At 40.9% G+C, this 72,089-nt stretch overlaps 1 non-coding gene and 1 pseudogene across 1 annotated transcript; one reads left to right on the top strand and one right to left on the bottom strand.

Annotated features, from left to right (window-relative positions):
* Positions 1-23,524: 23,524 nt before the first annotated feature.
* LOC117716629 (60S ribosome subunit biogenesis protein NIP7 homolog pseudogene) lies at positions 23,525-24,066 on the bottom strand (annotated as a pseudogene).
* A 7,009-nt stretch (positions 24,067-31,075) lies between these two features.
* On the top strand, positions 31,076-31,241 carry LOC117716656 (U1 spliceosomal RNA). Its single transcript, XR_004607771.1, has one exon. It is a non-coding gene; the product is annotated as a U1 spliceosomal RNA (small nuclear RNA).
* Positions 31,242-72,089: the final 40,848 nt, after the last annotated feature.

The raw sequence follows: 72,089 nt of genomic DNA, 5'->3' as shown, positions 1-72,089 counted from the left end.
CCAGGTCACCTCTTAAATGAGAACTGTCAGGCTTTAAAAAAATAATCACTATGTACTAGTGAATATTTTACATTTCACATTCCAGAATTCTGGGCTCTTATTGAAGAGATTTGAATGGACTGCCTATTCATTGTCTGCTGCATCTCTCATAACAAAGTGCTTCAATACCTTGAGGTGAAAAGTAGATCAAGAAGCCTGAATCCAAAGACAGCAATGGTTATAATTGATTCCCATGTTCTTCAGGAATGCATTGGAATGCCATTGTGAATCCATGATGTACAGGATGTGTTAACATCAGAAGTTGTTGGTAGAGACTGAGCAAAGAAGACAGCATGTTTGAATAATGGCAAGAGTATAGACAGGACTCTAGCAACTCCATCTGTGTTCTGTAATTGTTTTATAAGACATATGCTGGTGATTTTGAAAGGACTAAAAATTACTACATAAAGACCAATGGGGTAGAGCAAAGAGAAAGAGCCCAGAAAGAAACCAACACAGCTCCAGCTATAAGTTTTGACAATGTCAAAAAATGAAAATAAGAAATATATCCCATTCAGAAAATGATGCTGGGAAAACTAGACATTCATCTACAGAAGAATGAAATGAGGTCCATATCTCATCTTGCACCCCTCAAAGTCTCTCAAAGACCTCAATATGAGGCTAAAATTCTGAAACAGCTGCAGAAAAATGGAGCTGATTCAGCAGGATATGTACACAAGCAAGGACTTTTTAAAAAAAGGACACCAAGAGTAACAGGAAAAATTCACAACTGAAATTTCATGAAATTAAAAGGCCTCTGCATAAGAAAACAACCAGAGGGGTAAAGAGAGCCTGGAGAAAGGGGATTTTTTTTTCACTATCTACACATCAGATGGGAAACCAGTATCTGGAATATATAAAGAGTTGGAAAAAACTAAATATCAGAAACCAAACCATCCAATGAGTAAGTGAGCTGATCAGCTGAACAGATAGTTCTCAAAAGAGGCCCAAATGAGTGAATAAAGAGATGTGGAAGGTAAACACGATGCAGTTGTCCTCAACATAATGGACAGTGATGTGGTGACAGTCAATAGAATGAGTGCAAGGACATCACCCCATTGGTTAAATAACTGACCCAGTGAGACAGACCACCACGTTTTCATTTATATGCAGGCACTAGATTTGAGAGTAAGCATGTGTGTGGGGTGGTGGTGGTGGAGAGAGATGTGGGTAGGGAAAGAAAGAAAGAAAGGAAGAAAGGAAAGAAGGAAGGAAGGAAGGAAGGAAGAAAGGAAGGAAGGAAGGAAGGAAGGAAGAAAGAAAGAGAGGAGACAGATGAAAGTAAAGATCACATGTATGTTCGACTATGTGTGTATGTGTGTGTGTGTGTGTGTGTGTGTGTGTGTGAGAGAGAGAGAGAGAGAGAGAGAGAGAGAGAGAGAGAGAGAAAGGAAGGGAGGGAGAGAGGGAAGGAGAGAGAAACAGAGAGAAAGAGAAGAGAAGAAAGGGAGGGAGGGACAGAGGGAAGGAGAGGGAGGGAGGGAGAGAGGGAAGGAGAGAGAAACAGAGAAAGAGAAGAGAAGAAAGGGAGGGAGGGACAGAGGGAAGGAGAGGGAGGGAGAGAGAGAGAGAGAGAGAGAGAGAGGAGATTGTGAGAAGAGAGGAAAAGATCCTAAGGTAGAGATAAGGAAAGGGAATAGAGTAATGGAATAGATGTGACATGCAAACAGAAGGACTTTCAGGGAAGAAGGCAACCCGCCAAAGGGTGGTGGAGGGAGCTGAGTGAGAACACAGTGTAATGACACATATGCATGCAAATGCCATGTTCAAATTCATTTGTATGCTAACTAAAAACATAAAATTAAAAAGAAAATAATGGTTAAAATTACTATGTGGCATGATACTTACAGGTGATTTGTAAATGGTAGAAACAAAGACTACAGAAAGCCAAGAATTTTGGTGCAACTTTGAATTGAATTATGCTAAGGAAACCTAAGATGTTAATAGGCATTTTATTAAAAAGTGAGGAGTTAAAATAAGCCTGGGGAACCCTGGGATAATCCAGTCTGAAGTCCTCTTTATTTGAAGACTTATTATTTCTTTAAAGTACTGTGTTGCCTTGTGAGTTTTTATACCTATATAGAAAGTGACTGCAGGTTAATATTTATTATTGTATGTGTATATAGGTTGTACACATGTGTATATGTCCATGTAAATTTTAGAAAATTGTAAACATATCATTTACTGTAGAAGAGTAGCAAAACATTTTTCTAAGCTTGAAGTCTGAAGGAAAATGCATGTAAAAATATAAGAGCCTTTAAATGTTACCCTTAAAAGTTCTCTCTCTCTCTCTCTCTCTCTCTCTCTCTCTCTCTCTCTCTCTCTCTCTCTCTCTCTCTCTCTCTCTGTGTGTGTGTGTGTGTGTGTGTGTGTGTATTTGATGTTTGTGTCAAGGCTTTTAGCTACTTGGTAGTATAACCAGGCAGGACTCATATTTTTCTAGTTCATATTGATTTTTAAGCTGTATTCAAAATCTATTTGGTGGAATCAGTATTTACTAAGTGCCTAATAGGAGTCTGATATGGGAAGTATGTGCTGTGACCATTACAGCAAAGTTTCTTAGTCTTTGGAAGAGACATAACAAGGAGGCTTTGAGAGGTCAAGAAACTTGCTCTTTTTTTTTCCCCTTTTCCCATCTTTTACTTTCTTTTTTTTTTTAGATATGTTATTTACACTTCAGATGCCATCCCCTTTCCCCATTCCCCCCCCCTTAGAAAACCCCTATCCCATGCCCCCTTTTCCTTTTTGCATTTATACATTTTTTAAATAATGTTAATCATAGGCTTTATAAGTTTGGAATTGTTCAATCAGAGGTGTAACTCACTGACCAACCTAGATATAACAACTATCTTTGACTGGTGGAGATGCATGAATATCTGCCTCCCTGAAACTTGCTCTTGTATCTTTAAAATCAACCAAAATAATATATAAAGGCTACAATTCATATCCAGCAACACTGATTCCAAAGTCCACTCTTATTTTACCATCCCACACTAATGCCAAGGCTTCAGTCCTAACATGTTGTGTTTAGAAATTTCACTCACTTCTCACTGGGGATTCAATTCATGTTTGACTGAAGTGATGACTCTCTGGGCTTTAGTAGCTGATAGACTAGTCCATTCTCAAGACCTTGGTCACCAAGAAGTCAGAGGAGCAAAGAGACACTGGAAGGAGAAAGGAGACTAAAAGTTGACTTTAGAAGAACTCTCCAGTTTTGTTTCTTCCAGGAACTAATGAGCTTCCACTACAGTCTTTCTCCCAGAATGCTTTTGGGTACCCAGCACCATTAGCTTTTTGTAAATGGAGGAATTATATAGCACATAGCATCTGTCTTCATCTCCTGCTACATCTAGGTCCTTCTTGGAATAAGCAGTCCAATAGTGAGTGGGGCAGAGCAGGTAGAAGAGCTAATGAGCAGGAAGAATAAGTATCAACGAATAGAGAGAGGTCATTCACAACATCAGTTTGACTTTTCACCTTATTTGCAGTTTTCTCTAGAAACACATAGCACACAGATTTATGGCAAAGAGTAATTTTCAGAGTAATGAAAGGGGGTGCTGCAAAGAGGTTAAGTACCTTACCAAAATGTTGTCTGGTATATTGTAGAATGCTTGGGTTTATATAGGCAACACACACACACACACACACACACACACACACACACACGAATATGCAAACACCACCAGCAACAACAACAACTAAGCCATGAAAACAACACTGGCCTTGAGCGTGAAAAAAATCAGGGATTAAACGTAAGAGAAATTGAACTTTTATTTGCTGACCATTCAATGTGTGTTTGGTTTCTATGGTATTCTACAAGCGCCAGGTATTAAAAAATGAAAGTTCTCCCTGTGGGAAAGAACATCCAGCTGAACTGTCTGAAAAAGTTTACATTCAGAAATATGTTCAGTAAAGTTACTGAAATGGAGTCACACATTTCTACATATTCTAGGTATTCTAGACAGCATGGTCAATATACAGAAAAATCATCTAAGAACCTGGTTAACATGCACATTCAGGCTCCTGAGGTCTGGATCAGCCTGGGACTCTGTCTGCATTTATAATACGTTCCTGAGTTAGCTGAAGCAGTTGCTAGTTTGTATATCACATTTCCTTCCTTTAGGCAAACATGTGTCATGAGATCTAAAGAGAGGGAGAAAGAAAGCCATAGCTGCCAAAGCCTTTCCTCATCTCCTAAAAAGATAGTTGAATAAGAATCTATCAAGTGGATCAGGCATACTGACTATTTAGGCGTTTGTTTTCTCTTCGGTTGTGAAAGCCATTTTAAGGAAGCGAATCCTGTGGGGACTCCTCCACTCCTCCCTGCCTTCCTCTGTTGATGTTGATGAATCTAACAACAGCTTGTGCTCCACTGCCCAATAATGACAAGGCTGTGAGCTTGTCATGCCCAAAGTGACAACTGACCCATCCCTCCATTCAACTCTGCTATGAACAACCAGATTAAATTTATATACTCCTTCCCCCTGTGGAGGGGTGTGCTGACATCCAGGGAAAATTGAGGGTAAGGAGGTCACTGCTGCTTTATTTGAGGAGTGAAGCCCATTCTCCATGCTGTTTGACATTATCCCAGATACATTTTGAAATCCGTAACAGGAGGGAAGAGCTATAATTGGTTTAAGGTACCCAGAGATTTCTGGGCAGGCTGGAGTTCAGCCTGTGCCCCTGTAAATGACCAATGGCTGAAGTATAGAGCATAAAAAGTTAACTTCCTGCACTGGCCAAAGAACCCAACTTCTACGATTAAAGGGACTCCCTGGAACAGAATCTTAGTTTCTGTGCAGACCAATACATAAGGATCCTGTAAGTAGTTGATTCTTTTCCTCTTCTGTCTACTGTGCACAGGGAAAACCACACTGTTAGATGCTGAGGGTGTTATGAGCTTGCCATCATGAAAAGTGGAGACATGCTAGCTTGAACTCAGGAAGTTATGAGCCACATAACCAATAAACTTCATGAACTAAATTACTTCTGGAACTCACCTTCCACTGAGACAGACAGTCGTCATTCCTTGACTTAGTCAGTGTTACTGGTCTTTCATATAAGACTTCTAAGTAGGCCAAGGGAATTAGTTCTAAAATTAGAAGGATAAGCCAGTAACTTCTAGCCCACTTTCTTTCCCCAGGTACTAGCCATTTTTTAGTCCATTCATGGCTCCAGACAGATTGACTCCTAAAAGTAACTGTAGCCATTTATTGGACACACATGGCAGATTACTTCTGGCTGCTCCCAGGCTATACCTTGGTTGGTTTAGCATCTCAGGCTCACTCACCTCAGCCACCCCTGTGGTTCCTCTCAGAACAGAGACCCAATTTGAATTTCGACCTACAGCTTGACTTCATCTTGATGCCATCTTGCATTTTCCCTCCATATTCTAGCCTTCACAACCGTCAAAGCTGCCTTTAAGTCTGTGGGCTCCAGACTACAGGGACTTTTTCCAGAAGTTCCCCACCACAGTGCTCATCCTGACATTAAAGGAAGATAGGTATTCGGTATTTGCTGGACTGTTGCTAAAAGTAGTTTTAAAAGATTTATTTATTTTATGTATTTGAGTACTCTCTCTGCGAGTACACCTGCATGCCAGAAGAGGGCATCAGATCCCATTACAGATGGTTGTGAACTACCATTTGGGTGCTGGGAAATGAACTCAGAACCTCTGAAAGAGTAGCCAGTGCTCTTCACCATCAAGCCATCTTTCCAACCTGCTAAAAGTATTCTTATCTTTACTAATTCAGACAAATATTATATTCGGTATTGTTTTATTGTATTGCTTTCTTCCTTATAGGGATATATTCCCAGTATCCTGGAATCTTGTTACATTGAATTCTATAATCTTAACATTTTACTGCCTCTTACCAAAGCTGGTCTTCCAAGAGCAATCATGAGAAAGGCCCAAGGGAGATTTCTTTAAGAATAGTGTGGGTACAAGACAGAGAAAGAGGGAGAAGGGGGGAGGAAATAAAGTACTGCAGGGTGCAGAGAAGGAAAGGGGAGTGGGGAAGCAAAGAGGGGAGGGCAAAGGATGGGAGGGACCATCACCTTTTAGCTGATGGGTTCCTTGTCATCGTTCCATTTAATTTTGAATTTCCATAAAGATGCCACAGTAACTTGGGCTTACCTTGAACCCATCAATCAATAAAAGACATTAAACAAATTACCTCAGCCTCATCCCCCACCACTGCCAGCATAGTCTTGTTTCCTTCTGTTTGCTGCAATACCAATTCTGGTATTGAAGGAAGGAAACAGGAAGAGAAGAAAAGTATTTAATGGAAAAAGAAAACACAGCACAGCCCTCAGTTCAAGAGTGCATTGGGTGAGCAGTACCATTCTGAGGGTAGTGTCTTCTCTCTAGCAAAGGGACTGAGTGGCCAGGTTATTAGATCAGGAGTCATCAGCGTCCCAAGATTGAGAGGAGAACTAGCAGTTCTCCAAGCCATTGACTTAGTCAGGGTGACTATTGCTATGATGAAACACCATGATCAAAAACAGCTTGGAAAAGAAAGGAAACACTTCCATATCACTGTTCATCATTGAAAAAACTCAGGACAAGAACTTAAACAGGGCAGGAACCTGGAGGCAAGTGCTGGTAAGGAGGTCATGAAGGATATCGCTTACTGACTTGCTTTCTAGGCTCACTCAGCCTGCTTCTTATAGAATCCAGGGCCACCTGGCCATGTGTGAGCTAACCCACAATAAACTGGACCCTCCCCCATCAGTTACTAATTAAGAAAATGCCCTACAGGTTTGCCTACAGCCTTATCTTATGAAGACATCTTCTCAATTAAGGTTCCCATCAGATGACTACAGCTTGTATTTAGTTGGCATAAAAAGAGCCAGCACAACATCACTCAGAAACAGTGGCATCTCCAGGGAGTTTTGACAAAGGAGCCAAGAGGTCAGTGCTTCATGGGAATAGGGAGTGGTGATGGGCAAGGAAGGCTACAAACTCCAGGAAGTAAACAAAACAAAACAAGCAACCAAAAAAAAAAAAAAAATCCCACGATTTGGCCAGTTGAGGAGACAGCAAATATTAATTAGCCTAAAACAATGTTGAGCATAATTTTAATACTGAAGACTCCTTCGTCCAACACTAGATTGATTAAACTAATTCAGACACCTAATTTCATCTAATTTCAAGGTTAGTCATGTCATTTATTGGTCACACTTTGCCAAGAAGAAAGCAGGGGTAGCGTTGGTTTGGCTGACCTGGCAATAAAAACATATTCTAGCACTATGGCTGTCTCCAGAGTCTGTACTCAGGTCTATGGTCACACGACCCTGAACAGACCCATCTCAGCACAGTCTATGGTCCCATAGAGTCTATGTTCGGGTCTATGGCCATACCTCCCTGAATTTACCCATTTCAGCAGAGTCTGTACTCTCAAATATGCACAATTCTGTAACTAACCAGGAAGAGCATCTTCCTTTGTTTCTTGTCTTAAACCTCAGTCTCTCTCAGATGATACAAGCTGGTCTACTATTTCCACAGTTCTTACAAACTATAGAAAGTCACTTATTGGGCATCTCAAAACAAACTGGAACTGGAAGTCAGGAGGAGGAATACTTGATAGTCCCACCAGGACTGGTTTTACAGATCGGGAGGAAAGTTAAAAGCTTAAGACAAATCTTACAAAAGGAGTTAGGAGAGTTCTAAGCAGAGGGACCTCTCCACTCCCTTTGACACCGATGGAAAGATGCCAGTTAGTCTGAGACTGACATGTTCTAAGCAGAAGGCTGTGAAAATGCCATTAGTGCAAGCAGGCAGGGGGCAGGGAACAGGGAGGAAGCTGGTTGTTGGAATTCCATAATTAATTGTATGCCATTTGAAGGGGCATGACACAGGGTTTCCACTCAGCTCTAGCTCTCTGGGGAGATGTCATTGGTTAGAATTTATAGGATGAAAGAACTGAAGACAGCAAAGACCATCTAGTTCAGACACCCCAATTAATAGGTGAGGAAACGGAGACCCTTACAGGGACCAATACAAGCCAAAGGGCACAGAGCTAGTTCGTGCCAGAGGAGGGCAGGACCCCCACTGCCTGACTTTCACTCTGGTGCTCTTCACACCTCATCTCTATCGATGATCAGGCGAGAACTGCCCAGTGCCTCATCACCAATGAGCAGTGTAGTAGTTTCATAACAAGGATGGGGAGACAAGAGGTCTAAGGATAAAAGAAACATCTTAATTATTTTCATGATAAAAAATTTCTAAACTAAGAATCCACCTGCTCTGCTAATATCAGAACAGCAGCCATGATGTGATTACTTAATTTGGTATTCCAGAGGCCTGGAGAACTCCAACAACACAGGGCTGTTACTGGAGTTGGGGCTGGGATCTATGATGTCACAGGAGCTCACCTCCTGTGCAGAAATGACACTGACACCTGGAGATGAAGGGACTTGTCCAAGTAACTCAGAGTCAATGGCACACTGAGCAGAAGAATTCAAACCTTAGGCTCGAATCCAGGGGTCTCACAGCTTCTCTTCAAGAACTAAGGATGCTTGTTAGTAGTAGAAGGTCCAGGAGATGTCACCCTGACTATCCCCAGATCTTTTCTTTCTTTTCATCTTTTTTTTTTTCATCATATAGAAAACAGGAAGAGCAACGTACAAATTTAAATTTGCAACAATGAATCTCATAAAAGTATTTCCCCAAGCCCCAGTGGAGCCCCAAATGCATTGTAAAATGCACTGGGCAGTGTCTCCTTTTTTGGAGGGCAATCTAGAGACATCCTGCTTTGTCTAGTTTTTATATCAACTTGACAAAGAGTAGGATTCACCTGAAAAGAGGGAATCTCAACTGAGAAAACGCCTCCATAAGATCTGCCTAAAGACAAGCCCATAGGACGTTTTTTGTTATTACTATGAGAGAGTCCAGGCTATTGTGGGTGGTTCTCATAGGCGGGTGATCCTGGATAGTATGAGAAAACAGGCTGAACACACCACAAGGTACTAGTCAGTAAGCAGCTCTTCTGCATGGCCTTTAGATCAGTTCGTGCTTCCCCAGATTCCTACCCTGAGTTACTGCCCTGACTTCATTGAATGATAGACTACTAGTTATAAGATGAAACAACTCTTTCCTCTCCAAATTGCTTTTGGTTATGGTATTTTATCAATTTTAGTAATAGAAGCCCTAACTAAGACACATCCCTAAGATGCACAGGAAGTACTAATCGAGCTGCGGAACTTGGTCCACAAGTCTCTGTTCTTTGCATTCATATCAGATGTGGCCTGGCTCTGGGAATCAGATGTGTAAAGGGAATGAAGTTTTCAGTCCCAAGTTACTTAACTAATCTCCTACCTAATCCTTTTCCCCCAAACTCGGTATGACCAAATGGATGTCTGGAGTATTTTGGCCATGCTGAGAACACTCAAAATCAAGACTGTAAGATGTTATGCGAGTGTTTTTATTTTATTTGCATTATACTATACAGCCACCAACATAAGAGAGATTTGAAGGGAATTTTTTTTTATCCTGGAGAAAAAAACAATTATGGACAGACAAAGGAAAATCTGAATGAGAAATATCTCCAGTTGATATTAACCCTTCTTTTCATGGCAAAAACATGTTAAAAGGAAGCAAGCCGGATGAGATACTGAACAAAATCCTTCCAGAAAGGCTGGCAGAACAGCCATGCGTTACTTTCTCCCTCCTCACTTCCTGTAAGTCCAGTTGGATTTTCAAGAAGGGTGATTATTATCTATTCTCTCAGTGTGGGGTGGTCTCTGGTGATGTACACAGAAGAATAAACCAGGGACTGAAGTCAGGAGGAGCCTGAAATACGAATTGGAGGGTTGGCATATATCCAATACCCTAATTCTGATCCCAGTCTGAGACTCAAGCCAAGTATCTTTTTTTTCCTTCTACTTATTCAGTCCTAAACAGGTTTCCACATTATCCTTTATATCCCTGGGGGTGGTTCTGAGGCTAAAGAAAGATCTGAGAGAAAGCTGTATCAATGCCAACTGAAGTCTCAAGTTTTGTTTCAAATGGACAGCCTCAGGGAACAAGAAGAGGCTGGAACCCAACACATCAGACACCAACTTTGGAAAAAGCAGAAGCATGTGTGGGTCAATTTCATGGGTCAAGCTCTCTGATCCAATGAGTAAAATATGTGAGAGGAGAATGAAAAGCTGCCAGTGATGGGGGGGCAGTGAGTCATTTTGAACAGTACAAATCTCTTGGGAATGAAGATGGACACAGATCAGAAATCTCGGACATATGTGGATAGTTAGGTATAGTGGATAACAGGATGGTTAGATAGATAATGGTTCCTAAGATCCATTGGAAATATGGGGGTAGAGAGTCGTTCAATAGTTAAGAATACTTAGTAGTCCAGAGGACTCAAGTTCAGTCCCTAGAACTCATATTGGGCGGTTCACAACTACTTGTAACTCTAGCTCCAGGGGACCCAACACCCTCTTCTGACTTCCAACAGCACCTGTACACACATGATAAACAGCCAAAGAGGTTTATACACATGCACATAAATAAAAAATAAAAATAAACCTTAACAAATTTCATGGGAAACAGAGCTACTCTAAGTGGTATTCATTTCTTCTTAAAGATGGAAAGCAGAAAACTTTGCTCAATATCTGACTTCTATAAAGGTCATAAAAATGAGAAGGAGCCTTACTTTAACCTCTTAAAGCATTCCCTAGGTAGTATTGATCTGTTTCTGAATATTATTGGAAGGGGAATAAAATACAAAGAGAAATATGTGCACAAGATTACTTAGGCCTTAGTGCACAAGATGCCCAAGTGTCTGCTTCCTCTTCTCCACCTCTGTCATCACTGTTATCTGTTTCTCTTTTGAAGTGTAGTCACCCAGTGGGATTGAGACAGAAGCCATAATTAGTATAAACACATCACTATTCATAGAGTACAACACAGTATACAGAAATATACAGTATACAACACAGTATAGAGAAAACCACATAAGTCAAATTTACTCAAACTCCTATGCACCAGCTCGTTCTGATCTATGGGTTCTATATGACTAAAGAAAAACAGGCCTTACAGTGACCCTAACCCTAAGCCTGAACACATCTTCCGTGCCACTGAACAAGTAACCCACATATCCTAACCAATACTGGCCAAGACCACCATATATTGAACTTTAACTTACCCTAAATGCTCTAGAATTCTTCCCTGCATCTTTTAAGAGATGCCCAGATCCCCAATAGTGTAAGTTCGTCCTTACCAAAGCAAGTAGATGGGCTGGACTCTGACTACAGGTGAGTCACTAGTGCCCGTCGGGTAGTGGCTAAGAACCGACTGAAGGGCTGCTCTTTAGGGACATGAGTGACCATGGTCTTCCTGCTTTCTGTTCTCTAAGGCTGTCTTTGCAGCTAGACTCCTAAGCTCAATTTCCTCTAGGCTGACCATGTTCTTTTTTCAATTATTCCTTGGCTAATGACAAGGAGATACCGCCTGCATTTTCTGGAAGACGCCAAGTATCTTAAGCTGTTTCATGCACTCGGAGCACAGCTAGGCATCCTTTGCTCCTCTCTTGGTACTTGTCAGGTCCCTTTGTTCAGGCTCCCTCTGCCTGGAGACTCCTCCCCTTCTCTAGAGGTTATTCAAATGTCATTCACCTCCTCCCAGCCCTCCCAGGCACCCTGGGAGACTTCACTGCTGAAGATTTCACAAGTGAGTTTCCTCTCCTGCTTTATTTTTCTCCTTGGCATTTACCATCAACTTAGAATTCCTGAATACTATTTATCTCGCAGTCTTGTTTATTGCTGGATAATAAGCTCCATGAAGATGAGTTTAAAAGCTCATGCAAGCTCAGTGAAGATGGCGATGTCACTTCCAACCTCGAGGAAAGTGGTAGGTTACCAGGGACCAAAATCAATGCGTTATTCTGAAACCTGACTGAGATTAAAATCATGTGGAAACATTGGAGACATTTTGATGGCACATCCCAGAAACATTAATTTAAATAGTTTGAAGTGAAGCCCAGACATTGACAAAAAAATATTTTTAAAAAGTGAATTGAATGTGTAGTGGAGTTGGAAACTATCAATTTAAACAGAGTATTTCAACTCACCCCAGTGTTTTCAGTAAGTACACACCATTATCTCTATCCACAATAGCCTGAACTGGAACTGGGCCCTTTATCTTCAGGCTCCTCAATGCATGCCTGGCCTGACAAAGAGTGCAGAACAACATTTGGGGAAGAGATAGAAAGAAAACATTTTGTTTCAAGAACAGTGCACTCATACAGTATGATACAGTAAAATAATGGAAAATTTCCAGAAATTTTGGAAATCACTAATAAGGACCAGTGCTGGTTCATAGGGCATTTCAGAAAGATGTAAGAATGGTCCCCAAACAGGAAATGGCTCACATTTCTAGAGCTCTATGTGTAGACAACTGGATTCATAAGAAAAAATAATAAAGCTGTATTTGTAGACTGTGTAAACTAGTGGAATTTCAGAGCCTCTTATATCTGGATGTGGGCCTCCTGTACCTCCCTCTAGGGTACCCCCTAGCCATCCTAATTGATGCAAAACCCATTAAGCCATAATTGCTGTGTAGCCTGGTACTCGAGATGATGCTTGCTTATGCACCCAGAAGCAATTCTGGTCCTCACCAGTGCTCCCATCTGCATGGAGAAAATAATTTCTTGGCCACCCCATGCTGAGCTGAACCTAGGAGATGAAATTAGGGTTAACGTCACCAGCATGCAGCGCTCTGATTTCATTCATCAACTACCTGCTCACGGAATATGACAATGTTATGGGGCAATTTTGTTCTTGGCACATTTAAGCGGCACAAGGGGGCATAGGGGACTCTACCAAGGCAGTAATTTCCTAGGTAATCATTCTAATGTCTTCATCCTGAGTGCATTTGTACGGCTGAGTTAATTAGGGGAGTTAATTTTCACAAATGGCACAAAAATGCCCATTTGCTGGTAACACTGCCTCGTGCCAATGCCTGGCTGAAGGTAACCAGGAAAGATAAGTTGATGTTCTACATCTATCACTGCTGCTAGCTTGGACCGGGAAGGACCACAGCTGCTGGCTTGGCAGATGTGACTGAATTTGGAGTCTTCTAAAGGTTATAGGAAAGATATTCTAAGCTGTCACTAATAGCTAAACAACATGGTAGATGCTGTCTGTCTATCTGCTTAGCCAGCCCTTCAGTCCATGCAGAACACAGAGGCTGCTACAGGGCCTGACAGAGAAGGTCCATACATTGCTATGCCAAGCCCATCATGGTCTCCAGATGCCTCGATGTTTCTTGGACCAAGACTCTCTGTTGAAGGCTCTAACGTGGCAGTAGGATCACATCTTATAGTGAATGGAATCCTGGGAGCTTGGCTTTTTGTGCTTGAATCTGATGACTCTGGAATGGGACCAGAAGGTGACAAAGCTGTCTGCTCTCTGGAAGAAAATATATTCTTCCCATAGAAAGGTAGAGAAATTAAGGAACTGGTACTGCTGGTCAACTGATGGTACAACTTGTCTGTGAGGAAAAAGAAGGGGCTGGTGTGGAGCCACTTCAGGACCTGAGAAGCCACAGGGAGGGCAAAAAGCTGGAGTTCATCCATAACTCTAAACATTTGTTTTGGGAGTTCTCTGGGGTCTTCTGGCCCATCCCATTCTGGAAGGAAGTAGTTTAATGATAAAAGGGTAGCCCGAGTTTCTGACTTGAGCCTTCATTAGACATTCTTTCAATTATTGTGAGCAAATACACGGCAAGATAATTTAAGGAGGGAAGAGATTGATTCTGGTTCTGGCATGGCAGGGAGTGACTCTGTGGAGCAGAAGCACCAGGCAGCTGTGAGCTCACATCTCTGTGCACACTCATTTGGCTTTCCCACGGTTTCCCATTATTTGTTTTCTTTTTCATTTGTTTAGTGTGTGTCATGATGATAGGTCCTTGAGGGCATGCTTACTATGGCACACTTGTAGAACTCAGAGGACAGCTTAGTGGAATCTTTCATCTCCTTTCACCTTTATTTGGGTTCCCGAGATAGAACTCAGATCACCAGGCATCTACGACAATTGCTTTTACTCACTGAGTTGCCTCCCTTTTTCCTTTTTATTCCATCTAGAACACCAGCCCAGGAATAGTGTTCTCCACATTTAGGGTAGGTCTTCCCCCTCTGTTAATTCTTTCTAGAAATACCCTCAGACACACTCAAAAGTGTGTTTGAATAATATTTTAAGCACTCTTAGCCCAATAAAGCTGACAATCAAAATTAGTCATTAAAACCCCATACTGAGTTCTTCCACTGTATTTAAATTTCTATCTTGCTGAGTTAATTATTTTGGAAGTGTTAAGTCCAAATGTCTTTCTCAAAGGACCAAGTATTTTATAAATAGCACCTTGGATGTAGCAGACATTGATAAATGCCACTTTCTTTCTGCTACATCTGGAATCTTCCACACTGAAGTTATAAGAACACCCCCCCCCCCCAAGCCTCATTTCTAGATCCTGATGGGCTTTGTTGCTACAAAGAAGCATCGACTCCTGCTATGTCTAGAAGCTGAAGGTGGGTGAGCTGATTAGGAACTGGCATTAGCTGGTACAGATCTGGCAGGACAGTTTCCTAATCCACTCTGCCTTCATGCAAGGAAAATGCATGTTCATCAGAACACAGTCCTGGCAACTGTCTGCACACCTGCTGGAGGACGATCGCCTGGCAGAGCTAATCAGAAGCCAGATGTATCTTGCCAAGCACGAGTTCCTCTAAGCACACCAGCACTCTGAGAAATGCTTTGAATCGCAGGGCCTGCCTCACAACTCCAGCAGGCACCTGCCAGTTTTCTGCCCTGTATAAAGTTGTTCTTTCCTCCACCATCATTTGAGAACTCACCAACTTTAAAAGGACAAACAGTACCAAGAATGGGTGCTCAGGAAACAGCATTCTTCTCTACTGTGTAAGGATACTAGCCCTGAGGGGCCAGCAGAATGGATGGAAATTATGCAACCTTGGCAGTGGGAGGGGGACCCTCTAGAAAGCACCAGAGAGCTGGGAGGTAAGAGACTCTCAGGATTCAAAGAGAGGGACCTTAAATGAAACGCCCAACAGCAACAGCGGGAGAGGGAAACTGTAAAGTTCACCTCCAGTAGAAAATCAAGGCATCAAGTGGAGGGTTGCCATTCCACAGTCAAAAACTCTGACCCAGAAATGATCCTGTCTAAAAGAACTGCAGGGATGAAAATGGAGAAGACACTCAGGGGAAGGAGGTCCAGTGACTGGACCAACTCAGGATCCATCTCAAGGAAAGGCTCCAAGACCTGGCAGTATTACTGATGCTATGGTGTGCTTGCAGACAGGAGCCTAACATCACTGTCCTCTGAGAGGCCCAACAAGTAGCTGACTGAGACAGATGCAGATACTTACACCAATCAATGGACTGAAGTCAGGAACCCCTGTGGTTGAATTAGGGAAAGTATGGAAGAAGCTGAAAAGGAGGGCAACCCATAGGAAGACCAGCAGTTTCGACTAACCTGGACCCCTGAGATCATTCAGACACTGAGTCACCAACCAGGCACCATACGTGTGAGCTGGTCTGAATCCCCTGACACATATACAGAGGACTGTTTTCCTAACCTCAGTAGGAGAAGATGCCCCTATCCCAGGTAAGACTTGAGGCCCCAGGGAGCAGGGAGGCCTGGCTGAGGGGTGGAGGAGTTGGGGATACCCTCTTGGAGACAGGGGCGAGGAAAAATAGGATTAGAAACTATGGGAGGGTGGATCAGGAGGTGGGTAATGACTGGACTGTAAAAGAAATATAAGTAATAAAAAATTGGATACTATCCTGTCTCTATGACAACAATTCATGACATAAAGAACTTTAGTGGAGAGAGGATTTCTTATTTCAGAGGATACAGTTCACCCGTGGGTCTGTTGCTCCTGGGCCCATAGTAAGGCTCAATAGCGTGGACTGCACTTCTGTGGAAGAGGCTGCTTACCTCAGGACACACAGAAAGCAGGGCAAGCAGAGAACAAAGACTAGATGTAGGTTTCAGAGGCACAGTTCCAGTGACCTGCTCCCTCCAGCTAGGCCCCATATCCCTGTGTTTCCATAGTTCCTAAAGAGTGCCACAAGCTGGGGACCAAGCATTTGATAGGTAGTGGGACATTTCATGCTCAAACCATTACAATGATGAAAGAAACAAAGGCCAGAAGCCAAATTACACCTGGTCCTGCTAGTGCTCATACGTGAATTCCAAACAAACAGAGCTGTCTGTCTGCTTGGTCCTTTTAGTTTACTCTCTGTTTTGATTCCATTCAGAGAAGCAGTCCCTAATCCTTTCTCTTCTAAGTGCTGGGACGATAAATGACGATCCCATACAGAACATCTTATAAACTCCAGTTTATAACCCCAAGCCAGTCACAAAATGGCACCAATGAACAGTGTGTGTTCACCCCTGTCCTCCTCTCCTTCCCTCCTTCTTTCCTTCCTTAGCAACACGCAAGAGAGAACAGATGCAAAGAGAATCTCTCCATATCTTTTCTAATGATTTACTTGCTGTTTAACTTTCATGACAACCTTGCGGAAAAGAACATTTTTCTCCATTGTCCATAGGAGAATGATGACTTAGAGACAGGTTTGCTAAGATCAGTATCACCACTCCCATAAAGTGATGGGGACAAAATTCAAACCTGGGTCTGCTCAGCTTAAGAAATTATATTTATTATTCAACAGGAGTTCTCAAGGGAATTCCGAGTACTTGATCACTGGAAAAAGCAGCAGAGGAGAGTATGCAGGAAGACAATGGAGATAGGGTCTGCCTGCAGGAGTATGCAGAAGAAGCTGCCAAACTTCTTCTGGGGAGGGGGGAGGGGCTTCCCAGGAGCACCCGTCATATAGCATGAGAGCTTGCACTTAAGTCACACCAGCTTTCACTTAAGAATGTCCTTGCTGCAGCCTTTGTTAATGTTTGGGATTAACAGCAAGGTAGGGGAGGGAGCCTTAAAACATGTCTCCCATTTTTCCAATCGCAAAGACCGCTATGGCTTCCACACACATTCACACATTTGTTCAACATTTATTGAATGCATTTGCTTTTCCAGGCACTGAGCTGGGAGCTAGTCCAAGGTGAGAAAGATGTGAATCCAATCCTCAAAGATCAAAGGGATGATAAATTAATGAAAAAAACCTCCTGCTGGAGATTTGCACACATAATGACAACTCACAGCGCACAGTGAGTAACTACCACAAGAAAATGATGGATCACATAGCATGTGGTACAGAGACCTGGGAGGCTACTGTCAGCTACATCCATCAGAGGAGACTTCATGGAGGAGATGGCATTTTATCAAGGACTTGAAGCATAGATAAAAGTCATATGCCTACTGATGGGTGCAAAGCACAAACAGAGGTCAAAAACTTCATTGCCTAAAGTAGTGAGCCATTCCATTCTCAGCCTGTGTTCTTGCCATAGCTTGTAACAAGGACTCACAAATGCTCTCTTAAGAGACTTCCCCACCCACTCACACCCATTCAACTTGTATATGTGGAACAAGTCTTAGATTCGAGTAGATAAAGCTATTAGGTGTCAACATGCACCCGAACAACCAGGCAGACACACAAATTTGTTTAAGGAATGAAAGCTCCTGTAACTCAGCCAGAATCCACAGAGATAGGAAAGTGGTAACAAGTTTGAAAGTCAAGTGTTCAAAGACAGGGCTGCCAAAGAGAAGGAGCGGCCTTACCACCAGTAGCTGGAAAGACTCATAATGGTAGGAGCTGAGAGAAGTCAGGGTTTTGCCAAGACTGTTAGGTCCCAGTGTCCAACCTGCCTCAATCATTTGCTTCTCCTCCATTCATGACAGAATAGTAGCCATACAGGCTCAGAAGACTTCCAACATCAGTATTTGATCATTTTTAGTACAGGTCACCCTTTAGTAAAACCCACCACCACTATGCACCTAGTCTCTTGATACTGATCCAAAGCCTTTTAGTATTTCAGTTATAACTAAGAAAAGACAGGCAAAAATCATCCAACACAAAAGAACGAGCGAACAAAAATGACAGATTCAAACTGTTGAATCAAACAAACAAACAAAATCTAAATGATGACTGATGTTCCCAGAACAATAAAAGAAGATATTGTTTCCCTTAAACTGAAACGGATGTTATCATAGAGAATAAGGAAGGCTAAGCTGGGCTGTGGTGGTGCAAGTCTTTAATCCCAACACTCAGGAGACAGAGGCAGGTAAAGCTCTGTGAGGTCAAGGCTAGCCTGGTCAACATAGTGGGTTTCAGATCATCAAGACCTACATAATGAGACCAAGTCTCAAAAAATCAAAATATAAATATAAAAAAAAAATTAAAGAAGGAAGAGGGCTGGAGAAGAAAGAAAACCCGAAAACACTGACTAGAATTAGAAGTTGTTGTGTATGGAGAGCAGAATAGGAGGTGAGGAAGAGCAGCTCCTGTCCTCTGTCCTTCCATCAGCACTTATATTTAGCTAGTTCTATATATTATGCTGACAGAATAAACTAAACTTTCCAGAGACTAAGATGGAGTGTTAGGCTGCTTATTTTTTGAATCAGTCTCTTTTTGTCACTACAACAAAATATCCAAACAAATCAACTGTAAAGAAGAAAAAAGCTTATTTGGGATCATAGTTTCACAGGTTCAAGTTCATGGCTGATTTGCTCCAATACTTTGGAACCAAGATGAAGCTATCATGTCGGAAGGGTTTGGTTGAGCAAAGCTATCACCGGCAGCCAAGGAAGAGAGAGGGAGGAGGAGGAGGAGGAGGAGGAGGAGGTACAGTAGCCAAGGAAAATGCCTGCTTATCAAGAGCAGACTCTTATCCACCCTCCATCTCTTACCCCACAACCTGCATAAATGTGCACACGTGTGCCTGCACACACACACACACACACACACACACACACACACACACACACACACACTTTCTCCAAGGAATAGCATCTCTGCAGATGCTATCATATTTATCAATAGATCTTTCATTGATTATGCACTCTCTTTGTGATACAATCAATCCCTTCTCCAACACTGCATCTCTGAGCACTAAGCTGGGAACTAGACCTCCAACACATGAATTCTGGAAAACATTTCCAGTCAAATGATAGTGGCTTACAAAAGCAGTCAGACTCAAGGCTGTTTGAAAAATTCTATTTTTTCCCCTTCTCCTAAACAAATGGCTAAAACAGGGTTTTAAATCACCTAATAAAATGCTACCTGCTCCTGGGGAGCAACAATTTCTGGCTTAGAACAACTGAATAGATGCTTTCTAATTTCTAAAATTTAGGACATATATTTAAGGTTATTGTGAGTTTGCTTCTTATTCACTTGTGAGCACTTACAGTAGAAAAGCACCTATTAGCTTTAACAGAAAACTTAAAATTTGATTGAATGCGGAAAAAACACATATAATTGGGCCTTATATGTAGCCAGGCACTTACCCAGTGGATAAAACTAACAGTTACAGGATTGCAAAGGGCATGCTTACACCTCTGTGTGCTTTTTTTTTTCTTCAGTTGGTAATACATAAAACGTGGAAGCGTTTCCCCAAACAAGGATGAGCTCAAATATAGCAGTCATCTCAGCATTGTCTATAGTAATTAAAAATGTAAAGCATGATGAAATACATCCATCTGTGTCTCTAACACCTTTAGTTACTAAACAGCAAGGTATTCTAAAATGGCATTTTTTAAAGAAATAAAAATAAGCAGGATCCCAAGTCTTGTATATGTTCTCATATGTGACAACATTTGTTTTAGTCAAACATGGTTACAGTTTACCTCAGTTTGAACCCTGCCATACCTCTAGATAATTTTATATCTGAAAGTAACTTAAACTCTGTAATTGTCAAAACAGGAATACTAATACTATCTACAGCATAGTGCACTCTGTGAATAAATCTGCCACTGGTTTACTTTGAACATTTCCTGGCCTGTGAATCACAATAGGAGATGGGCAACTAACCCTTGTATGATCTCTGGAGGGGGAAGCTTTGGGAAACTTGGGATTCTCTTCTAAGTTTATCAATGACCTTTAGATTTTTCTCTGATCTGCGTTTTGATTTCTCAGATGACAGTAAGACTCCACGAGCAAATTTAAAAGAATATACCTGGTAATAGAAAAAATAGATCTCTAACCATGGTGTTTCACAGGATGGATGGAAGTCGTCCTTTTCCTCCACTTTATGCGACTCTTCCATTGGTTTTTTGACAATGTCACCAAGGCAGATTTGGGGGTAGGGGCACATTTCACATAGCCAGACAGGCTGGCTTCAAAGTGCCTACTTAGTTGAGGACAGCTTTGAACTGCTCATGCTCCTGCCTTCACCTTCTGAGTTCTGGAGCTATGTTATAGACCACCATACCTGTTTTATGGCATGCTAGGGATTGAACCTAGGGCTTTCTAGTCCCAGGCAAGCACTTGACAAACTGACCCCTATCCCTACTCTTGGAGATAGATTTTGCCTTCTAAATTTAAATGTTTTGTCTGTATATATTTGGTATTCATGTGTGCCTAATGTGTGTGTGGGGGGGTCACATGTATATAAGCAAATGTGCTTGCATATGTGTGTGCATGAGTGTGGAGGCTCAAACTTGATGTAAATGTTTTGTCTGTATATATTTGGTATTCATGTGTGCCTAATGTGTGTGTGGGGGGGTCACATGTATATAAGCAAATGTGCTTGCATATGTGTGTGCATGAGTGTGGAGGCTCAAACTTGATGTCAACTCTCTTCCTCATTTGGTCTCCACTTTACTGAGGCAAGTTCTGTTTATCTATGAACCCAAACCTCACGAATCAGCTAACACAGATAGCCAGCTCGTTTCAGGGATCTCTTTCCCATCTCTGCTTTCCATATACTAGAATTATAGGTAGCAGCCATGCCTGCCCACCATTTTTATGGATTCTGGGGAATCTGAGCTCTTGTCTCCACATCTGTGCAGCAAGTGTTCTATTTACTGAGTCATTTAAGCAGTCCCAGAGATAGATGTTCCTCATGGGTTATTTCAATTCATAATTATAATTCCAGTGATGATTCTAATAAGTTACGTTAAGTGTATCTCAATATTCTGGGTGACTACACACCGCTAGTCTTTTTCAGCATAAGGCCGTGCTAGTCTGGGAAAGAGAACAGGCCTCAATAAAGAAGATACTATTTGTTATGAAATGTCCCATTGACCAGATACCACATGGTGGGAATGGTTTGCACATGATCTTTCCTGATCAGAAAAGTGCTAAGACATTGCTCACACGTGGCTCTAAGCTCCAAAGAACTGAATCACTCCACTTTCCAGAGATGTGGCTTGAATTCAGCAAGCATCATATATCACAATAAACTTATATTGTGAATTTAAATTTTACAGTATCATGGTATTATTTATATTTAATTTTACAAATTCACTTGGGATTTATAGTAGTTTAAAAACCTTAAGCTTTTATTAGGAGCTTATACTTAGTTTTATGTTTATATGCTTAAGTGACAATAAAAATAAACATTGGATGTTTATGAGAATTTTTTTTCTCTAAAGGGAATTCATGCATTCAAACTTGATAAATAGTGTGCTGTGTAAACTTTGATTAGAACAGAATTTTAATTTAATATAATTTGAATATTTAAAATCTTTATTTCATTCTTAGCACTGGGCTACCACTCTTAGTACTGGAGACAGCACTTACTCTGTGAGCTTGGTACTTGATAGATTCACAATTTTTAAGAGGTTACCCATGAAAATTTTAAATGCCAATATAAGACAGCATGTGGTTAAGGTCCTGGAGTTGTTTACAGACAAATACCTAGAAGTTTAGTTCACAGGGCAAGTCCAGAGGACTGTGAGAAAACCCTGCTGGGAAAATTAGAGCCTAATTTTTGGTCTCAAAGGAGAAGTCCCATAGAGAAGAAGGATTCCTGTGAAGGAGGGAGAGGAGCAGAAGCCCCATGGGGGAAAAAGTCCAATAAAAAAAGGGAGAGCCCCATGGAGGAGGAGAAGGGATCCCATAGAGTAGGAAGGGGAGCTTTATGGAGAAGGAAGAACTAGTCATGAAGAAATTTCATTTTGCTTGGGTTTGTGATGAGGCTCAACAGAGGAGGTTAAGAGTCAGGAACTATGGATATGTATCAAGAGAATGATATAACAAAATGATATACTAAGAAGGTTCTTCTGAAAGGAACATTTCACAGTTACTGCACACCAAGAACTGTCCTGGTACAAACATGTTACCTTAATCCACAGTAAACCTAAAATCGAGACAGAGAGAGCCCAGCTATGTCAAGGATGCATAATCAGAAATATAGACCAGGACCGATGCCTGTTTTTGTTGCTAAAAACAAAGAAGACATGGAAAAGTATAATATTCACAGTGAAAGCTGCATTCTGGGTTCTTCTGGGCTGGGTCCATATCCCTACAGTGGTACATGATGCCCTATGCACGTTAAAGGGAATAAATATCCCTATGGTACTGATGGTACTGCATAGTGCTCTATACATTCAAAAAGGAACAGAACAGTAAGGACAGGAAATATGACAATATGAGCCTGAAGGGTTGGGCAATTTCCTTAGTATGAGGATATAGGAAGGGTGAGCAGCCCTGTGTATACTTGTGCGAATATGTGTGTACATGTAAGTGATGTGTATGTGTGTGTGTGTGCACGCGTGCTCACGCACATGTAGATGGAGATCAGACATTAGTGTCTTCCTCAGTTGCTCTTCAGCTTACTTTTTGAGAGACAGTCTCTTTTTGGCCTGGGGCCTACTGATTTAGGCAGCCTGGCTGGCTAGTGGGCCCTGGACAAACACTTGTCCTTGCTCCCTCCTCAGTTATTGGGGTTAATGGACACACACTGACACACCCAATTTTTATGTAGATGCTCTGGATCCAAACTCAGGTCCTCATGCTTGCACAATGTGTCAGCTTGACACAATCTAGAATCCTCTGGGAAAGAGTTTCCATGAGGTTGTCTTGTGGACATGCATGTGAAGGATTTTCTTTACTGGGTTAACTGTTGTGGTATGATCCTCCCTAAACAAAGGCAGCACCATCTTGTGAGCTGGACTCTGGACTCTGGACTGAATGTAAAGGAAAGAGGGAACCAAGCACTTGGAAGCTTGCATGTATACATTGTTTCTTTACTTTCTCTCTCTCTCTCTCTCTCTCTCTCTCTCTCTCTCTCTCTCTCTCTCTCTCTTGCACGCACACACACACACACACACACACACACACACAAAATAGAAACACTATTTACTCAAATACTCACAGGTTCTGATTTGTTTTTTGAGACAAGTCTCACTATGTAGCCCAGGCTAGTCTTGAACTTGCCAAGTAGCCCGAGCTGGCCTTATACTTGTGGCCCACCCGCTTTTGCCTCTAGAGGGCCAGAAACCCTATTTTTGAGCTATTTCTGTTGATAAGGATCTCAGTGGCATCCAGATTTAACATGATGGCCTGCACACAGGAAACAAAGCTAAGTCCTCGCACACAGCAGAATGTTCTTGGGATGACCATCCTAAGTCAGTGTCTCTTCATGGTGTGCGTACTCCCCAATGTCTGCTTGATGGAACACCACAATTGCCATGGGGTCCACTTTTCTGCAGCCTTGGGTAGATTTTGCTGCCACCTCAAAACCCAAAGGAATGTCTACCATGGAATAAACCGCTACTTCCTGGTACTGAGACGTGTTCTCAGTAATTGGACCCAGACCGTATTTCAACACATGGTTTCCATACAAGAAGGACTGCTCTGCTCTAGGCTTTATCCATACTTTATACTTGGCATGGGACACAAGGTAATCCAGAGCTGTAATGTGCAACAGGAACTTGCAGATCTTAGTAACCTTCCAAAACATGTCCCCAATGACACTAGCTTATCTCCGAAGATGTTGGCAGCCAGCTTCAGAATCATCTCACTCACATAGTACACTCAGTCGTTGTGCAGCCAGAAACAGTAGGTGCCATCGGGTCTGTCCACCAGGAGTTGTAGATTCTCTCCAGTGTATTTCACAATCTTCTCAAACATTACCCAGGTCTCTTCTTCAGTCAGAGGCCTCATTTTCCTGCTAGCTTAGACCCTCGTGCCTCTCTTTCTCTGCTTTTGACTGAACATGTGAGTAGCCTCTTCAAGTTCCTGCCTTGACTTCCCTGCCACAATGGACTGTAAGTGGAATTGTGAGCTAAAATAAACTCTCTCTCCATTAAGATGATTTATATCAGCAACAGGAAGTACTTAGTGGCTGTGGATCGCACCAACCCTGGTGTTGATCTTCACATAGTACTAGTAATCCAGGCCACAGCTGTGCTGTTGAAGTTCTGCAGAGCGAACACACCTTGGCATCACCATTCAAACTCTAGACTCTAATCTTATACAAGTCACTTAACCTTTTACCACTTCAGATTCCTATTTCCTGATTATAAAATGTAAGTCGTATCATCTTACAGAAATGCTAAGATCCAAATAGTAGTTTGCATATGTATTAGTGAATAAATTTTTGCCTTTGTTCCTCTATTTTTCTTCATGTTGCTTCTTGGGTTTTGTGGAAAGAACAGTGGGGATGTGGGTCAGGGGTGGGGATAGAGGAAGGCAGGACACTAATCCTAGTCTTCCTAGAGGACCTACAACAAGGTCAGACAGCACCCACTGGGGTCCCTACTGTTGTAGTAAGAGCTTGGATGTAGATAACAGGGTTGTGAAACAAAGTCTACCAGCTTGTGACTCCCTCAGAGTTACAGCTCAGAGGTAAAGGCAACAGAGATGGCTCAGAGTGACTTAGAGAATGATGGAGATCAAGGCAGGAATGACAAGGAAAGGAGACTTGGCAAGCCACACCCTGAAGCTGGTTATGCCTCATCACTCCATGGCCTCTCTTATAAAGGCATAGACAAGACCATCAGAAGAGAGTATCACTGTGTGGTACTTGCCCACAAGAGAGACTTCTGAAGCCTGAGCTATCAGGTAGTCTATAGACTGACCTCCAGTGTTGGTGCAGTGCCCAAACCTTCTCTGCTGGTAAGCACAAAGCCCTGTAATGTGAGGAGAGTTTCTCTCCGGTATGCACCAGTGTGGGTGTGTGGAGAAGGAATAGAAGCCTTCTATCCAGAGCCCAGAGCTCCTTTCCTGACTTTCTCTACAAAAGGTCATCTACTTTATATTCCACTGTCCTTCATCTGGCCCTTGAATTAGCTCTGATAAAAGACTAATTTTCTAGTCGCAGAGATAGAGCTTAGATGATGTTCTCCTATTTGGAGATAAATGGACTTTCACAAGCGTGTTCTTGCAATCCGAATGTAATTAAAACATAAGAGAGCTTCAGTAAGCCCACCTACCAGTTCCGCAAACCGAATGGAAAAGTGGGGAGACAGCTCACACATGGAAGTGACCCTTGAGTTTCTCAGCAACCCATTTGGCCAGGTTTGAGCTTAGCTTTTTGTTTGTTTGTTTGATTGTTTTTCAATCAGCTTTTCTGTTTCTCTGTTCTTATCAACCACAGCCTGAATAGTCCTCTCTGGGAGTGACTAGGCCTGAAAGCCAAGGCGTGGGACGCCGCACAGAGACGGGTGCAGCACCTGGGAGTAACTGGGTAGCTACAGCGGAGATGCGCAGGTGGAGGCTGCAGGGCAGTGAAAGCAATTCCCCCTCCCTGTTCGCACTCTGTCCCCTTGGCCCAGGGCCCCCACTCCCCTGCACCCACACCGGACCAGGCTGGAGATCTTTGTGGGACACCCTCCGGAACAGAGACCCACACCAAGGTCCATCCAGATAGCCAGAAGGGCAAAACATCTTCCCAGCACAAAGAATTCACAACCTATTGCCATGACAGAGAATAAATCACACACTGATGTATAACTCTGGCACCTGAATTCCAACTATTGAATTGGGCACACTTTTACCAGATAGCTTTGCAAGGGGCCGGCCTATGGTGTCAACTACCAGGGCCAAACTGTTAACCAAACAGAAATTACCTTTATAAAGTGGTTTTAAACATAGACCTCAAGAGGATATTTCTATATATAATCTTTAGTACAACCAATATTAATTGGCCGTATTCTGGTGTCTAAAAATCTCGGAACCAAGTGTGAGTCTAGTAACTGAGTGCATCTGTGACAGTCAAGCTAGCCCATATCATCTCTTCCACACAAGTTTAACCACAACTCAGCATCTTTCCTGAGCACTGAACCCACGGAACCAGATCTTGGCTCCATAGTATATATACATCTGTCTTTTTTCCTATCCAGAGATAAATAAGTTCAAGTCTTGTGTTATCCTATTTCCAGAAAAATAGACATAACGTTTTCCTTTACACATGGCCTTATCTGTGTCTCAGGGTTCATAAAATGTACGTTCTTCCTTCATTCCTCCACACTGTCAGGCCAAAAAGGGAAGACATGCCTTCTTACCTATAGTTTATTGGGCTGAACAGGCATAGGAGATGGCTAGAGAGACACACAATGCATCCAAACTCTACTGGGCTTCATTCAGAGAGATATCTGCTGACACACACTCTTACCTTTGCTGGATGTACCATGTGTGAGGGTTTCTGCTTACACAGGAGCACTGGGAAAGCCCAAACTCCCTGGACTCGTGAAATTTGCAGTGCAGGCTCCCAGAGTCAGCACTGACCCAAACCTCTTAGCTTATCTATCTGCTGCCCACATATCTTAGGCAAATAGCCCTGGGGTAGAGGGAGGAACAAACACTGGAGAGAGAAAACAAAGCCGCTTAGCACTGTGACTTGAGTGTATTAAACCAGTTCATCTTACACAGGCAAAGACTGAGGAGCCTGAACAGAGGTGGGGCTGTTATGGGGAGAGCCACACAGGCCAGGCACTGTGAGAAGGGGGAGCTCTAATTTAGCTAGAACAGTTAATGATTTTAATGATTTGTTGTGATCTCAAAACAACAATTAAACGATAAATCCACACCATTAAGGCTTTTATGATGCTTGGCTTCATTTAGCAAATAGTGTGGGTTGGGGGCTTAGGTTGAATATTTGAGATTATTTTGCTCTGAAGACACCCACATTTAAATAATAAAAAAAACAAGCTCCAAGTCCCCAGGAGCAACTGGCTCCCAAACCCTGTGCAGGCGAAATGGAAAGGCATCCTTGAAAACTTAACCCAAAGGTTTGCTCAACTGCCTCTGCCGTGTATTCTGGGCAGAAAGCAAACGAGCACAGAAAATTGAAAGTTGATTGTTTTCCATCTTAGTTTGAGGCTCCAGTCCAGGGGGAGAATGCAGTTCCTGGTGCTTTGATACTCTGGGGGAAAGTCTGATCATGCCTGTAGATTGAAAAGCCAAAGAAGTATACAGATGTGAGTGTATTGTTTAGAGTTTTCTTCATACTATAAGGGCCCAGAACTGTCAAAATAATGACCAGGAAATTTGACAATCTGGAATCCTGTACTATTACAAGCTTACATATATTTGTGGCATGTTGAACACTATGATTTAAATAAAGATTCTTTGGCCCTTGATAGAATTTTCATCAATAAAGAACCATATTTACCCAAACTTCCTTTAAATTTTTTTTTTTTTTTTTTTTTTTTTTTTTGATTGATACTGGCTTTTTCTGGAAAGGCTGCCTACTCTGTAATAGATTAACTCAGAAAATTCTAGAAAACTTGAGATCCCCATACCCCAGGCGACACTGTCTATAGACAGTGCTTATTGTCCCTCCCACACCTTTAACCCTTATGCTGCTGATTCTTTCCTTTCCATTCCAAACTTTCAAGTTCATCCCATTAAATCAAGTTCTCTCATACTGTCCTCTACAGATATCAAAATGATGAATTATGTTTCCAGGTTGTTTGATTTTTAGCCCTTTTAAAACTCTGCTCTTTCGTGTGTGTGTGTGTGTGTGTGTAGACTTGCCTGTGAAAACTGGAGGCCAATACCAAGTGTCTTCCTCAGTCACATGCAACCATATTTTTAAAACTAATTTATCTAGACTGTTTGACCAGTGAGCTCTAGGAATTCTCCTGTCTCTACTTCCTCAGCACTGGAATTGTAGGTATATGCAACTACTTCAGCTCCAGACACAGTTGCTAGGTATCAAACTCAGGTTCCCATGCTTGTAAGGTTGACACTTTAGTGACTGGCCATTTCCCCAGCCCCTTCATGATGTCCTCTCCAATACAACCTGTCACAATTCTTGATTTCAGCATGCAGGGAACAGTGTTTTCCATATACTCTTAATTTCGTGATTTGCTCTTCTCAGTGTGCCAGTCTTCCCACCCCAAGGTCAACAGCTACATCTCTTCCTTCATGTAAATTTAAAACATTCTATAGTCCAACAGCACCCTCCTGTCTTTCCAAATCATTCTAAATTGCCGTAGCTTCACCAATCCATCCCTCAAAACTTGATGAACTACACTTGAAAGTCTATTGAGTCCACGAACTTCAGTATCTTTTACTGTCTTGTGGAATTATTTTCTTAGCATGGGCTTAAGTTCCATGATGAACAATTATCATCAGCCCCCTGCACATAGTCTCTGTGCTCTTTTCTCTCCACCAGAATCACCCAGCAGAAGTCCATGCAAGCATTTAAATGTGTCTGGAGAAAAGCACCAAATTTTGCTAAATATATTCATGACCTTAACTAAGTTCTCAACACAATTTTTTGCCAAAGTGTTTTTTTTTCCCTCTTCTTTTCTAGGTAGCCACTGCATTCTTTGTTTTCTTTTCTGATTTCCATTTTCTCCTCCCCACTTGTCTTTGACAGATGACCTTGGTCTCTTCTCAAGGAAGACACCAGAATGTGTCAGGAAAGCATTCCCAACCACTTACCTGCACCCATTGCAGCACAAGTGGCCTGAATGAACTGTCCCTGAGCTTGCCAGTCTGTTCCTCTCCGCTTGTCTCCTGCAGAGCCTCTTAGCTCACACTTAGATCACACTTAGATGGCCTCTCATGATTGATAGTTCTTGAGATGACACAATCATCTAAGAATCCCTAATCACTTCTAACCAAAGCCCAAGTGGAGGCATCACTTCTAACACTGTTCTTTCTATCTCTACACATATTCAGAATCCTCCTCGTCACCTCTGTTGCTACTACCTTCGAGGAAGCTACATTATTCTTTCCTGGGATTGTTGCAATTGTTTAGTAACTGATTAAGTGATTTCCTGCCTCTTTTTCCTCCTGAAAAAGTATTTCAGTAAAATGTCAGCTTGTTCAGTCTTTTAGAAGCTCAGTGGGTGGCCTCTTTGCCAAGTTTTCCTTAACGGTCCTCAAGGCCATTTCATCCATGACCTATATGACCTTGTATATAATCATATCCATCTTATTTTATTCCATGCTAGTCTGGATTTTTTTTCTGAGTAAAATCATCAACCAAGTCCCTAGTTAACCATGTCTGTGCTACTTTCTTCATCTGCCTGGGATTTCCCAGAGAGCTCCACTGCTTTCCCCAGCATCTCCACAGGTCCATCTTCCAGTTCACAGTAAGCTCTTTAAATACTCAGTGATGTTTCACCTCTCCTCCTCTCTCAACACCCTCATCTCTTCGACTAGATTCGGTTTTCTCCCTATCACTGATCTCCACTTGAGCTCTTATATCTTCTCTTTTCTGTTTGCCCACAGTCAGCCTTCATCACTGGAACACAAAGCCTGTGACAGCAGGAACTGAAACCTATGGCTTTGAGTGCTGATTCTATGTATACAAAATGACCTGTTATATCATGAGTGCACAAGTACCCACTGAATGAGTGAGGACCGAACCCAACAAGTACATGAATGACACAAGTGTTTAAGACCTGATGATGTACCCAGAACCATATATAAGCAGACAGACATATTTACACACTCAGCCTGCAATCTAGGCAGTAACATGATTACTGTTAAACTTTTATATCACTATTTTTATTCCACAGCACTGGAGTCAAGTTTAGTCTAAAGTAATGTTCTGCAGCTCCAGCCAACAGGGAGACATTTGCTGGGACTATACAGGAAAATCTTCTCAGCTTAAAATTTAGCAAGATGCTTCTTTGCACTTAAAAGAGCAAAATAAAATTTTATCTTTTTTCAGAATGCCAGAGAAAACACAGATAATTCAACAAGGGAAGATACTTGAAAGCTTGGCAGGAATAGGTAACATATGACCAAAAGGGAGGGAAAAAGTGAGAGAGAAAGGGTCCCAGAAGAAATGTACAAAACAGGGAGTATTCCCTTTCAGAGCTTGGTGGAGAAATATGAAGCTTCCTAAAACATGTATATAAATCAACTATGTAAGACAACAATTGAATATGCATAAAAGGAGTCACCATCACCATTAGGATCCCAAACTCTCATTCGTTTGGTTCTACCAATAAAGATGCCGGGGTGAAAGCCTGCTAGCTCAGAGAGGGCTGATCTTTCTCCTCAGCCCCCATCCTATGAGAAATCTCCTCTCTCACGCTCTTACACCATCTCAAACAACCTCATTGGAACTGAATATCTCTCCCTTCTTCTTCCTGTACTACTTCTCTCTGTCTGTCCTTCTGGCTCCCTCTTACTCTCTCTGTTTTTTCTTTAATAATCCTATGTTCTCTTCCTGTCATCCAGTTGCTTGCTCCATCTCTTGACCGATGGTAGTCTTTATTTAATTCTGTTTACAATATTCAAGTAGAAAGTTCTTGGATCAAAGGTATGTGTTAAAGCTGAACTACACCATAACCAAAAACAGTTTCTTCCAATAAATACCACAATCTCAGGGGTCCCAGTGTGATCAAATATCCTGCAACAGACTGTCCTCACTGGACCACACAGAAACAAAGAGAAAGAAGTAAGTGAACAACTGTGTGTTAGTGCTAGATCTCTTCATAACCACATCAGAGAAGGAGTCTCAAAGAAATTTTCAAATTGAGGGAAGACTGGGTAGTGTGGTGGTGTATACCTGTAATCTCAGCTACTCTGAAGGCTGAAGTAGTAGGGTCATAAATTTGATTTTTGAAGTAACCAATTCAAGGTATTACACACCCTTCAACAAACAACCATCACAATAAGAAAAAAAAAAAAAAAGCAAGTATAGCTTTGAAATGTCTCAAAAACTTTGTATCAAAGTTAACTACTTAGAAAGTGGGAAATAATACTTACCTGGCAGGGGAGATACCATGATGATGGAAGGTGGTTTTCCCAGGGTGAGGCTTATCCATTGCACTCCGGATGTGCTGACCCCTGAGATTTCCCCAAATGCGGGGAAACTCGAATGCATAATTTCTGGTAGTGGGGGACTGCGTTTGTGCTCTCCCCTGTTTAAAAAAAGAAAAAAAAAGAAAGGAAAGGAAAAGAGAGGAGAGGAGAGGAGAGGAGAGGAGAGGAGAGGAGAGGAGAGGAGAGGAGAGGAGAGGAGAGGAGAGGAGAGGAGAGGAGAGGAGAGAAAAGAAAAGAAAAGAAAAGAAAAGAAAAGAAAAGAAAAGAAAAGAAAAGAGAAAAGAAAGTGGGAAATAACCTAGAACTCAAAAGTGAGGAATAGCATTAACACAGGAGACAACTTCCTGAACAGGATACCAATAGCTCAGGCACTAAGATCAACAATTAATAAATGAGATCCCATGAAACTAAAAACCTTCTATAAAACAAAAGATACTATCAATAGGACAAAACAGCAGCCTATCAGATGGGAAAAGCTCTTCACCAACTCTAAACATGACAGAGGGCTAACTTCCAAAATATAGAAAGAACTCAAAAAACTAAACATCAACAAATCAAATAATCTAATGAAAAGATGGGGTACAGACCTAAACAGATTTCTCAACAGAGGACTCTCAAATGGACAAGAAGCACTTGAAGAAATGTTCAACATCTTTAGTCATCAGGGAAATGCAAATTAAAATGATTCTGAGACTCCATCTTACACCTGTCAGAATGACTAAGATCAAAGACATTACTGACAGACAGCTCATGAAGGCAAGAATGTGGAGCAAGAATACTCCTCCATTGCTGGTGGGAGTAAAAATTTGTACAGCCACTTTGGATATCAATGTGATAGTTTCTCAGAAAAATGGGAACTGATCTACCTCAAGAAACACCTATACCACTCCTGGACATATGCCCAAAAGATACTCCATCTACCACAAAGACACTTGCTCAACTATGTTCATCATCGCAGCTTTATTTCTAATAGCCAGAAACTAGAAAGAACTGAAGAATGGATAAAGAAAATGTGGCGCATTTACAGAATGGACCTGTTACTCAGCTGTTAAAAACAATGACATCATGAATTTGCAGGCAAATAGATAGATTAGTAAACAAAGTCATCCGGAGTGAAGTAACCCAGACCCAGAAAGATAAAAATGGTATCTATTTACCTATAAGTGGATATTAACTATAAAGTAAAAGATTGTCATGCTATAGGTAACAGTCCCATAAAGGCTAAATAACAAGGATGGCTCAAGGGAGAATGCATGGATCTATCTCCCTGGGAAAGGAAAATAGAATAGATATTATGGGGGGACTCAGCCCTGGTAGGGACTGAAACAGGGGGGATCAGGTGAGGGGAGGATAGAAGGAGAAATTACTAGAAGAGAGTACTGGAATTAAATGGTAATTTTGCTAAGATAGAAACCTAGTGCAATGGAAACTCCCAGGAATCTAATAGGGTGATCCGAAGAATTCTAGTAATGGGGAATATGGAGCCTGAACATGTCATCTTTTGTAACTAGGCAAGACTTCCAGTAGAGGGATTGGGACACCAATTTAGCCACAAAATCTTTACCCTACAACTTGTCCTTTCAGCATGATGCACTGGGGTAAAATTAGCACAGAAATTATAGGAGTGGCTAGCCAATGAATGTTCCAGCTTGAGACCCTTGACATGAGAGGGAGCCCACACCTGAGACTGCCTGGAGGGACAGGAGTCAGAGGCTGGATAACCTACAGATCCACAGTAGAACCAAACATGAATGGAAAGAAAAAAGTTAATGATACCTAATGATACTCTGCTGCACTTGCAGACTGGAGCGTAGCATAATCAGCATGAAAGAGGCTCCATCCAGCAACTAATGGAAGCAGATGCTGAGACTCACACCTAACCATTATGCAGAGCTTGGGGAATCTTGTGAAAGAAGGGAGGAAGGACTGTAGGAGACTGAAGAGTCAAGGACACAAGAAAACCCCTAGAATCAACAAACCTGAACTCATAGGGACTGAACCAATAATCAGGGAGTGTGCATGGGTCTTACCTAGGCCCTCTGCATATATCTTAGAGTTGTATAGCTTGGTGTTTTATGGGATTCCTCACAGAGTGAGCAGGGGCCATCTCTGACTCTTCTGCCTGCTTTTGGGACCTTAGTCCTCCAACTGGGTTGCCTCATCCAGCCTTAATATAAGAGGATGGGTTTAGTCTTATTGAAACTTGATATGCCATGTTTAGATGATATCTCTGGGAGGCCTGCCCTTTTCTGAAAGGAAATCGAGGAGTGGATGGGGAGAGAGGAATTGGGAGAGAAAGACTGTGAGGAGAGGAGAGAGGTGAAACTAACTGTAGTCAGGATATAATATATGAGAGAATAAATTAATTTAATAAAACAAAGCAAAACAAACTCTGTACAACTTCTTGCTAGAGTAAAAAGGACACAGGTCTGGCCATTACCAACCATACCCAATCCAGTCACTTTATCTTTTCAACTATTCACTTAGGAATTATTGATAGTACTTGTTCTTCAGGCCCTCTTCTACTCTGAGTCTACACAAGGGACACATTCTAATGGGTGGACACAGGCAGAAACCGAATAGTTTACATAAATTTATATTGTATGTCCCATGGTAATCAGAGCTGGAGAGACAAGTAGAGAAAGGGGGCATGATTGGAAACAAATGGCCACCTGGGTAAGTAGCTTATTTTAGTGACTGCTATTAATATGAGAACAAAATCCAGAGGTGAGAGGCATAGTGGCAATACAACCTGACCTGCGTGAAGCTTTCCACACAAAAGGACCAGCAAAGACAAACCCTCAGGTAACAGCAGGATTCTTGCTGAGCCATAAAGGCATTAGCATGGCCAGAGTATTGAGGGGAAAGAGAGGCTACACTGGGAAGGTAACAAACCACAGGTTTTTCTTTGAGGCCTCAGCTGCTTTAAAAACATCAGTTCTGAAATAGGGAATCAACAAAGACCTCTGAAGAGCAGAGTTCTGTGACCTGAGCTCAATGACCTGACTCATGGGAAATGTCATTCCAAGAACCAGTGGAGATCCTGCTGTGACTGAGACAGAGGACAAAGGGTTACACCCAGCAGTCTGGTCCAGAGGCTGTTGCTGCAATCTGCAGGAAGAAGGTGGTGCTGGGTCCCTGGAAAGGGTTGCATGTTGTATGTGATTGAAAGCTGAACTGTAGCTTTTACAAGTGGGTCTCATAGATTTGAGAAAGAGAAGCCCATCCTCAGGGGATTTTGTGAGAATTAAGTTCTTATTTCCTGAGCTGAGAGACTGAGAGTGACAGGCCCTGGGCAGTCAGGGTAGGTAGGGAGGGAGCAGTTCATCTTTAGATACACAATGTTGAGATGTTTTTAGACCACATGGTGGTAGACACATTTGGATTTTGATATGAAGAAATAAACCAGTCTTGAGCTATTTGTACTAATGACCTTTGGTTGACTGACTTTTCTATCTATAAAAACAAGAAACTGAATTCTGCTTTGGAAATGATACCTCCTAGAATATTCACAAGGTGTGTGTGTGTGTGTGTGTGTGTGTGTGTGTGTGTGTGTGTGTGTGAAATTCCTATTGTGATGATTAAGTGCTAAATTATAGGAAATCAACTAAATGTCAAAGCAGTCTGGAGGGAAGAAAAATTAACAGGAATTAGTGTCACTGAGAAGCTACACAGAGTGTGGCACCAACCCATCCCTGTGTCTGATAGGGATTTGGGAAGCATCACAGTTTGAATACACCACTGGTTGGAATTTCCAGCAAGGAAACCAACAGAAGCAGCAGGAATAAGGATTAGCATAGTTCTAGGTAGATATGAAGAAATGCTGCCACCTGGAAGGTTTTTTTTCACTGGCCTGGCATTCTTCAACCATGAGAGTGCTCCCCTGAGCTCTAAGACATGAGTTACCTGCTCTACAGAATTCTTCAGGTGGTTCCCAGAGAGAGATCCTAGAGGGTTCAAGGAGGAATAAAATATGCATAACTTTCCTAGAAAGTATATTTAAGTAATTCAGGTGTGTGTGTGTGTGTGTGTGTGTGTATAAAAGAGAGAGGTATATGAGTGTGTTTGTATGTGAGTGTGTGTACATGTGTGTGTGAAAAGGTTCAAAGGAGGAATTAAATATGCAAAACTTTCCTAAAAAATATATTTAAGAAATTCAGGTATGTGTACATGTGTGTATCTCTGTGTTTGTGTGTGTATCTCTGTGTGTGTCTCTGTGTGTGTCTATGAGAAAGAGCGAGGAGGGGAGATGGGGAAGGAGAGAGAGAGGGTGTATGAGTGTGTTTGTATGTGAGTGTGTGTATATGTATACGTGAAAATGATACGATTTACATACATTCTAAAATACTTTCCCCATGGACTGTCTATCTTCCAAACAACTCTGGGACAATGATTATGTACCAGAAGACAAGAGCCTGACTACACAAGACTAAGCTTTAAACACTGGTACTGTTGGGAGAAGGGACAACAGAAACTTTGGCCCAGTTCCTATTCCCTTCAGGGAGGCACTAACTATGTGGACTGTCCTGGCCAGTCATGACCACAGAAACATGGTGAGTGGGAAATGTGTCAAAGAGCTGTAAGCAAGGGCTTTCTGTCTTCTCCACAACCCTCGAATTAATACAATTAGTCTTTATTTCTGGCCTATGAGTAGAGAGGATGAGTGAGTAAGGAGGAATTTCTGAGTTGTTATGAGCTTTTATTTTATAACTCTAATTGTATGAATGAAAAGCAGAGTTTTCACTATTACTTTTGGAAATCATAACAGAGAATGAATCACAGGGAGTAAACAGTAGCACAGCGAACACACGGAGACATTCCCGAGCCCCATGAACAGGAGTTTGGGGCAGCTGTTAAAACACAAAGTTCAAGAGACTCATGGAACTTCAGACATTTGCCCACATCACTCGTGGGGATCTGTGGCAGAGGAAGAAGCCCAGAGTTCCCCAGTCTGCCTTTACACCTTTTCATGATTACCTGTCAATAAAAACGATCCCTTTCATTTACATAGAATGGAGACCCGAGGATGTACAAAGAACTCTTCCGGTCCATCTCTTTATGGATGAAGTTCTTCAGACTACAAATAGTCATTGCTAGAGAAAACAATCCCAGAATGAGAATAAACAAGGTCAATGGTGCATGGGTCCAACTGTCTAGATCTGCTAATTGTACATTGTGTTCCTGTAAATGTTACTGTTGCCTCATTTGCAGGGTTCAGGGTTGTCTCCTGTGAACTATCCACTGGATGAAAGGGTACAACATCTGGATTCTTCCCTCATAGACCTTATGGTCATCTATCCATGATGCAGCTACCGTATCTCTCTAAAAGAGTCCAAGTGACTCTATATCATCTGCATGCCTTCTTAAATGAAGAAAGGAAGTTTGTTCTGAATGCAAAGCAATCTATGAGAAGCGGTCAGGGTCTATAAGCCCTGAACCACTGACACACAGCCTAATGAGTCTAAAAGGTGATAAGTGCGTGTCAACTATGTGTTGACTTGCATAAGAACAAGTGTAATGGGCAGATAGATTCATATTCACAAGCACTGCTCATTAGGGCTCCTAAAAATCACATATGGAAGTCAGGAGCACTGCTGCATACCTGCAATCCCAATCCGAAGATCAGGAGTTCAAGACCAGCCTCAGCTACATGAGACAAACAGGTAACATTCTTACAAGATAGTTATTAGTCTCCAAATTCTTTAGATGAAAAAAGTAGACCCAGAAAGATTTTTTTTTAGCTTGCTCACAGTGATATCCCAGAGATCTGAGGCCTTTCCACTACCTCAGTTCTCTTGGGCTCTTGGCCAGGTTGGTGTATATGCAAAAGAATATTCATAATGTGTCTCTGTGTTCTTTCCTTGAGTGAAGATTTTCAAGATCTGTTAGTGTTCAGAAATACTTTTTTTGAGCAAAAATAATTGATTGTCCTGGGTCTAGGAGCTTACCCACAGTTGGTCCTGAAATAACTGCAGTTATGACCTTGCAGCACCTGGAATTTAGACAAACAGTTGTTTCACAGTGCGATAGTCAACTGGTGGCAGCCAACTAAAAGTCTAGAATTAAAACAAACTAATGCAAATATCCAGATACTTGAACTTTTCAATTCAATCTTGAGGTTCCCAGGCAGAAAGAACATGGAACTCAGGAACTATTAGTCAAGATGATCTAAAACAAACCCATCCTGAGAGGCGCTTTGTAGTAAGAATTGACCAGCCTTGTGATTTGGTTCCTTCTACCTTACTCACTCAAATTCTTTCTTTTAAAATTATGTTAAAGCCATATATTAAAGCATAAAAGTAGCTTTATGCAAAAGAAGTTAAGAACTGAACAAAGTCCAACTATTCCAATAAATATAGCAATTTTCATTTATTCCTATTCAGACCTTACCCAAAGACAATTTATATAATTTAAACCATAGTAAAGGTGCATTTTATTGTTTAAGCAAAACTTATATAATAAATATTTTATGCTTCAAAATAAGCCTCAAATCTCTCATTTTAATGGTTGCATAATATAGCATTTTATTATACTATATTGTCAGTTATTTAATCATTCCTCTACTGCTCAAGTCATTTCCTGTTTCTCAAGATTATAAACAAGACTACAATGGATCATATTTGCATATATAACCATTCCTAGGACCATTTGCTGTGGTTATATTCCCAGAAGTGAAATTACAAAATCATTTTAATATAAATATTTTGAATCCCTTATTTATTTTTGAAGAATTTCTTTCTTAAAAATATCCAGCCTGCTTCCTGCCATCATTTGATTGCATCAAACAGCTTCACCAAAGTCTGCATTCTGGACTTAATGTTGTCGATATCCAGAGTTCCGCTGAAGCTCTAATCTTTATCATCAATGTCATGGGTTTTTGAAACGGCATTTTTGGGAGGTAATGGGGTTAATGAGGACAGGAGATGAGAGTGTAATGTTACAACTGATGTCTTATTAGAAACGACCCCCTCAGAGCTGGCTGCTGCTCCTCCCCATCCTCTGAGGCTTTGAAACCATGAGGAAGGCTCTTAGGAGGAAGCACACCTGTGCCACCACACTCTTGGGTTTCCCAGTCTCTAGAACTTCCATAACAAATGTCTCCTATCTAAGATACTCGGTATAGAAGATTTTATTATTGAAGACAATCTAATACACACCAGATAGATGATAGATGATACATAGATAGATAGATCAATGATAGATAAATAGATGATTGATAGGTAGATAGATAGATAGATAGATAGATAGATAGATAGATCAATGATAGATAGATAGATAGATTGATAGATTGATAGATTGATAGATTTTACTATATCAAACACTTGATAAGACTCAACTTAAGTAAAGCAGAGTTGAGATGGTTTACAGTTTGAAGGGATACATCCATTTTGGCCCAAAAGGCATCTGGAATATGAGAAGGAGGGGAGGGTACTGTGCACAACACATTGCTTCTTTTGTCAAGAAATATCAAACAGGAAATGGGGCCTAGCTATAAAACCTCAAGGCCTGCCTCTAATCACCTACTTCCTTCAGTGAGACTCTACTTCCTAAAGATTCCAGAAATTTCCAAATCAGCACCCCCAGCTGGGACCACGTATACATGATCCTCTGGAGAACATTTTACATCTAAACAAAAATAACATTCTGATTTCTGTTTTAAAATCTTACTATAAAACTATAACTATAAAATAAAGCTTTTGACCCATTCATGGATTTTTAATCATCGCCATCAATTCTTCTGCTATCTCTGGTTAACTCTTTCTTACTGACTATAATTTTGTTTGAGTGCTTGTAATGGGACAGACATCATTTCTACATGAATATTTCTACAGACATATTCCTACATACAGACATACATATATACAGTCAGACTGACATATTTCTACACACATAGAAATGGAGCTGCAGAAGAAATTGTGTCCTGTTCTCAAACAGTTAATCAACTAGTTGAGTCAGATTGTGTAAGAAAAGAAATTGTAAATGCCATGTAAGAAGACACTGGAAAAAAGTTCAAAGGTTGAGGGCACACAACAGGAATGGGACATCCCCTAGAAAGGAGCATTCTAGACAGTTAATTATCTCAGTCGTTTTGTTAAAGCACTTTGCCACCAAGCTTGATGACTTAGGTTAGATCCCTAGAACCCCAGAGCTTCAGCTCAGGTTGAGGAAGAGAATTGACTTCTGCAAGTTGCCCTTGACTTCTCCATGAACACCATGGCATATGTACCCCAGCACGTGAATAATGTAACACAGACAGTAAGTAGCATCAAATGGAACCTTGAATGAAAGGGGCAAGATGGATGGATGGATGGATGGATGGATGGATGGATGGATGGATGGATGGATGGGTGCGTGCGTGGGTGGGTGGGTGGGTGGGTGGATGGATGGATGGATGGATGGGTGGGTGGGTGGGTGGATGGATGGATGGATGGTCAATCGGGATAGAGAGCAAGAGAGAAAGTTCTAGGGAAATAACAAATAAGCTTATACACCGAAGAGAGCTAACCTAATTATAGACATAATATGCTCGATGGGGCTGCCCACACCCATTAGTCATGAACGCCTCGATCCCCACACCTTCCCACCCTTCCACCTTCCTTGAGGATTCTAGCATACAGCCTGCGCCACTGATTTCTTTGTCCCCACACAGCAGTCTTGCTGACTTTCCACTGTACTCAGAAATGGATAAATTGAAAACCTGCATTGCTCCTGGGTTGATATGGTGTGATAAGCCAGGATGCATCTGGCTGGGCACGCTTCTCCTTATGTGTTTGAGCAGACAAGAATATGTATAGATAAGCAGCACACGGCACACTGCCATTCCAGCAGCGTGGGGAAAGCATGGTCTGCCTTCAGTCTCCGCTCCAGGCAAGCCCCTCCTTCATTTCTTCAGACATCTCCGAGTGGATTCCCACTGGCAGATTTCAGCAGTGCGCTGTAAGTCTCTCCACAACAGATAGAGAGATGAGACAAAGACAGAGAGAGAGAAGCAGATTCTCTGTGCTGGGGAAGTCGGGCTCATACCGAGTAGGATTCCATTTCCACTGAGTTAGAAGCCCGTGCTCAGCTAGAATCGAATGACGATGTTCTTCAGGAGAAAAAAAGAAAAAAAGAAAAAAGGAGCAAATCATGCAGAAGGCTTTCCATTATGCTGTGGAGACACTTGCGTCCACGTGCTCAGTCCTCCACCAGAACCCTGAGCTTTCTGGCTGCCTTTGTGCTCCTACAAAGCAACAAGGATTTGCCTTATCCTTAAATTAGGACATTAAGTGGTCCAATCCTGTATGATTCAACCTCTAAGCATAGCAATCACACAGTGTCATTAAGTCCCATGACCTCAGACAGCAGACAACACATAAAGCTGGACACTTGGAATGGCTGACTCCTGGACTGACATCTAGGCTGTGAGGAAGGAAGTGTGCTCCTAGGAGGACAGTGTAGGTGTGTCTGGCCAGCTTTCTCCTGTTGGCTCCTAAAGGTGGTAGGAGCGTCTAAGCAGTAAAACTGCATACTTGTCCTGGCACCCTACAACTTTTTATTCTCCCCTCTGCTCACTGCAGCCTTCAGGACGGCCACATCTTACAGGTTTTGACTGCTCCTCAAAATCATCTATTTAACCCACAATAAAATAAATGTTTATTTCAAATATTTTTATTTATTAAGAAATATAATATTTTTAATAAAAAAAATCCAACAGGCACTGGAGATTATGGGCCTTTCTGTGGTTTTGTTTGTGTATTTTAACATAAGTGTATATGTTCTGGTAAAGAGAGTACCTCATTGTGCATTCTGCCTGCAAACCCCAAATTTCAGTGACTTCCAGTAAAACAGACACATTGTGCATCAGTTACTTTTCTGTTTCTGTGATAAATGCCATGGCCTGAAGTGACTTAAGGAAGAAATGATTTGGGCTTATGTTTCCCGAGGGGTAATATTTTGAAATGACGGAGAAGCCATGGTGTGGTGGCAGGAACAGGAAATTACATTTCATCCACACAGGAAACAGAGAGAGAAAGAACAGGAACAGAGAGAGAAAAAGTCAAATTTAGTAATCCCCAAAGCCTACCCCCAGTGACATGCTTCCTCCAGCAAAGCTTTACCTCATAAAGAATCCAGAATGACACTGGGAAGTGTCACCAACTGAGGACCAAGTATTCAAATGCATGAGCACATTGCTCGTTCAAATTACCACACACTTTAATTTACCAATCTTGAGATGGGTACCTACCACTTTGCTAGGCCTGGTGAGGAACACCTATTACTTGGGAGGCTGAGGCTGAGATAAACACAAGATAAGGACTTCTGAGTGAAATTATCATAACCTTATCTCAAAGCTAAATAAATTGAGAATAAAAATAAAAGTTAAGTGCTAGGGCTGCATCTCAGTAGTAGAGCGCTCGCATAGAATACAGGTGACTAGGAAAACCCAGGATCCACCCTGGTCACAGTAAGAAAGAGAACAGAGTAAAATGAGTGACTTCTACCTCAGATTTGAGCTTCACCTTCAACCCTATCTGGAATTGGAGTGTTTGCATGTCCAGTTCCCCTGTTATGTGGCTGTATGTAGCATATTGAACTTTCTCAAAATGGCCATGAAACATCCATCATGTGTGTTCCAAGACAGGGTCACCTTGACACCATTTTTATAAAGAGAAGCATCCACACCTTCACCTAGGGACTAGCTTGGGTTGTGAATTGCAATTGCACTGATGCAGTGTGTTCCACAGAACTAGGACTCTGCCACTTAGAATCAATATTCAAGGCCCCTCATGTATTGAGGAAGGCCTCAACACACTGGGCTACATGAACACTGACTTCCAGGCCAACTGATGTCTTAGACACAGACAGACTCCACTGCCAGCTACAGGACTGTAAAACACACCTTCAGATGCTGTGAACCCAGCTACTCTTCAGTTTTGTCCGCTGGAAGACTAGGGCTATCCCTACCATACCCTCATTCGCTATAACCAGGTTTACATGTATGCAGCTTCTAAGTGACTCGCCATGAAACAACGACTACTTCCGACTGAATGAAGACAGGTTCTTCATCATTCTTTTTTGTTGTCTTGAAGCAAGTGTTCACCATGTAGACTATAAGCGGATATATAGAAACCACATGGAAAATACCCAGTCACAAGCCTAGCTGTTCAGTGTAATTGTCCAACCAAGCACATCTCTGAGAGGCCAAGCACTGGAGTACTAGAAATCAAAGCTCTGACAGTTCAGAATTTATCAACCATAGCTGTCTTCTGTTAGTAGAAGGGGCTATGATTCAGAGGGGACATATCTGCAAGCCAGAAAAAAATGTTAATTCTTCAGTATTTAATAATTTATATATCCCTGACTTTGTAGCTATTTTATGGTTTCTTTAATTTGAGTTGGGATTCTGAAGAATTAGAGTGAAGATAGGGTGGGATGTATTCCTTGTGTCCCTAGGATAGCACCCCAGAGGTTGGGGCAGATGGCTAAACGTTTGGCATTTGTTGTTTAAGCAATAAAATTTAGGGTTATTTTTTTTTTTCTTTTGAAAAGTAGAAAGAAGATAGAAAGAAAGGAAAAAAAAGACTCCCAGTTAATCATATTGGTTACTGAGCAAATCCCCATGGCGTGGTAAAGATTGGAAACAATAAAGGGAGGAAGAAGGTGGAGAGGCTCAAGGGGCATGAGCAAGCTCGGCTCTGCTGTTTCTCTCCTCATCCTCTCCCAGGCTGATCAGCCACTGGATGGGGGGACAGAAGACAGTTGGACTTAAAGTTTGGAACTAGAACGCTATTCCTATATAATCCTTTAAAACAGGGCCTGTCCATCCTGTGATACTGGGAAATTCTCCCTCTGGGCAGAGCAAATGTTTAATTTGCTGCATGGTGGTTTCTGTAAATAAATCACACATTGGTGGAGGCAAAGTAAATGAATAAGAAACTTTGCCTGGGAGGTTAGACACATTGTGTAGGACTTCAAATGAGCTGGGTGCACACGGCAATTCAGAAGATGTATGTAGCTGCAGAGCACAGAGGCAAGGGCTTTATTTACACATTCATATGGTGCTGTGTACAGCATGTATGTATGAATATAAACTTAATCGTTGTATGTGTGTATTGTTCCCTTCTCTACAATGAGCAGCCAGAATAATAATATGCCCAGGAATGCTAGCCTCAGTACACCCTGTCCCTCTTAATCTTCTTTATTCATTCAGCAAACATCTCAGTGACAAAGGAAGTTGTTTTTGTTACTAGGAGAGCAAGGAAAACAATTCCTGCTCAAAGGCAAGGAAACTCAAGCTGGTCCTCATACAACTTCAGTCTGTGTGAAATACCCAGTGGTCTCAGGACCACCTCAATTCATTGGCTCACAAATGTCCACTAAGTACATGTTAATTCTAGCCACAGTGCTGACTGTTGTAGCTAGAAAAAGAGAAAGAAGAGAAAAACAGAAAGAAAGAAAAAGAAAGAAAGAGAGAGAGAAAGAAAGGAAGGAAGGAAGGAAGGAAGGAAGGAAGGAAGGAAGGAAGAAAGGCACAGTTACTTCCTTCAAAGAGAATGTAGAAGAAAAAGACAAAAATACAAGCAAGTTATGAGAAAGAGGTAGGTTGAGAGGAAGCACAAAGAAGAGGATAACTACTTTAGACTGGTGTAAAGAAGGAAGAGAAAAAGGGTGGAAGTCCAGGAAACCTCCACATAGCCATAGAGAAATTTGGTCTTGAGGAATAAATAAGAGTTCCCGAGGGATGCCATTGATGGAATATTTCATATGGAGGAATCAGAATATGAAACAACTCAAAAACACCATTTTACACTTCATCTGTGTTTAAGGAGATTTACATGAGTATATTGCCACTGAATCCAAACACTACATGAACATGGCAGAGGGTAGACAACTGGATACAAACAGGAGAACCCTGGAAAGCACATGTATGTAGCTGTATGATGAAGTTGTAGACAGGCAGTGCTGAGGTTGACAATGTGTAGTCTCTCTCCTTTGCCTTCCCCTGGATCACACACATTCTGCTAGGCAGCCAGCAGAATCAACCAAGAATGTAATCAAACAAGTCAGGAAGACAAAGAGATCTGAAGGGCGTACTTTGAAGAAGCAAGGTGTTAGTTCCATAATTAGTGCCTGTCTTCAGACATTTGCAAGTGAGCAGTTCCACTTGTTACAGAAGCCTCTAACAGGCTTTAGTGGGAATAAGTTTGAAGCCTATTTTGACTTCATACAAAGCAGAGCTTCCTAATAGTCAGACCTATTAATAAAAAAAAAAAAATGAGCTGTGTTGTGAGTAGGTACAAGTTCTGTGGTTGATGTGTCCTCGCAGAGATGAATCCCACTTGGCAGTACTAGCAGAAGCTGTGACAAGAGATGACAGGGACAAAAAGCCAGCTTCTATGAGGTCCCTTTAAGTCAAGTTTTCTACAGTGAGACTCACAAGCACAAATACAAGAGGGTCGGGTTGAATACTGATGAACAGTGCTCACAAAAGAAAAGGGAGTCAGTCGTGTTGCAGCTAACTTCACAGATAATAAACAGACATGTTACATTTCTTTAAAATAATAAAAACAATCACAGGTTAAACAAATTCTCTTTATGGGCCTAATTTGGTCTACAGGCTAGAAATCAGGCTTCGGGTAATATTATTTCTGATCTAGAAGTGCTTCTTCTTTCAAAGACCTGCTTTCCCCTCCATTCCATGAGATGCTCGGATGGTCTCTATACCTTGCCTTTACTGATTGACATGCCACCAATAGAATACCTCAAGGGAACAAGAGGACAATAGAAGCTACATGAGCAGGAAGCACAACTCTCCTTTGGATATTTATTGTTTGGAGGAGTTGTCTTGCTAGAATGACTGGACATGAGTCCCCTGTGGTTAAGGAGTCTTCCCTAATCATCTTGCCAGCTTATTCTGTTCTCTCTTTATATTAAAAATGAGTGAAATGTACAGAGAAGAATCTTTCTATGCCCCTGCCACCAGAACTAAAATCATCTTGTGAGCATCATATGTCTTCGTTTACAAGCAATATTGAGAATGTGACTTCCGATCCTCTGTGTCCCTCTTTAGCGCCCCCAAACACATGCCCTCCTTTTCCTAAGCAGTCATTTTCATGAAAGTAGTCTGTACCTTGTATTTATGTTTGGAGTGCATATATACATACTATGACATAATGTTTTCTATGTCCTAGAAGCTTACACTAATGATGCCATGTTCTGTGTATAGTCTACACTAAGGTGTGTCCAACATTGCAACATGGTATTGTCATCTATAAAATCAATGCTTGAGAACTGTTCAACCTATTCACAATGAAGAGGTTGCAAAAAAAATCTGATAATGTTTTGGTTATCCTGGGAAGCAGGCAGCCTGTGCGAAAGGTTGGATATCTTGATTCTGTTCAATAGTCCAGCCTTAGAGAAACATCCAAGCTGCAAAATATTTAGTTCATTAATTTTTATTAAAGAGTATCACAATGTATCAATATTTTATAATTTACATTCACATTCCCTTAACTCTACTCAAATCTTTGCTTCTATATTCTTAAATTTATAGATGCCCTTATACATTTCTCTGTTTTCTTAGAAATGATGTTGGCAGTTCACCAGTCAGCACTGTGGATTTTAATAGCTCTCGTCAACTCTTTCTTTAAAGTCTGGATGCCAACCTATACTCCCATTACAAGGCCTTTAATTCCTATTTTGCATCAACTGTTGGTCAAGCTTTGACATTTCTAGGAGTTCTGCAACTTTTGTTAACCTGATGGGTGAGAAAGCAGATCTTGATGGGACTGTGATGGGTAAGGCGGGATGGATTTCCATCCACACTAACAATTCTGGCTTGCTCTACTTCAACATGTTCAAATCTGCTGTCTTTGAGACATAGAGAGACAGACACAAATACATACATATCATTCTGGATCTGGCTGACAGGAATTAGAAACATAAATTTGGCAAATATACATTGTGTGGACTTGGGCTTACACGACATCTCTGTGGTTCAGTCTCTTCAAGAAAAAAAATGGAGATTAAAATGGTATCTTGTAACTTTATTATAGTGATTCAGAAAGTACATAGATACTGACCAATCATCAATTAGATCATATAGTGATAAATAGTAAGCAATTAATATAGCCATCAGTTCTTGGCATGGGGAGAAATGTTCTGTATATAGTTTGGATAGATTTCTACAAAGCATTTTGCAAAATTGCTTTTCTTTGTTAATTTGTCAGGCAAGTGTTTTAAACCTTAATGTAAATTTACACTGGTTTTGTTTTTATGTTTTTATTCTATGTAATTAAACATTTTTTTGTTGTGGAAATCATAAAATTGTCAACCTACCTTGTATTTCTAAACTATTTTGACTGGATTTAAGCCTTTAATTTACCTGGAATTTATTTTCATACAGAGATATCTCTAATTATCTTTGTTTCCATACAGATAACTAATTATTTCAAGAAGTTCTGATATGTGAGGCCACCTTGCTCATAAATCCTGGTCCCAAAGACCCTAGCTTCTAATTCTAATCTTTCAAGTCTATCTAATTAACATATCTTAACCCTGTAAAATACCACACTTCTAATTATTACCACCTTGAATTAGTATGTTCATTCTTTTAAAATAATATCCAAAAAGTAATGTTTCCCAATCCTGTCATAACTGGTCTTAAATATTATGTATTCATAGTCAAAATTTTTGAAATTTTTATCAAACTACCTGAAAAATATTTCTTAAGATTTTTTAATTGGAATCACATTGAATTTATTGGTCAAATTTGAGGTAAATTTATAGAATATGCTAATAATATTGAATTTTCTTAGTCATAAATTAATTTGTACATAAATAGTTTTATAATTTTGTTGCATAAGCACCAAGTAATATTTTTGGTCATTTCTCCAAGGCATCATGAAAGTTTGAATGTAATATTGAATGAGCTATTTAAACTTTTACTTAAAAATATTTACTTACTTACTTAACTTACTTATCTAATGTGCATCTATGTGTGCCTGAATGTATCTGTGTATGACATGCATGCAGTGCCTTTGGAGGCCAGAAGAGTGTATTGGGTCCTCTGGAACTGTAATCGCAAGCAGTTGTTAACTGCCGTGTGGGTGCTGGGAATTGAATCCAGGTCCTCTGGAAGAGAAGCCAGTGCTCTTAACACTAAGTGATCTCTCTGTCCCCACAAATGGGTACAATTTAACATAATCTTTTTTATTATCCAATCACTGTTAAATTTTTAAAAAAACTAATCATTTTTATGTATTTATCTCCTTTGAAACAAACTTCTTAAACTTTCAGTTCTAAAGAGTTTGTAGATTTTTTTCATTCTACATGAAACACTGATGACATCTTTAATTTGAAACTGTATATCAATAATTTTAATGTCTATTTTTATCACGTTTTTGATTTATCAGAGCATCCTGTAATTGCTATAGGGTAGGGGCTTTGATCGACTGTCATGTCCTGACTTTAATGTGTATCTGTGAAATTCGGCCACAAAGTATGTGATCGTTTCAGGCTTGGGTAACATTCTTCATAAAGTTAAAGTTATTTCTATTAACAAGGTAGTGTTTCTCCCTTAGTTTATGAATCAATTTTTGTTGTTATTTTTTTGTTTTGTGAAGTATGGTCTTATAATATCACTGAACACACAGAAATCCTCCTGTTTCAGGCTCCAAAGTTCTAGGAATAGAGGCGTGAACCACCATTCCCAGTTTTGTATGGATTTTCATATATTTTAATTGAAAATAGATTCTTTTATCATATATTGTGATTATAGTTGTATGGACTTCTTAGCAAAGTATTTTTCTGTATCCATTCACCTTCACTTTTCCCTTCTCCTGTTAATGTGTAGGTTTTGAGTGTTGATTCATCTTTATATCCTGTAAACAGACTCTCTTTCATCATAACTAACACCATTTGAACCCCTGCACTTGCTAATGGTGCGATTTACTCATCTGGACCACAAAGAAGCTTGAGAGATAGTTTCATTTCTGGTACTCTGTCTAATTTTGATGTACTGTGATAAGCAGTTGCTGTCTTTTGTCTACTCGTTTGAATAAATGTTATCAGACAAGGATTTGGGGTTTCTGATTTTCTTGTAAAATTTCTCCAGAGTCTTATGTTGGCCTGATTCCTTCTATAAGGAAAAATGTTTTAATCACTGATTCAGTATTTTACAGATTATGTGTTTGGGAAGACATACAGTTATGGTAATTTTATTGTGCTATGATAAAGTAACACATTTTTCACATCAGGAAGAATTCTGAGACCTCTTGTAAACTAATATATGATCAATTTTAAAGTGGTACAAGAAGTCATAGGTGTTCCCTGCATCATGGTTATGGAGATATAACTCATGTGACATAATAGTGTGTCATGCCATATTAACTGAGACACCACTACACTATTGAAGCTTTATCTAGGCTACTTACATCATTTCTTGATCTACTAATGTCTAAAATGTGTTTAAAAAAACCTTTGACTCATACAGTTTTAACTTTTGATGTTAGCCATTGAACTTAAAACTTTGAATATATATATATATATATATATATATATATATATATATATATATAATTTCCACAATAACTATGTTTTCAGTTTCCATTGCATCTTCAGTATACTGCAATTTGAACTCTCAGAAGCAGACTCTGGACCAGTGATGAGCAGGTGAGAGATAATATTTAAATGACCTCATGTTGTACAGGGATTCCCTCTGGACTGAAACATTCTTTCCTAGAGAAAAGAAGGATGCCTAAAACCTCAGGAAGCTCTAGAAATATACAAGATTCATGTCACCCTCCTGGAGTAGCAACAAAGCAGCAAGCAAGTGCTGAGGGAGAGATGACTCTTGGAGAGACTCAAATGACGGTGGTTTTGTGAGTAGGTGTTCATGCTGGAATGAGCTTTCAATGATACAGTTTCTTTGTACCACCCAAGCTTCCTTAAGCAGTCCATCAACTCATGCTCCTGCAAGTTAACATCAATAAACCCATTGGTTCAATATGGACAGAAATATTTCTTTGCTTTATCGCCAGCATGAATAGATGTCTGTTCACATCTTGATGGAAAAAGCCGAGCATCCTTCAAAGGTTACAAGGGCTGCTGCTGTCCTTCATTACTGTTCTCAGTTAAGGTGCCATGACTTTATACTCCATCGCCGAACAGATCAGTCATTCGATGCAAGCTGACTAAGATGACCAGGAGAAAGTGTGCTTTAAGGGTCAACGCGATCCCTACAGAAGTGTCTGGATGATAGTTCTCTTCCACTGAGTCCCCAGAAGCTGGTAGCCAACTCCTTCATTAATGAAGGAGGATCTGGTAGTAGATCCAACTGTTCACAACAGAAATATTTATAGCTTTGTGAATTCACCTGAGTTCACCAGCTCTGCCAGCAATCCAGCAGAAGAACACAGAGGATGAGTGGGATTTGTAGGAATCACTATTACCACTTTTTTTGTTACATAAAGTGCAGAATGGATCCTCTGATCTACTTCTATACATCTGCCTGTCTTCAAGACTTACTTGTGATGTGAGCCAGAAGTTCATTCTTGCTACCAAATTGTGGTCCAGGAGTACTAAAAGACATTTAGTGTATGACCTGAGTACAGAAAACACTTCTCTACTGTGAGTGTTTATCAGTATCCCAGGGTGTTGATCAAGAGTAATAGATAGACCCCACTAAAATATGGACTATTTTAAATCTGGTATCCCTTCCTGTTGTATACTGTGGGGGTCAGGAATGTAATACTCTGTTCCTACAACCCAAAGAACCCCAGCAGGCACGCTGCTTCTGTTTTCATGCTGGAAATTGAAGCTCTAGTAATCTGATCTTTACTTGAGAAAAGAAAGACATATAATTCTCATAAGGCTACAAACAAGAGACTTTTATTTTATTTTTTATTGGATATTTTATTTACATTTTAGATGTGATCCCTTTCCCCCATTTCCCCCCACCCAGGAACCACCCATCACATTTCCTTATGAGGATGTGTCCCCACCCACCTCTCCCACTCCTACCTCTCCACCCACGAATTCCCCCACACTGGGGCATCCAGCCTTCACTGGACCAAGGACCTCCTCTCCCACCTATGCCCAACAATTCCATCCTCCCCTACATATACAGCTGGAGCCATTGGTTCCTCCCTATGTGCTCCTAGGCTGGTAGTTTAGACCCTGGAAGCTCTGGTAGTTTGGTATTGAGGCCGCAAACCCTTTCAGCTCCTTCAGTAACAAGAGACAATTTATGGTCACTTTAGCAGTATTTATTAAAAAGTAGGCTGGGATTTTGTTGAATCTATAGATTGAATTGGGGGGAATTGATCTCTTATCGATATTGAGTCTTCAGATCTATTATCAGTCTTTTGCTGTCTGGGGCACATAATTCTTAACAGAGCCTTCAACCAGTGTCTGTTTCCTGTTCATCTGGTTCTGTGAACACACAACACTATCAATAGAGTGAACAGATGAGGTATTCTGCCCAGACTTCCAGATGGTGTCTGCTTCTTCATACTATATTTTAACAAAGGGCTGAGGAGTTAACACAGCCCTGGAGCAAACTCATAATATATCTCATTGTCTGTTTTAAATAAATGGGAACCTATACATTTCCTCTCTTTCCAAATTTGAAAAAACACACTTTCTAGAACAGTGGCTATGGATCATTTATCTGGTGTCTTGTGCTGTGGGTTGAATGTAAAATGCCCCCCACAGGCTAGTGTACTTAAGCACTTGTTCTCCAACTGGTGGTGATGTTCTGGAGAGTCGTGGATCTTTTAGGATATGAAGTCTTGCTGGAGGAAATAGATCAGGGGGAGTAGACCTGAGGGATTTTTTTAATTGGATATTTTATTTACATTTCAGATGCCATCCCCTTTCCCCATTTCCCCTCCCTAGAAAACTCCTATCCCATGCCCCATTTTCCTTTTCACTTTTATACAATTTTTTTAAAAATGTTAATCAAAGGCTTTATAAGTTTGGTATTGCTCAATCAGAAGTGTAACCCAATACCCAACCTAGATATATCAACTATCTTTGACTGGTGGACACACGTGAACATCTGCCTCCATGCCCCCTCCTCTTTCTCTCTCTTTCTCTCTCTCATCACCTAGCTTCTCCTCTCCTTCTTCTTCTCCTCTTCTTACTCCTTCTCTTCCTCTCCGTACTCCTTCCCTCTTAGCTCCTCCTACATATTACCCTTCCTGTTAAAATAAAACTTTTCTCTCTAAATAAAATTAGAGCATAATTATGCCTATTTGTATCAGTGAGGTACAAGATAGTCCTAATACCCAGTCCATCATTTTGTTGACTAACCAGAAACTCTGTCATCTCTCCTAACTAACACACTTAGTTCTGAACCTGGCTTTTTTCTTGGCTTTAGAATGAATGTCAGCTGAAGACCATCCACTCAAATCTTTTCTCTCAAGGTAAATAGCCAGGATTGGCTATGAGACTATAGGTTTTCAACCCCGTCAGAAATCCAGAATGACTGAGTTAACTGAAATTATGGGAAGCATAAAGCATAGCTTCTAAAACTTAGCCAATTTATAGAGATCGCTGAACACCTGGACAGTCCCTATATTATGGAATGTTGGAGCATCAAATCTTCAGCCTTCTGGCCCAGAATTATCTGACAGACCTTAGTGATGCAGAATTATTAAGGGCTGATTACTCTGTCTAGGCAGATATAATCAGTTGACTATTCTGCAAGTGTGTCCTTTTCTGGACAGTAATTTGTCTGTAGATAAAAAGAGGCAATTCTTGCCTAGTGGCTGCCTCCTCACAGCTGGAGTAACTCCAAAGATGTTGAATTTCTTCTTAGAATCCAAGACAGGAAGCTGTCAGGAGCAAACAGGTCTCTACTCAAAATGAACATCCACATAGAAATGTTTGTAACATCAATTCTGTGGACTTCTGACGTTTTGAAAACCAACTATCCATGTAAGGTAATCTGGACTGTTGTCTGTTAACTCCTCTCAGCTATTTCTAAATAAAATATAGAAAACACCCTAACAATAAACTCAAAGCCATGAATTTACTATAGTCCCTTAACTCACAGGCTAACCATCTCAAATAAGTTAAAAAAGTTAAAGAAGGACTGGGTCTAAGCCTTGTATTCCTAAATGTGTTATACAGGCACAATGCCCATGAGAGTATCAATATTTATCTCACTTTTATATCAATAAGAAGCTCGTACCAATGAAAACCTTAAATTTGAAGTCAAAGTAAATTTTGTACTATTTAAGAAATTGTAACTTCATCTTGATAATAATTATACAGATTTCTACCAATAGGTTATGGCTATGTAATAAATCCTAGCTAATCCTCCCTGTTCCAACAAAACCACTACTTTCCCCTAGAAAGACAGCCCAATATTAACCACCTTAGTCCCCAAGCCCAGGGAATAGGGGCACTGACTCTTCATTAACTTCTTCAAGCTGATTACCGGCATTGAGATATTAGAAGGGGGTGGGGGGAAAAATTGATAAGCCTCTGACACTGTGTCTTCACTGCATCCAGATGGAATTCCAGGACATCGGAGGTCCGAGCAGGTCTGCTCAGTTTGCTTGATAAGTAGATATACTAAGGCTGTGTATTCTGTAATATACAATTCTCAAAACAAGTTTTAGTACCAAGATAATTTTTTTAGAGGGCTGACATTTTATTAAAGATGTTGGTTCTAACAGCTTTTTTTCCCCTTTTTAAATTGGTTATAATATTTACATTTCAAATTTTATCCCCTTACCCTATTTCCCGCACCATCCAGGAACCCCTTATCCCATCCCCCCTCCTTTTGCTTCTATGAGGGTGTGATTTTCCTGTTTCTATGATGCTGTTTTCGTTAACATAAACTGTCTCCTAAATTTCTAAATCCTTCCCTTGTGTTATTAAATCACCTTTTTTCTTTCTTTTTTTCCTTTTTTTCTTTTTTCTTTTTTTCCCTTTTTTTCTTTTTTTCATCTTTTTTTAAATTGAATATTATATTTACATTTCAGATTTTATCCCCTTACCCCACTTCCTCCCACCACCCAGAAACCTCCTATCCCATCCCCCCTCCTCATGCTTCTATGAGGCTGGGCCCCCACTTAACCCCCGCCCCTACTATGCCCTCCCCACCCTCACATTACCCCCGTCACTCTGTGATCGTTTTTCATGGGACCAAGAATCTCCTCTCCCACCTATGCCCGACAAGGCCATCTTCCCCTACATATACTGCTGGAGTCATGGGTCCCTCCCTATGTGCTCCCAGGATGGTGGTTTAGACCCTGGGGGGGGGGCTCTGGTTGGTTGGTATTGTTGCTTTCTTCCTGGGGTTGCAAACCCTTTCTGCTCCTTCAGTCTTCTCTCTAACTTCTCCATTGGGAAACCCTTTATCATATCAGTGATTAGCTGTGAGCATCTTCCTCTGAATGTGTCAGTCTCTGGCAGACCTCTAAGGAGACAGCTATATCGACAGCTATATCATGTTCTTGACAGCATGCACTTCCAGCCATCCACATCAGTGTCTAGCTTTGGTGACTGTACATGGGATGGATACCCAGGTGGAATGGTCTCCAGATGGCCCTGCCTTCAGTTTCTGTTCCATGTTTTGTTTCCATATTTGCTCCCTTGAGTATTTTTGTTTCTCATTCTAAGTAGAACTGAGGCATCCCCTCTTGGACTTCCTTCTTCATGACCTTCATGTGGTCTGTAGGTTGAGTCTTTGCTATTCCAAGCTTTTGGGCTAACATCCACTTATCAGTGAGTAAATACCATGTGTGTTCTTTGTGATTGGGTTAACTCACTCAGGATGACATTTTCTAGTTCCATCCATTTACCTAAGAATTTCTCGAATTCATTATTTTTAATAGCTGAATAGTACTCCATTGTGTAAATGTACCACATTTTTTGTATCCATTCCTCTGTTGAAGGACATCTGGGTTCTTTCCAGCTTCTGGCTATTATAAATAAGGCTGCTATGAACATAGTGGAGCATATGTCCTTATTATATGTTGGAGCATCTTCTGGGTATATGCCCAGGAGTGGTATAGCTGGGTCCTCAGGTAGTGCTATGTCCAATTGTCTGAGGAACCTCCAGACTGATTTCCAGAGTGGTTGTACCAGCTTGCAATCCCACCAACAATGGAGGAGTGTTCCTCTTTCTCCACATCCTCATCAGCATCTACCATCACTTGAATTTTTTATCTTAGCCATTCTGACTGGTGTGAGGTGGTATCTCAGGGTTGTTTTTATTTGCATTTCCCTGATGACTATGGAAGTTGAGCATTTCCTAAGGTGCTTCTTGGCCATTTGAATTTCCTCAGTTGAGAATTCTTTGTTTAGCTCTGTACTCCATTTTTAATAGGGTTATTTGGTTGTCTGGAGTCTAATTTCTTGAGTTCTTTGTATATATTAGATATTAGCCCTCTATCAGATTTAGGATTGGTAATGATCTTTTCCCAATCTGTTGATTGCTGTTTGTCTTATTGACACTGTCTTTTGCCTTACAGAAGCTTTGCAATTTTATGAGGTCCCATTTGTCAATTCTTGATCTTAGAGCATAAGACATTGGTGTTCTGTTCAGGAACTTTTGCCCTGTGCCTAGGTATTGGGAGTCCCAGGTTTCCAGTATGGCAGAGGGACAGTAATGACATGTTGGCATCCATGTCAGTCTGGGCTACATAATATAACAGTCCCTGGAATGTTCGCATTTTTATTTTGTGTATGTGGGGGTTGGGTGAAAATGTACAAATGCATATCTGCAGAAGTCAGAAGTCACCCTTAAGTGTCCTTCCTCAGCACACTCCCTGTTATTGAAGACATTCTCTCACAGGCCAAGTAGGCAAGGGTACTGGCCAGACAGCTCTAATATCTGCCTCTCTCCATGACCCTTAATCACCAGTTCTGAAGGATCTTGGAAGATAAGAATGTTGAGAACAATGTAGAGAATGGAAGCCTGGCTTGTGAAGCTGCAGAGGGAAACAAAGACTCTACCGGGCCTTTTGTGTGATGAATCTGTGGTGTTTGGTCAGTTGAAGCTGAAGAACCAGCTGTGATTAAAGAGACAAGAACCACTAAAGTAAAACCTTTGTCTTACTGGGACAATGGATGCTGTTTAGGCGAAGCTAAAAAATTAGTGGTGATTAAGAAGAAGCTAGCATCATTAAGGTGAAATCTTCTGGGAAGTTTTTCCTGAGAGTAAGCACACAGAAGATGTATTCCAAAAGCAGCCAAGGTTGTACTGCATACTGGCAGGCAAACTTAGTAGAGTCACCCAGGTTGTACTGGTTTTGAAAGCATGAAGGGGTCATGAAATGCAGATGAAGCTTGTCCCCGTGAGAGGCAAGGAAAGGCCAATCGGGGAAGCTACAGCCTCAGTAACAGTTGAAGGCCCAGGTCTGAAGCCGTCATGCATAGGTGAGGCTTGGTACCATAAAAAGACCCTGTGAGAGGCATACCCTGGTTTCAATAGAAGACCCCAGCATTTTGCAGATGCCAGTACTATGGGATGATCACCAAGAATGGTGACAAAAGGAAGTGAAGCCTGCTTCAGCTTCGAAGATAAGCTGTGTGTGCTGTAGAGAGTGGAGCTGGAGAAGTGAGCCAGCCATTTGGAGGAGCTCAGAAGCTCGTGAGTGGATCCCAGGCATTGGACATTGCCTTGGTGTGACTGTGACTATGCTCTGGTATTTCCCTCTCGGAGACAGGAAGTATCTGACTTTTTTTTTTTTTTTTTAGTTATTAATTTACAGGAGTCTACAGTTGAAAGAATGGATTTTAAAAGAGATTTCAGTTTGTTAAGGAGACTTTGAATTTTTAAAGAGATTGAATTTGTAAAGTCTGTGGCGATTTTTAGGTTTGTAAAAATGTTTTCTAGTGTAGCATTATTAATGTGCAATCTTGGGGATAAACAAAAAAAGGAAAGGTTGTGACTTAACACTGATGTGTTTGTGTGTCAGTTTGACAAGGGGTCAACTGTGCTCGATCTGAAAGGACAGAACCTCAAATTAGAAAATACTTCCATAAAACCCAGCTGTAGGATATTTTTAAAATGAGTGATTGATAGGGATGGACCCAGTCCAGTGTGGGTGGAGCCAATCCTGGGATGGTAGTCCTGAATTCTGTTCTATTTTAATGCTAGTCTTTCTTTCTTAAGAAAGCAAGCTAAGCAAACCATGGGGAACAAGTCAGTAAGCAGCACCTCTTTATGACTCTGCATCAGTCCTTGCCCCCAGGTTCCTCCCTCCCTGTTTGAGTTCCTGTCCTGACTTCCTTCAGTGATGAAGGGTGATATGGAAATGTAAGCCAAATAAACCCTTTCCTCCCCAACTTGCTTTTTGGTCATGGTGTTCCCTCTTGCTAATTCAGAAGTTAATTTCCATTCTATTTTCCTTTCTCTTTGAGTAGTATTTCTATTTATAATCTTAATGGACACAGTTGACTAAGCTAGGACTAACCAGCTTCTTTCCAGTATTATAGAACAAAAAGGAGTTTACAGTAATTTATTGTTAAGCCCCCCTCACCAGATGCCTGGTGTTCTTGTGTCACGGCTTGTTCTGCTTTGACACACGTCCCTGCTTCGGCTGAGTGTGTGACTAACATGCCCTACGTGTTTACCAATCCACTGTGGTGGCAAAGACTTGTTGTCATGCCCATCTTGCGTCCAAATTCAGCCACGTCTTGTTCCTTTCTATCTAAATAAGCACTGAGCAGCAATAGAGATATCTGCCATTTCTGCTTGGTTCATCACAGCGACTGGAAAGGGTCCTCTGTTTAAACTTCTCTCCTTCATCCTTGAAACCAAGTAACACTTAGAAAATCCATGTCATTCATTCACTTAAACCCTTCATTCATTCATCAGTTTTCACTTGGATATCTACCTAAGGATATTAACTTTAGAGATAGGAAAACTCACATCTAGAAAGCATTTATTCTGTTTCATAAATGATAGGAAGTACTATGGCTGGGACTTTTGTAGTCATTCATTTCAGGTAAGCATCCCTGGGAATAAATGCTCCCCTGAAATAGGGCAGGCTGGTGAAGGCTCTGCAGCCACTCTGTCTGGAATGATAGCAGAGTTTTGATTCTAGCAGTGGGCCTTAGGGAAAGAAAGCCCGTGCAATGAAATTTAACAAGAAATTGAAAACTTACTGCAACCCATGTGCTTTGCCTTCATTCTAACCTGCCCTGCCCTCGCTCCTGCTGGAACATATCAGGCCTTTCAACATAGCTCACTCCTTTGGGATGGTCCCCCAGAGCCCAGGGCTCCACTCAGGACACTAGTTCGTACCTATATCTCCTCAGGAATCTGTGATTAATCTCTAGTGAAATGGGCTGAGATGCTGTTTATTCTGATTTTGTTACTCAGGTTTCTTTCCCAGTGCTCTCCTTCACTGAGTGAGCATATTGGAAATCACTGTCTTTAGTTACAATCTGAGGTTCTCTGGGAAATGAGCAAGGCAGCAGAACAGAGGCAGTCTCCCCCCACCCTCCAAGGCCTCCTCTCTATACACTTGACCCCAGAAGCACATGACCTTTCCTCAGCTCTGAAGCTGGCCCTTGGGCTCCTTGAAGCTTCCTGACAAGTCCCAGTGGACTGACTTCTCAAGTTCTGCTTCAGCTGGATAGGTCTTAGGCATGGCCTCCTGAGGAATTGCTTCCCTTGGCCCCCTGATATCCCTGTCTCCTTAGCCAAAGCCCAATAATTGGAGCTTCTCGGGACCTAGATTCCATACACATCTCCCCTTACTCTGCAAAAATTTTCTCTTTTCTTTCACTAAACTGGTCTGTAACTAAAGTCTCCCTTGACCATACCCAGGACTGAACCAATGGCTCACCACAGTTAACTTCTAGCCTTTGACAGAGAAAGAGAAGTTTCTTTTGAGTAGTCTTGACTCAGGTGGCCTAAGGAGTTTATCAAATAAATAACACTGTGATGTCAATTTGTTTGAAGAATTGTATATTTAAACTTGAAATGGAAGGTCACTGTCACCCTCCTTCTGTATTTTAATATGACATTGCTTAATGATAATCACAACAACTAAACATTAATGATTTGTGTGCCAGGTACTTGCTAAATGCTTACATTGTGTTATCTAAGTTTGCCCTCACAAAAGACTTGAGAAATAATTGTTATTAAGCTCACCTGAAGAAAAAGAATACCTTTTTAACAATTGGAGAGAAGAAGCTTGAAGAAGTAAATTATCCAACAAAATTCCCTGTGAATAAAGAATTTTGAGTTTGAGAGCCATGGTCTTTCTTTGTAACCACCTTCAGAAAGGACAACTAATATATTTTTTCAGGCCAAGCTTATTCTAGTACCAGACTCAGCACAGTATGTGATGCACTGTCATTCCTGTCAGTAAGCAGACACCAAAGATGACTGTGAGCTTTGAGGTTTTCAAAGTATCTGACACCAGAGGCTGAAAAAGCAAAGGCAAGGGTTGTTCTCCACTGAAGATCCTGTGGGGGTCTACAGAATGCTTCTGTCATAGGGCAAGAGATTCGGGAAAGGGGACAACAGTGTGAGGATTGGGTGTGGATGATCACTGTGACTGGGCAGATTGTTTCTGGATATACAATATGTTTAGAAAGAACATCTTGACTTGTGGCCTACAGAGGACAAAGCTTCAACTCAGAGATAATGCAATTAAGTCTTGGTATGCCCACACTGTTCAGACAACTGGTTTCTGTGGAAGAAGAGTTCCATACTGTGTCAAGGTGCTAGAACCAGGTAGATTGTGGGGGCCTCTTATGCTTTATGGAAGATTGATTGACCTAAGATAGGGTCTGCAACAAAAATGAAAATAAGAAGACTTGATACTCAAAAGCTATGTAATAACAGTTGCTAATGATTTTCAGCCAAGAGAACAGAGGCCACCACTCGAGGATATGTAATATACTTGTCACAGTGATGTGCTCACAGTGAAACAAATGAGCATAGGCGTACAGAAGACAGACACAGCACTCAGGGAGAGCTACAAAATGGGCTCAATATTTAACTGCCATTATCAAGCAAGGCTTAATTTCTTAGGGCTTTATTTTTCCTATCATCAAAATGAGAGCTTTGGACTATATCCAAGTTTTCAGTTTTAAAATAAAGTGACAGAAAATGCAATCATTAATGATACCACTGATTTAATCGTGCTTGATTTACAAAGTTTAGCACAGAAATGTAGGCTAACTTCTCTGCAAACACCCACTTTCTTTTTTTATTAGAAATTTTTGTCTGAAATAATGAACATAATAAAATTCAAGAATGGTGTGAATATAATCTTCAAGAAAAATGAAATCCAAGCATGGGTAAGGAAATGATATAACAAGAGTTGTGTCATGTTTAGACAAATGGCAAATACCATGTTTTCTTACACATTATGAAGATAGATAGATGATAGATAGATAGATAGATAAATAGATAGATAGATAGATAGACATGTATGTATGTATTTTGATAATGCAGCCCCCTACTCCTCAAAGATTCATCTTCTGGTCTCTACCCACTCAACTTTTTGCAGTCTCTCTCTCTCTCTCTCTCTCTCTCTCTCTCTCTCTCTCTCTCTCTCTCTCTCCCCCTCTCCCTCTCCCTCTCCCTCCCTCTCCCTCTCCCTCTCTCTCTCTCTGTCTCTCTCTCTGTCTCTCTCTTCCTCCCTCCCATAGAGTTCATAATGTTCACACTTTGCAGGACTAAGTCACAAAACAAACCAACAACAACAAAAAAAAGGGAATCCATGAAAGGAGAGGAAGAAATGCTAAGAAAAGCATAGAGTAACAGGTTATATACAAGGAAAGACTGTCTAGGAGAAGGATGGGAACCAGCTGGGGGTGGTTCCCAGGGAGACAATGGAAATCCAAAGATGGATTAGGGGAATGGCTAAGAGCAGACTATAGTGACACATATGTGTGAAAATGTCATGATTAGATGAGATCAGACATTTCCCGACTGCCAAAAGAAAGAAATGATTATGAATCATATCCAGCTATTAACCTTTGCACACTATGAACTGTAATAATGACTGAACTGACAAGATATGACCTCAGATGCAAACGCGGCACAAATATTGTAGAGGTAACCAATCACTTATGATTGAATTTCTGGTCTACTCTGTGAGGTGGAACCTACACCTTGTACTATAGCTAGACAGGTCATGGTCCCTAGAGGAGAACCCACTACTGTTCTTCTGCCAAATGAACAGAGCATTAAAATGACTCCTAATGACATATTGCTTCACCCATAGATCAGTGCATCTTTCAACTCTTATCAGAGAAATACTTATTGCATTAGACCCAGGGACCTATGATTGATAACCCTGCTCATCTCTAAACAGGATATATATCACATGCTTCTATGGTTGACTATGCTTCAGGACAGGCTCAATACTCTAGAGTATCTGACCAACACAAATTGGACAAAGTGGGTAAGGGAGTTTGCATATATCTGGGAGGAGTTGGAGAGAGATAAGGAATATGATAAAAATACATCGTATAAATTTTCCAGAAAATAAAAATATTATTTATAGAAAGAAAATGATGTGAAACAAATTACTTTGTATGCTATTCTATAAATAAATAAATAAATAAATAAATAAATGTTTATTAAAAGAAATTAAAACGCCCATACTTAGAAAAGGCACTAGAAAGGGGCATTTAAAAGTTTTCTATACCCTTTCTTCTTATAAAAAAAAAAGACACATCAAAACAGTTTTTGATCTTTGTAGGTATCTGAGACTATTCATGGAAGAATCAAGGTTCCAACAGATGAATAAGAATGGACAGGAAGAGGGCATTAGTAGCATGAACAAGGGTATATGGAGGCTCCCTAGGAGCTCTACCATGTCTGGAATTTTCTCTAGTTAAAGTCCCCCAAAGCCCAAGAAGCTTAGGAAGCTAGCTGGTACCAAATTGTATTTATTGAGTCTAGTGATTTCATTTGTAATTTTTCTAATTTGAATATGTGTATTAAATTGAGATATAAGGCGGTTGGATGAAAAATAAGTAGGGGAAAAACAGCAACATGGTGCTGCTTTGAGAGAAGGAAAAAGATGTTAACAGTTCACTTGGGAAAGCATCCAAAAAAGAAAAGTGAAGTGATACAGGGAAAGTATGATACAAGCCACTGGGCTTTGTGCTGAGTCATCATAACGGCCCTTGCTGAGTCACGAGGTCACTGTTCCTGAGTCTTCACTGGTTATTTGCTAAGTCATCATGTGATGGTTTTCTGAGTCATTTAGCACTTTGCAAAGACACCTTTCAGACTTGCTAATTCATCTTTTCTACTTTGCTTAGTCATCATTGGACTTTTAAGTAGTCATTTTGCCTTTCTATGCAATAGCAATGAATTGTTCTGAGTCGTTGATAGGTATTGGGGTGTGGCATTGCTGCTCATTTTGCTGAATCAGTTCTTCTCTGGCCTGAGCTACTTCCCTTAAAATTCTGCTCCTATGGCCTGAGGTGCCTTGGAATTATCTTTATCATTTTCTTGAGAAAAAAAAAATGCCATACAGCTATTTTGGGTGAAATATCCCAGTTCATCGTTGGTTTATACATGGGCATGCTGGAACAAGCTATCTGGTTTCTGCTTCCTCTAGCCTACAATTCTATCCCTTGTGGTAAAGTCTCTAAGAGAACAGAATCACTGAAAATCTGCACGTAAACGTGATGAAACTCAAGTCCCAGCAACATATGACAATTCACGGGACTAAAAACTTGACTTGACTCCTCCATTCATGGTGTTTCTTCTGTCACCTTGGGTCAGCTCAGGTTCTGAAGGCTATGAATCTCTGGCCATATACACTCTACCTGATTCACAGTCTTGTATTTCTAACTTCCTTTAGTATTTTTTGAACACATGCTCAAAGAGAGTGTGTAATAGGTTGAGAGTTTGGCTCTCAGAATTTCTAGTGATAAGTTTCCCGGCTCACTCAAGCAGCACAATTGCTGCTCCTGAGCAAAGCTATGAGGTGGATCAGTTTTCTGCTCCTAGAAAATGACCACAAGAAATGGCTTTCTTGCTTCAATTTCCTTATCTGTATAACAGGGATTAAAATTGGATCAACTTCATTCAGTGTTGCTGACAACACTGAGTGAGTTCATACACAGTAAAGTGTTTAGAATTTCTGGCATATGACATTAATAAGAGACTTACAGATCTCACATCTTTATTTTATGCAGTTACACCTATGCGTTATAAACCATAGGGTAACCACTAGAAACATTTTTAGTGGCATAAATAATAAACTAACTAAGGAAGTAAAATGGAATTATAAAATTGCTTGATGTGAAGCCAGAAAAGAGGTTTTAAAAATAGAGAACCCAAAGAAGCTACAAAAACAAACCCAAGTGCAGGGCCCATGTCTATTTCTCCCTCTCCCTTGTGCATAGCCAGGCTAGTTGCATTGTGAGCTGGGTTGGAGGAGGCAGGGAAGCTTTACCTGGTGCAGATGGGTGCAGGCAGGCTCTTGGTCAGAGGTGAGTAGTCAAGCAAAGAACACATGCCTAGGAACAGCTCCTGAGAATGGATTCAATTTAATGAGGTGGAGAAAGGGTTATTTACACCCTGGGCAGGTGGTCATGGGCAAGGTTTGTGTGGTCATGTACAATTGTCCAGGACAGAAAGATGCTTCATCTGCATATTCAGGGGCTGTAGGGTGTGTGTATGTGGTGGAGAAGGCTAATAAATTCTAACTAAGGTTGATAGTGAGGCAGCCAACTTTATGGTGTCAGGTTGGGAGGGAGTAGGAAGCCAACTCAGCTGTCCTCACCTGAGGTATCAGGTTGAAGATTTCCTCTACCCTTCCTCAGTAGTCCTGGGCCATTCAGGTCCCACGCCAAAGTAAGATGGCATATCCATAACCATATCTGCTAGGTATGGTATGGTACATGGTATATGCCTTTACTCCCAGCACTCGAGAGGCAAAGGCAGGTGGACCTCTGTGACTTTGAGGTCAGCCTGATCTATATAGCAAGTTTCAGGCCAGCTATATAATAGATAGACCCTGTGTCAAAAAAATTTTTTTCATCAACCACATCAATAACCACATTAAATATGAATGTTTAAATGCATCAATTAAACAGCAAGTCCAGCAGTTTGACTTAAAAAAGTAACCCTCAACTATATACTCCCATCAAGAAATCAATTTTAGATAAATTTTAAAAAATGAATCTAGATTAGTTAGCAAAAGGAGGAAAAATGTGATCCTAATATCAAGCAAAATAGACTTCAAAAATTAAAGACTGAAGATAAAGAGAGACATTATCTATTGATTTAAAAAAATGTAATCCTAAATACACATAGTAAACCCACATGGAGCCAAGAACAGACTTACTGCCACAGGTGGCTGGAGATACTCATGCCCCTCTCTGCCTCTGACAGTGCATTCAGAGAAAGAATCAGGAAATAATAATAATAATAATAATAATAATAATAATAATAATAATAAAAAGTGAAGTTGTCAATCAAGTAGGCCTCCTTAATGCTGTTGGAATGTTTATCAACAAAGAGAAAAATTATGCTTTTGCTTTTATACACGTAATATTTGCTAAGCAAGATCCTATTTGAGCAACAAATCAATCTCAACAAGATGAGAGGGAGGAAACGTTATAACAAGTGCATGCTCAGAACATAGAAGAATTAAACTAGAAGTGGAGAATAGGAGGCGGCAGGCACACAGCTGCAGCCAGATACGCTCTCCCCTGTCTGTCGCAGGAGTCTGCAGACTCTTGTGGGTGAACTGCAGGGTCAAAATAACCTGTGGTCAAAGAGGGAGTCTCAAAAAAAGAAAATGTCTAAAATTATTTCACATAATGCCTTCAAGTATGGGTATCTTTCCACAGTATCAATTACATGAGCAAGTTTGTTAGTAGTACAAAGTGGCTTCCATAATGAGGAGGAGTGCTGACAAGATGGCTTCACAGAGAAAGGGACCAGTTGCCAAGCTTCGAATCCTGAGTTTGATCCTGGTACATGAATGGTAGACGGAGAAACTTGACTCTCATAAATTGTCCTCTGACCTCCAAACAGGCTCTGATATGGCCATGCCCTAAACCCAGGCACCAAGTAATTAGATGCCATAAAAATACTTTAAACAAAAAGAAGAAAGTTCAAATCACTGGCATAAGCTCTTACCTTGAAACACCGGGGGAGCAAGAGCCAACCAAACCTAAGGCAATCTGGCAAAAATATACAATAAAAGTAAGACTGGAAATCATTAAAAATAAATAATGAAAACCAGTAATCATTAATACATATAGAAAGATTCAATAATTGAACAATGGTTGGTTCAATAATCCAACCTCTGTTTATTGGTAAAACAAAACAAAACAAAACCTTTGAAAATGAGGAATAAAAGAAAATTTTCTTACCCAGTGAGTGTTCATGGAACATCAAATGTCACAGTGAAGGAGGAAAAACACACCTCCCCACCCCCTGCCCCAACCCACTACTACCAGGGCAAATCTAGTCTCTCTCCCAGCTGTTTTCTGGAAGTCCTAAACAGTGCAATAAAGCAAGAAAAACTACAAAAAGTTGCACATCAGAAATAGAAAGGAAATCATGTTTGGGGCAGTGAGATGCATCAGCAGATATATGGTGTCCTGAGTTTGATCCATGGCCACTTAAGAGAGAATCAACTAACACAAGTTGGTCTCTGACTTCCACACATAGCATGAGTGCACACACACACACACACACACACACACACACACACAAATAAAAATAAATGTAATATGAACTTTAAATGTCACTTTAAAAATCGAAGTCATTCTTTTACACTGCAAAGAAGTAAAACCAGATGCTTTGACTAAGAGATGGGGTGGTGAACTTAAATGCTTTGCTGATCACTTGGATATCCTTGGAAATTTGGATATAATAAAATAGGATATAATAAAAAAATTAAGCCATGTGTATTTAAGAGCATGATGTTGACTACCTAGAAGATTCCCCCAAAGACGTCCATAGAAATAGTCTCAAATTAGTAAAGGCGCTTGACAAAGTCACAGGCTGAAATTACCAATTCGAAAATAAGAATGACGCTCTCTCACAAAGCTTATCTTTATCTTAATGTATATACATATATGATCTATGTGTTTCAAACCACAGAACACTGACGGGGAAGTAGAGATGTAAATACACTTGAAGCATACTCCATGATAAGAGCTTTGAAGACTTGGTGGAACAATTCTCCCTCGATGAGCCCATGGATTCCACAAAAGCCAAGCATACACCTTTTGTAACATTGCCACCGTGATTCTGACATGAGGAAAGCAAAGGGACCAGGAAAGCCAAAATTATTCAGAAAGAAGACATGAAGGAAGAAGACACATTTTTCTTGACTCTAGACTTTCTGGAAAGCTACAACACTCAGCAACCCTGGGTACAAAAAAAATGAAAGACAGAGAAAGGAAACAGATGGCACAAAATATGCAGATGATTAGGAAGGGACACATTTCAGTTGACAAAGGAATTATAGTGTCTTCAACAAGTACAGAATACTTGCAAATAAGCAAAAATAATGTCACCTCTCACCTCACATCATATGTGCCATCAACTCTAAATAGATTCTAGACATAAATATAAAATATGAAGGTAAAAACTCTTAGGCTCACCAAGGGGGAAAAGAATCTGTGAAAACTTGCATTAGGGAAAAATAACTCTAGAATTAAAAGGATGGTCTTTAACTGAGGAAGCTGGAAGTTCACCAGAATCAGAATAGTATAAGGCTCACCTGGTCTGCACAGTGAAAGCCTATATTAAATATATATATATTTAAAATTTTGTATTTCAAAAGGCAGCAACTCAGAGAAAATGTTTATAAATAACAGTTTGGGAAAATTTGTTTCTAACTAGGGTATATGAAAAAGTCTTCAATGTCAACAATAAAAAAAAATTTAAAAATCCCAACTTTCAAACAGAGATCTGAAAACATATTCAACCAAAGGAGATTTCTGAATGGCAAATAAACCAAGAACAGATATTTAATGTCTTAGTCATGGAGAAATGCAAATTAAAGCTGCCATGAGATGCTGTAATATGCACAATTAAGACTGCACATTTTAAAGGTTTTATTTTATTTTTAATCATATGTATGCATGTGTGTCTGTGTGGGGAAATATTTACATGGATGCAGGGAACCAAGAAGCCCAGAGTTAGTAGATCTCCTTGAGCTGGAGATGCAGACTGTTGTGAGATCTGATAAGGGTGGAAACTGAGCTGTATCTCTGTAAGACCAGTGTAGGCTCTTTCTGTCTAGCCATGTCTCCAGCCCCATGGATCACTTTTATTTTTTAACATGGCTGCACCAAGTGATAAAAACCAGCCATCACCCTAGCACATAGGCGCTGAGAATGCAAACAATCACAAACTCTTGGGAAAGCAGCTTTGGAATTCCTACAAAATGAAACCCATGCCTACCATATAATCCAACAACACTTCTTCTCATTATCAATCCCCCAAAAATTAAAACTAAAAAAACTCTCCTAGGACATTCCTCAGTGAGAACAGCCAAAGTCATCAAAAACTGGAACACAAATCCAGACATCCTTCAGTCAGCAGATAAAACTGAGTGTGGTACATTCCACCACGGAATACCACACAGCAGTAAGTAGGAACAAGCTATTGATTAACAAACAAAAAGATCAACTTTAAATCCATTGTGCAAAGTTTGATGAATTTGATTCAAAACACTCCCCGTGAAATGATTCCATGTACATAATGCTCCGAAGAAGGAATATAGAACAGTGGCTCCCAGGCTTCCCCAGGTTTCACGATGGGGAAGCATTGTCTGTAAAGAGGAAAGAACATTTCAAGGGTGATGGAACTAGTTTGTAGGAAACTGGTGACAGACACAGGATATCTTCACCCCCAAAACCATCCACACCTTCATCAAAAGCCATAAAGCTAATCACCAGAAAGAATAAGTTTTATCACATTTAAAAAAGCTTTGGTTTTCAGTATCAAAATTATTATGCCAAAATAGTTATTACATTACAAAAGGAACCCAGAAACCATACTATTCATGTGGAGAATCCTAGAGACTAGATCTTCAGCCAGTGACCAAGATTAACATTCATGCACTAAGACCTATTTACATACCACCCACACCCTGGTAAAACAAAGTAACAAGGTGGGCACATGGTCTCTCGGAATCGCTTCCCTACTTTAGAGCCATAAAACACAGCAGCAACAAACACTCTGATATATCAACAAGATGGTCATTGCATCCTTCAGATTTCCTTCCCAAGATGTATGCCTTCTACTTACTTGGGAGAAAATCTCAAGTAAATCTAGTCTTTTCTAAACTCATGGACTTTCTTCATAAATATGAAGGCCATGAAAGACAAAGGAGGAAAATGAGAGAGACAAACAACTTGAAAGAGACTGGGCAGAGTATGTAAAGCGGTACCCGGGATTACATCCTTGGAGAGAGAACAGAGACCATTGGGAAAGATGGCTATGTGTATATTCTGTGGGTTCTACTTCTGTGGGGGAGACTTTGCTGACAGAGAAAATGAAGCTGCTTTTGAGACAACCATCTGATGAGTGACTTTCTACCCCCTATCCTCACTTGGCCCTACCAGACACCACAAGGCTAAGAGCTCTGACTCTCATGCTATGGCCCCTGTCAAAAATATGGGTCTGTTCCGCCTTGGTCTCAGAAGAATATCGGGTGTGAAACAGGTCGCATGGTTTTTTTCTATTGATTCCTCATTATTCCATAGATTAGAAAAATGTATAGTGTTGCATAGGGTTCAGAAACAACTTGGGATGTGCTAAAGTGAATTGCAATGTAAGAGAAAGAAGAAGAAGAAATCTATTTCTACTGGAAAGATACAGACATTTAAAAGAGCAAGCCCATGTGTATTCTACCCACGGGCTACTTTTCTTTACCCTTTCATATGTCCTCTTCTCAAAAATACCTCCTTCTTCAGATAGCACCAGTGGAAATCCTGCCATTCTGTATGACGAATCCCATAGGATTTAACCTCACATGGAAGGGTTCTACCATCTTTTTTGATCAAGGTAACTCATGCTAATATATAACAATATAACCCTTAAATCTAGGTTAGCTCTATGAAAAACAAGATAGTAGTACTGCATGAATAGTATTTCCACAGATATGACATAATTTACAGAGACTACCCCAAAACCTGTAAAAACATACTAGACTTTTTTTTTACTGCACCCTTTCTCAAGCCACACAGCACTCCTGTGAACTGACAAGTCATATTGAAAAGCAATTATTCTATACCTTGATCTGTGTGCATTCTTCACAGAGAAATGCTCCCCAAACATTCAGTGGGCAGGAACCATTCTTTGTACTTCATGCTGCAATTGGTGAGGTCCTTGGTATGGCTTCCCTGGGATCCTGAGGAGTGACATTGTATCAAAGCCTTATGTTTCGGATAATTTCCAACTCAGATAAACCTTCCTTAATATCAGGTTAAGGCAACTGGTCTTGTGACGTACTTCATGTATGGTACTGAACACACCAAACAGAATTCATTTTCTTCACCCAGTGTCTTGCTCTTTCAGGACTGAGCTTAGGCAGGCCCTCCATTCTTCTTGGTCTTCTCCCTTTCCTAGCACTGACCTACTGTACCATGTTCACCTGTCCGATGGTCTTTTCCACTGGTCCATGTATGCATCACAGTCTCTGCATGCTGTCAGTCCAGCAGAACAAGTTCCCTGTACTCCTAAGCACTGCAGACCTCCAGGAACCCATGCTCCTAAACAAGACAAGCAACTTCCCTTCTTCAGTTGAAGCAAAGGAGCCCTGAGCTCTAGTAAATTCCTTCCAGGCATTGGAGACTCTCTTGTCTGAGTTTTAAAAAGATTTTTAAAAATAACTCCCATCTGAACCAAGACTTATGCTTTATGTGCATTAACACACTGTTGAACCTTCAGTGCAGATGCCAGGGTCTAACCACCTCCAACAGAATCCCAGACATATGGCTAACAAGCTGGGTAAACTTAGGAACGTTATCCAGATGCCGTGCATGAGCTAATGAGAGTGCTGACTCAGTCTGTTGCTTGGAATGTTATATTAATGCTCAGAACATGTTGAACCTGCCCAATAATCTCTAGTGAGTTACCTGCAGCTATCAGCACTGGACAGAGACTTACCTTTCTGTGTCCCTGTCTCACCCATAAACCCACTTGTCTGGTTTATAACATACATTTCCCCTATTTCTATATCCAGTGGTATACTTTGGGAAAATCTCATCATTAAGGACATACGTCCTTCCTGGACACCAGGATGACCAAGAAAGAACAGGTAAGCCTTTAATAACAGAAATATCTTCACTATCTTCCAAGTCCTTGAGTTCATATGCAAATTGGTCCATGGGATCAACAAAGAACCAAAGCTTCATCTCGCCATTTGTGTGTGTGTGTGTGTTTTAAAAATAACTTTGCAGTTTAAATGCATAATGATTTCTACAAATTTAATGTTGAGTGCTATTTCTCCATAGCCTGCGTTGATACATTTTACCTGAGCAACCCAGAAGGCTGCTTGGAACAGTCTTCTGTCCAGCACCTTCCTGTTTTCTTATAGAGGGACCCATCCGGGAGCTGGACCACAGCACCCAAGAGAGGTTGTGCAGCTTATTCCCGAGTACAATGCACCCTGCAGTCCCTGAATGATGTGTATAAAGTGCCCTGCAGTCCCTGGCAGAAAGAAGCCATACAAATGCAAAGAATTCAATGTGATCTTATCTGCGGGGTTAAGTTCAGGTCAGCACATCAGGTGGGATTTAAGTCATATCTCCTGCTCCCTTTGCAATTGTGGATTAAAGTCAGTCCATTTTAATGTTCCTAAATGTAATTTTTTCCCCCTGGGGATAGTGAGACTAGAAGGATTTTGTGTTGTCACCGGGCTGACGCTGTGGGCCCAGTGCTGGATATTCAGAGGACGTTGTAGGATGCTGAGTTGCCTCTATTGCCATTCCCGCAATGTGATATGATGAAGGGGAAGCAAGAGGGCACCTAAGCAAAGCGTTAAGATGCTGGACAGCTTGAGAGAAGGGTCAGAGAAGGTTGAACTCAGAGAATGGCTCCCCGGTGTGGGGCGTTATCAGGCCAAGATGGACGAGGATGGGAAGACAGACTCAATCAGCAAGAGGATTGCTGAGTGTGGTTAACGGCCGGAGGGCGATTCTGAGCAAACCACAAAGTATTAAAAAAATTTTAAAAAGCACCAAGGGATTAATTGTCATTCCACTGGCCTGTGAGGAAACTGATACCAAATATAATTGAATTACTTCTCAATTATTTCTTCGGTGTGTTTAGCTTCGGCTAGTCTTTGGAGAAAGACTTCTCTTTCTTTTTTTTGCTTCCCACTGCAAATGGATTTTGCATTGTGGGCATTGTTCCTCCTTACTGTATTATCTTGTGCAAACTATTCTGGTTTGTTTTCCCCTCTTCCTTGCCAACGGGGTTGTTTACTTATCGGAATTAAAGTCAGAAGTGAGCTTCTCTTGCCAGTAGGACAGAATTTCTAATAAATATGTAAATAATGCCTCTCTCTCAGTCATGGCCCCGGGTACTGCTCTCACCTAGTCCATCCAGGCCACTGTCTGAGGCTCCAGCAGGATTGGAGAGGGGGAGAACATGTTTATCAATCTAAAGATTCATGAAAAATGAAACTAAATCACATGGAGAGGGAAGAGGAACAAAGATGAAGCATGAGGAAGAGGGTGTGTCCTCCAGAGGAAGGAGGTTGTGTCCTCCTGAGGAAGGGGGTGTGTAATCGTGATTGCAGAGGTGGGCTGCTTTCTTATGTCCAAGGTGAAGGTGTCTGAAGATTGAAAAAGTCTGTCCTAAGAAAGGGAGATTAGATAATCCAGGGAGGATCCAAACAGGGAGGGGGGGGGGAGCTTTCTTTGGGGGCAGGCCACAATCATTTCTATAACAATAGAGGCATTACATCAGTTACCAATCACCAGCCAGCCAAACCTGTCTCTTTCCAAGGACTTTGTGTCTGTGGTAATTAACACCTGGTGTCCACACTGCATCATGGACTCAAACCCTTTCCCGTTTATCCTTCTGCAAAAGGCAAAATAAAGTCAAACCTCTGAAGATGTCAAGGACATGTTCTTTTAAAAATAGTAGTAGTAGTAATTGTAGTAACAATAGTAGTAGTAGTGTGGGTGTGTATGGCTGTGTGTGTATGAGTGTGTGAGTGTGACTGTATGAGTGTGTGACTGTGTCTGTGTGTGTGTGTGTGTATGAGTGTGTGTGAGTGTGTGAGTGTGTGAGTGTGTGTGTGTGAGTGTGTGTGTGTGAGTGTGTGAGTGTGTGTGTGTGTGAGTGTGTATGTGTGAGTGTGTGTGTGTGTGTGTGTGTGTGTGAGTGTGTATGATCCATAGTGCACATGTGGAAGTTAGTTCTCTTTTTCTATCTTTATATGGATTCCAGTGATTGCATCAGCTCGCAGATTTGCACTGTGAGTTCTTTTATTTACTGAGCCATCCCTCCAGCTCATGAAAGAGTTAAAAATATGTACTATGAAACCAGGATGGAAAACATTTGTATTTCACTGCGGTACATAGTATCTCTGTGAAATGGGAATTCATGCAGTCAGCACTGTTAACACTGTACATGCTCTAGGGTGTAGGGATACAGTGGGTAACAAGGCAAGATCCTGCCCTCAGAACAGCTACTGTGGTTAGCCATAGTGGCAGCTACCACAATGAGCTGTCTTATAATAAATCAATTGGTCCCTAGTATTCAGTAAGTCTTAACCATTCACATAGAAGGGCAGATTTCACATACAGGACTCCTCAGCTCAAGGACTAACCACTGGCTCATCAGGCTCCAGACACATTCTAGAAAGACCTTCTATGAAGTTGTAGAAAAATGGATTCACTGCCTTTCTGGAAGGAGATTTGGCCTCCATTAAAGGGCTCGGTGGGCTTTGGTTACTGTTAGTCTGTTTCTTCATGAGATAAAGATAGAGCAAGAGAGAAAGGAGGGCCTCCCTTCCTAGTACTTT

Source organism: Arvicanthis niloticus, chromosome 10 (genome assembly GCF_011762505.2).
Source record: "Arvicanthis niloticus isolate mArvNil1 chromosome 10, mArvNil1.pat.X, whole genome shotgun sequence".
Classification (NCBI taxonomy): Eukaryota; Metazoa; Chordata; class Mammalia; order Rodentia; family Muridae; genus Arvicanthis; species Arvicanthis niloticus.
The sequence above is the reverse complement of the archived record's forward strand: the minus strand, read 5'-3'. Positions and strand labels throughout refer to the sequence as shown.